At 33.7% G+C, this 72,089-nt stretch overlaps 3 protein-coding genes and 1 long non-coding RNA gene across 4 annotated transcripts in view; 3 read left to right on the top strand and 1 right to left on the bottom strand.

The window, feature by feature from the left end:
* Window positions 1-5,748, bottom strand: part of LOC114278969 (uncharacterized) — a 6,923-nt gene extending 1,175 nt beyond the window's left edge. Inside the window, exons 1-2 of the mRNA XM_028221124.2 lie at window positions 4,747-5,748; window positions 3,616-3,753 (exon numbers count right to left, since the gene is read on the bottom strand). Coding sequence (XP_028076925.2) covers window positions 3,616-3,753; window positions 4,747-5,610 — 1,002 coding nt within the window. The 5' untranslated portion in view covers window positions 5,611-5,748. The remainder of the gene's footprint in view (window positions 1-3,615; window positions 3,754-4,746) is intronic.
* Window positions 5,749-8,738: 2,990 nt separating this feature from the next.
* LOC145793561 (zinc finger BED domain-containing protein RICESLEEPER 2-like) lies at window positions 8,739-9,176 on the top strand. Its single transcript, XM_082876413.1, has one exon. The coding sequence runs from the start codon at window positions 8,739-8,741 to the stop codon at window positions 9,174-9,176; it is 438 nt and encodes a 145-aa protein (XP_082732539.1).
* Window positions 9,177-16,393: 7,217 nt separating this feature from the next.
* LOC145792382 (uncharacterized) lies at window positions 16,394-17,626 on the top strand. The gene is made up of 2 exons (XR_014331777.1): window positions 16,394-16,480; window positions 17,331-17,626. It is a non-coding gene; the product is annotated as an uncharacterized LOC145792382 (long non-coding RNA).
* A 27,174-nt stretch (window positions 17,627-44,800) lies between these two features.
* LOC114278960 (transmembrane emp24 domain-containing protein p24delta3) lies at window positions 44,801-51,026 on the top strand. The gene is made up of 4 exons (XM_028221119.2): window positions 44,801-45,147; window positions 48,290-48,502; window positions 48,599-48,675; window positions 50,472-51,026. Exons 1-4 carry the CDS (start codon window positions 44,914-44,916, stop codon window positions 50,614-50,616), a joined length of 669 nt encoding a protein of 222 aa, XP_028076920.2. The 5' UTR covers window positions 44,801-44,913; the 3' UTR covers window positions 50,617-51,026.
* Window positions 51,027-72,089: the final 21,063 nt, after the last annotated feature.

The following is a 72,089-nucleotide window of genomic DNA, read 5'->3' as shown; positions in this document are numbered from 1 at the left end:
AAGTATTTATTGTATTTTGTTGTTTGGGTGCAGGAAAGCAACAACAGGTACCAACCATACCTTAGATGGCTTGAGATTTGAAAACCCAACGCCTATACAACTATAGGAAATCATTCTTAAAAAGACCCACAAAATACATGAACACTACAAAATTCTTAATTTCGTCAATTCAATTCAAATAATTGACCTGGCCAAAAATTGGCCATTACTTGCAAGTTGAAACCTAAGCTTATAAACATATCTACAAGAAATCATATGAAAAATAAAATCAAAATCACATAATATACAGGTATTTAGATTACGAAACTACTTAATAATAACCACAGAAGCTTTCAATAAACTTTTTCAATAGCATCTACATCAAAATAAACTTCAGGTCAAAGACAGTCACTTGAATCAAACAAAGCCCGTTAGAGCTATGATGCTCGTCAACATTCCACTCCGTCCAACTTCAAAAATTACCAATTCTCAAACATATAGTAAAAAGATATTGCCTGATTTCCTAGCAACAAATATGAATGGAGAAGACAATTAATTGAAAGAAGGCTTTCTTCTCTCGATATATCTACCCTTGGGAGGTCCAAATCTTCAGGTGTTTTCTTTTGAACACAGTGAGGGGAAGAGTGAACTCCATAACATGCACTCCAGTATCTCTTAAATTTTCTCATCCTAATCTTACATACCCAGGAAGTATAGTCCAAAAGAAAGGATTTGAAGGAGCTAAAACCATCATTTGAGTTGCTTAGTTTTCTTGATCTATGCCCTTGATAAACTCATTCTCTACCAATATTAGAATTTGCTAATGTCAGGTCACATGTTGACAATTTGTTTTTAAAAAAAAAATTCGTAATGATATCGTAAATGGACTGTTAATACAAAGTTGGTCGTTTAGCAGATTAATAGGTTGCTTATATGAATCATCTTTCCTATTTAACTAACAAGATTAGGAACAGCAAAAAAAGAAAAAAAATTCAAGTGATGCTAAATTGCGGCTTTCCTGTGTATATTCAAACAGGTCCACATATGGAGTGAAGAAATCTTAGTTTTCACATCTAGAAAAATTCAAAACATCGCATACTTCAGAAATGGAAAATACACAACCAGCAAGAGAGTCAAGATTTCAAGCACATTGACAACTAAACTAACAAAACATTTTAGGGCAAATTACAAAAAGAAAAAAAGAAAACCCAAGGTTTTACCCTTTACCCTCAAAATTTTTTTTTCCCGAACAATTTAAGCCATCCATCTGTTTCAGTTAAATATAATGAAGTTAGGGTATTTTTGTCAATCTAAGCTATAGACTGTATATATCTTATATATATAGAGATGTATGTACACATTATATATACAATATATTGAGAGAGAACAACACTGGAGTGGTTGGGCTGACTAGAAGGGGTGCGAGTCACGCCGGAGTGAGAGAGCAAGGGAGAGAAGCAGCCGGAGAAGTGATGCATTTGAAATTTGAGTTTCTCCAATGTTGGTTTATCCCAATCAAGCGTTTTCAGATCCATGAGCAAAGTTTGTGATGCATTCGAACAGGCAAACCATTATTAACACCTCCAATCAAATTCCAGATCAACCAAGTGTCTATAGTTCCAAACAAGGCATCCTTTTTCGCCACAGCTCTATTTGACAACCGCCACCGCCTTCCCGGATCCACTTTCCATCACCACCCCATCTCCTCCCTCTTTTGCCAAACCTACCCCACAACCCCCATCCCTCAGATTCATCTCTCCACCTTGCCAAAATAGAAACCCCAAAATTGACGGCACTAAGGCAGAGGTTGGGCTGGGTTTGGATTGAAGTTGAAAACGCAATTGCATGTCCATTGCCGATTCACATTTTCCGGAAATGGCGAACTATGCTGAATCCATCTCCAGTGACAGCACAAGGACAGGTTGGGCTAGGTTGGAAGAAGAAGAATAAATGAAGGGGTGGCAGTCGCCATGGTTGTGGTGGAAGAGGGATTGGGAAGATGATGATCGCTGGAAAAAAGGAAAACGGAGCTACAGTGGGTATTGCAGAATGAATGAGAGAAGATGGTGATGTTTAGTAATGGGGTTTGATACCATGTATGCTAAATAATGATAGTAATTTGGTGTAATTGAGCCTGAAGTATAAGAGTAATATCAAGTTAAGATGGCAAATCAAAGAGTGACACGAGTACTACTCTGTCAGCCAAAATAACAGAAGCGGACAGATGGTTGAAATTGCTCCAAAATAAAAAATAAAATAAAAAATTGAGGGTTTAAATTGATGAAATTGAAACTAGTGGGTTTGATTTGTTAAAAGGATCAAACTCTGGAGTTTTTTTTGGTAATTTGCCCAACATTTTATTAGAACTATTTCCAATTAAATCAAGATTCAAGTGTAGTCAAATCAAGATTCAAGTGTAGTCTCAAGGAAAAATTAAGCTGAAACATTGACGCCCCAAGAATAGCATCAGCAGCACAACTATATAAATAAATAAATGGGTAGAAGATTAACAATAGCAGTCTTCCATTTTAACATTGAAATGATTTACATATAGAAAAGGTAATTGAAAGCCATTAGTAACAAAGCACTCCTTTCATGCATGACTAAACCATAGAATACCTCTGCTGACAAAGCAACTTCAGCTATTTATGTATATCATTTATAATTGATGTCCGAACTATATTCTCACAACGGAACGGACAAAGGGTCTAAGAAATATATTTAGCCTGCAAGAATTAAGGTAACAGATCTCCATTATCTAAGATTTGGCCACTGATCATGCTTTATATATGATAAAACCTTGGATGATTCTTGTAAGACAACTTTATGTCAAACACTAGATGTTTCCCTTAAAGAATCATTTCCAAAGCCACAGAAGTATGACAAGAAAAGAAAAAAGAAGGCTCAATTTCAAGAAACTCTAACACACCACACACAAGTCAAAAGCATTCAATAATGAAGACCATTTTTACTATCACTTTTTAGGCCCTGCATTATAATGCAAAACAGTAGTCTATGTGTAGCTCATATAAACATTTACAATAAGATATGAGACATTTAGAAAGACGTGAGTGTGTGTGTGTAGAGAGAGAGAGAGAGAGAATAAGCAGGTGCTAACCATTAAAGAGCAGACTAGTTTTGAATGAAATGAATGGTATCCACTAAGATTCACTTATTTATGTAATTTTACCATTTGAATTAAAATTGTGAAAGTAGATCATCCAACCATATTGATTAATCTTCAACTATAAAATCTTCCCAAGAGTTGCATGACCATTTTATTAGGCATTTAATTTTTAATTCACTGAAAAATTATCATGCTAAGTTTATGGACTTTACATATAAATTTCGTTTTTGCTCATTGCTATGTCCATGGCCGTCCTATCAAATAGACACGTCAACTCAACAAATTATGACAACCTGAGGTAGTTATAGTAGAAATCATGAAGCACCCTTACAAACATGTCAAAAGTATCCAAAAAACACCACATTTAATAGCCATTCAAAACACAAATAAGCCGTTGTATTTATGATCTCACACAATGCAGTTGTCCACCTTCTTAGAGATATTCAAACACCGCATGATTAGATACTAAGAGAAAATTTGAATCTATGAACATGAGGACAATTATTCACCTCATAAGTCATATTTCTGGTAGCTGGTGCCCATTCATCTGCGATCCTTTTCCTCAGAATATCCAGGTCTGCTGTTGGTGTTAATCTAAGATCAAATCCTGCTTCTGCCTCCGAAGGTTGCATATTCATCACAAAACCCTACATAATTCAAACCCATTAATACTGCCAAGTGAACATTTTCATTATTCAGGGTCGATTATCACAACAACGGAGGAGATTGATGCAGATGTAACCCATAGGATTAAAGCGGGATGGTGTAAGTGGAGAAGTGCGTCTGGGATACTGTGCGATAAACGAATACCCACTAGACTAAAAAGTAAGTTTTATAGAACGGCTATTAGACTAACAATGTTGTATGAGATGGAGTGTTGGACAATCAAGAAACAACATATAGATGAGATGAGTGTGGCTGAAATGAGAATGCTAAAGTGGATGTGTGGCAAGGCTAGACAAGACAAAATTAGGAATGATTGTATTCAAGAATGGATAGCAGTAGCACCGATAGAAGATAAATTGAGAGAGAATCGATTGAGATGGTTTGATCATATTCAACAGAGACCAACAGAGACAGAGACAGTAGTGAAGAGATGCGATACAGTGACGGTAGATGGAAGTGTTAAGGGACCAGGTAGGTCTAGATTGACGTTGGCTAACGTTATAAATAGAGATATGAATCTACTTAATTTGACTAACAAAATAGCCTTTTGATAGAGCCGCGTGGAGAAGAATGATTCAGGTAGCCAACTCCATTTAATGAGACTTAAGGCTTCGTTTGGTTTGGTTTGGTATGGTTTGGTTTCATAATACCGCCATCAACATTATAACAATAAAAAACACTACATTTAAGTGATCAAATGCATAGCAAAATCACAAACATGAATCAATCATATTCATCGTAACAAAAAAGGCCTGGATAATTCAAGCCCTTTAATACCACGACTATCATCATATCAATCAAAACAGTAATGATCGAACGCATTGCAATAACACAAACACAAAGCATGTTAATTCATTGCAAAACCGTGCATAATTCAAGCCCATTAACACCACCACCAACGTCATACCAATAAAAAAAAATGCTACAATTAAGTGATCAAACGCATTCACAATAACATGAACACAACAACTCACAGTAGGGGACACAATCCCGGCTTTCACATACACAGGATTCACCGAAATAACCTCCGAATTGGAGGCCAATCCTGCCTTAACCAAATCAAACTGATTCTCCCTAAACTTACTCATAACCTCAATACTCTTCATCAAATTCTCCATTGCACTGTTATCATACATCCTGGACCCGTGCCCCGGCACCCCCAACGCCCTAATAACCACATTCCACGGCGACCTATCAGCGTAAAAAACCCTAAATTCATCATTTGGGGAAGCTTGGCCCTCATCCAACACAAAACCCAAATTCAATTCATCAAACACTTGGGATTCCACAAACTTGGCCATTCCATCAAGCCCACCAATTTCCTCATCAGGAACATAGGATATATGGACAGTTCGAACGGGTTTGAAATTGAAATCGTTTTGGAGGATTCGAATGGCTTCGAGGTATTGGAGGGAGATGGATTTGTCGTCTTGGGCGCCGCGGGCGAAGATATTGCCGGCGGAGGAGACGGCGGAGAAGGGGGGGTGGAGCCACTTGGAGGGCTCGGCCGGGACGGAGTCGAGGTGGGAGTTGAGGAGGAGGGAGGGGAGAGATGGGTTTGAGCCAGGCCAGGTGAGGAGTAGGAGGGGCTTGTTGGGGGAGAATTCGAGGAGTTGGGTTTGGAGATTGAGAGAGAGAGCTTGGGATTTGAGGAAAGACACTGAGGAGGAGTAGTCTGGGTTTGGGTGGGCTGTGTTGATTCTGAGGAATTGTTGGAAGCGAGTTATGGGTGTGTCTTGTTCTTCTTGGAGGTGGTGGTGGGGTGAGGAGGAGAGGAGAGGGAGACAGAGGAAGAGTGTGACAGTTGAGAGGAGAAGGTGGTGGTGGTAGTTTGGCATGATGGTGGTGGCGGCGACGGTGACTGACTGACAAAGTGAGGACTGTAATTTAAGGAGAGGAAGGCTCTGTGTTTCTGTTTTGAAAAAGAAAAATGTTTGGACTCTAACTAGAGGTGCCACCTCTGTCAGTGATCTGTCTGTTTTGCTTTGTTTTGTTTTGTTTTGATTTTTTTTTTTTTTTTTTTTTTTTTTTCATCACATCTTATTAGAGGTGTGTTTTAAGCTTTTAAATTAGAAATCTCTAATATTACTGTTTAAAAAATGATTTAAACCATTACAAGAGAAGCATTAAAGAACACTAATTTATCTTTTTTTTCTTTATATTTTGTCTTTATTTATTTTTTATTTTTTTTAAGGTGCATGCCAGCTACTTGGTGATCTGAATCACCACTGTCCTATTTTTAGGCAGTGGCTTGTCTTGGTTAAAAATTTGGGATACAATCATGATTGGGATGGTGGAGCTCTAATTAAGGTCTATGACTAGCGATGGCAATAAAAATCATATCCAATGATTACTCATGGAGATCCTATTCAAAATATATGGGTTTTTTTTTATTTTTCTATCTATCAGGTCAGTAGGAGATTTAATTTAATTCCCCATCAGGGATTGGGTCGGGCTCATTTCTCCCTATGTTTTGACACAGCTAGGGTTTTCTCACTCTCTCTCACTCCCACTCCCACTCCAGATCAGAGTTCCGATAAGAGATGTATAGAGAACACAATGGATGAGTTTCGATAAGAGAACACAGTGGATGGGGAGGGTTGTAAACAGTGGATGAGTTCCAGATTCTCTGTTCCAGCATCAAAAGCAGCTAGAGATCCGAGTTCTCTAGGGATCTCACTGGCGCTTAACACAGTTCTCCAGCGTGGTGAGCACTCTCTCTCTCTCTCTCTCTCTCTCTCTCTCTCTCGTTCTCTCTTGTTCTTCGGCTATTTTTGCTTTATTTTTGGTCTGATTCAGAAACCCATAAGGGCAAATACCTAGTTAATGATTGATTTTTTAGGATAATTTATTTTTACATGTTTGTAGATGCACTTATGAACATGTACTGATGAATTAGCTTGCAAGATATCAAGAACATTGTGGGCTTTTCTTCATTTTTCTCGACAACCAAACAGGGACCTGGGTTTGTCATCTTTGTGACTTGGTCTTTATTTTATTGTCTTTCACACGCATTGGAACTATGAAGATATACTAATATCATATGATTAGATGAAAGATTATGGATTTTTTTCTCAATAAGAAAACAGATTAACTAGGATTTTTATCTTTGTGAATCTCTGTTCTATCATTTTTCTGACCATCATGATGATAGAGAGTTAATAATTGGTTGGGTAGTTGAAATTGGAGATTACAGTTTATGAAATTGTAGAATTAGATAGAAGATTATAGACCTTGTTTTATCTTTCTTACTCTTTCTCAACATGAAAACAGAGTAACTAGGGAGTTTCATCTATGTGAATCTATGTTCTGCCATTTTTGTAACTAGCAGGATGTTAAAGAGTTAATAATCTGTCTTCGATTCAATCCCAATTTTCCCCTCTCGAACTCAAGTGGAAATTGAGTTCATCGTTCTTAGCTGATCTGCAATAACAAAAGTCGATACGAAGGTATCCCCAAATTCCCCTCTTTCCCAATTCATATTAACTGCTAAATTTGAGATCTTCAATGTTAAATTGAGAGCACTGTTGGAATTGAATGGATGCCAATACCTGTTATTGTTTTATTAGACATTTCACTGATTTAAAATCAAAGCTCTTCGTCATCATGTCTTCCTCTTTTCGCTTTATTTATTTATTATTAGGAGGTAAGGTGATTAATGATCATGCATAGAATAGAAGTAATGCAGATTTTTGACAGATGTACATGTAATATTCTAATAATAAGAGATGGTTGTGTTATATGTGAACCTTGTACATGTGTTTTTTTTTCCCTTTTATATCTCTCACATTTGGTGTAGAACATAATGAACATAAAAACAAAAAAAAAACAAAAAGATCACAAAAATATTTTCATCTTTTTCGTAGTTTGGGGAGAGACCACTGTAATTGCTTTCTCCACTATTGATGTTTCATTTTCTAGATTTTACAATGAAACCAAGACCAAGTGGGGTTGAGTTTTATTTCTTGTTTTGAGAAGTTTTATTTATTTTCTAGAGTTGATTTTAGTCATATGAGTTTGCAATTCCTAATCTTATTTATTTATTTATGTTCTCTAGGATTTTTAAGCATTGATAATGTCAAAAGTTAAAGCAAACTCTCAAGCAAACTCCCAACTACCCATTGATGGTTTACAACCATCAATATCGATTAAGAGTAAGACCTCTCTACCATCACAGCCTTCCCCCCCCCCCCCCAAAAAAAAAAATCAAAATGTCCTTGATGTAGATGATTCTGATTCTAGTTTAGCTACTAGAAAAAACCCTAGTTTTGTGTGACAAGACTATAAGAAAGAAGAAATTGATGGTGTATGGAAAGCCATATGTAATTATTGTAAGAAGCATGTTAGGGATAATCCGAAGCATAGAACTTCACATTTGCGTGATCACTATAAGAGTTGTCTTAAGAAAATGAAGGAAATGGACATAAGGCAAAGAGTTTTAACTAGCAACTTTAACAAGGAGAGTCCGAAAGTCTCTTATAGTTTTGATAAAGATATTGCTAGGAGAGAGTTTCAAATGCCATAATCTTGCATGAATACCCTTTGTCTATTGTGGATCATATTGGGTTCAAAAGATATTCGATGGCACTTTAACCATTGTTTAAAGTACCTTCTCGAAACACAATAAAAAGTGATATTTTGAAGATCTATGACAATGAGAATGAGAAGATAATGAGATTGGTACAGAGTAATCAAAGTAAAGTGGCTATCACAACTAATATGTGGACTTCTAGTAATCAAAAGAAAGAGTTCATGGTGGTCACGACACACTTTATTGATAATTCTTGGTCATTGCAAAGCCATATTTTGAGGTATATTTTGGCATATAAATTAATCTATGCTTTATTACAGATTGTTGTTGCATCATATATTATATGCATATAAATTAATTTATGATTTTAGGTTCATTTGTGTTATATGTCCACACAAAAAAAAAGTTCTTTGTGATACTTTATTCAATTGTTTGATGGATTGGGATCTTGATAGAAAAGTATCTGCTATCATTGTTGATAATTGTTCTGCTAATGATGCGATGATTAACATTTTGTTGAATAAATTAGATAGTAGTTCTCTTCTTTTGGGTGAGACTTTGTTTCATATGCGTTGTTGTGCACATATTCTCAATTTGATTGTCAAAGATGGATTGGATGTGATAAGAGTAGGTGTAGAGAAAATTCGGGATAGTATAACTTATTGGACAGTAACTCCTAAAAGAGTAGAAAAATTTGAAGAAACAGCTCGTCAAGTGAAAAATTTGAATACTAAAAAAATGGGACTTGATTATGCTATTAGGAGGAATTCAACATATTTGATGCTTCAAACTGCCTTGTTATATAAGGATAGATTTTACTGTTTGAAATATAAAGAGACCCAATATACAACATTGCCAAGTGAAGAGGAGTGAGAGTTCGCAAGAGAAATTTGTGGGAGATTTAAAATATTTTATAAAGCAACTGAATTGTTTTCTGGAACTAAATATCCCACAGCTAATGTTGCTTTTCCAAATTTATGTGAGATTAGGATAACTATCTCCCAATGGCTCTCTTGTTCAATTGAGGTTATTGGATCAATGGCATCAAAAATGTTGGGAAAGTTTGACAATTATTGGGTTGTTATACATGGTCGTATAAGGGTTGTTGTTGTACTTGATCCTAGGTACAAACTTAGTGTATTGGAGTTTTATTTTGATAAACTTTATGGAGATATAGCTGAAGAGGAAATTGCGAAGATTCGCCAACTTTGTTATGATTTGTTGCAAGAGTATCAAAGAAAACTTAGTTTGGGGACTGATGCTAATGTTGAATCTTTTACAAGTTCAAATTTTGGGGATTCAGAGGTAGTTTCAGATTATGATTTGTTTATTAGTAGAAAACAAAGAAAAAAAGTCAACAATGTAACATCAGAGTTAGACCATTATTTAGAAGAGGATGTTGTGACAAGTGTAAGAATTTTTTCAATATATGGCATAATGTGGCTTATGCATGATTATACTAGATTCATCTCATTAAGTAAGATACATGTACATCAATTAGATGGTGACTAATTATTGATGAATGCACCTATATATACAATGTATAGAAGACTAATGCTAATGCACATTGAATGTGATGGATTCATTATGAATGAATCTTAGAGATGCACATTGAATGTGATGGATTCATTATGAATGAATCTTAGAGATGCACATTGAATGTGATGGATTCATTATGAATGAATCTTAGAGATGCACATTGAATGTGATGGATTCATTATGAATGAATCTTAGAGATGCATTATGTATCTATTTAGTGACGTAATGTATCTTACATATTCATAATAGATACATAATGCATCTCTAAGATTCATTCATAATGAATCCATCACATTGAATGTGCATCTCTAAGATTCATTCATAATGAATCCATCACATTCAATGTGCATTAGCATTAGTCTTCTACACATTGTATATATAGGTGCATTCATCAATAATTAGTCACCATCTAATTGATGTACATGTATCTTACTTAATGACATGAATCTAGTATAATCATGCATAAGCCACATTAAGCCATATATTGAAAAAATTCTTACAATCTCCCACTTGGCTTGCATGATTATATTACGTCACTAAATTATCATAATATGGCCAACGTTCTCCCACTAGAAGATTGCACCATCACCATTAGATTCTGTTCAATGAAATTATTAGTACCAAATCATTGTAATCAGTGATTTATACATTGATCAAGACTGTACAATGGTTATAATGTTAATATTTTCCATCAACATGAATAAATGAATCTTAAAACACAGAGATGACATTAGCAACATAATGGTGATTAATGCTAATTCATCTATAACGGTCCCGTTTTTTTTACATCTTCTTCTAAATTGTGCACAAGTATGAAGAATGAAAACAACAAACATAATCATTATTAACAGAAGATGATTATAACATAACATAATACACTCATTTCAAATCTAAACATGATAAACTTTTTACTAAGCCCATGCGCGCAACATATTCTTGAAAGAGCTTAGGTGTGAGACCTTTAGTTAAAGGTTCTGCTAACATGAGTGTAGTACCAATATGAGAGATGGAAACAGTCTGATTCAGAACCCTTTCTTTAACAACTAGATACTTGATATCAATATGCTTTGATCCTCCTGAAGTTTTGTTATTATTGGAGAACCGCACAGCAGCATCATTATCACAGTAAATCTGTAAGGGCTTCGAAATTGAATCGATAAGTTGTAATCCAGATATGAAATTCTTTAGCCATACTGCATGACATGTGGCTTTATAACATGCTATGAACTCTGCCTCCATAGTGGAAGAAGCTGTCAGAGTCTGCTTATGACTCTTCCATGAAATGGGTCCATTAGCAAGCATAAAAATGTACCCAGAATTGGACTTTCGAGTGTCTTTACATCCAGCAAAATCAGCATCTGAATAACCAACCACTTCAAGGCTGTCTGTTTTTTGATAAGTGAGTATGTAATCCTTAGTGCCTTGTAAATATCACAACACTTTCTTAACTGCTTTCCAATGATAAAGTCCGGGATTGCTTTGGTATCGACCCAGCATACCAACTACAAATGCTCTGTCAGGACATGTACAAACTTGAGCATACGTAATGCTCCCAACTGCAGAGGCATAAGGAATTTCTTTCATTTGTTCCATTTCTAAATTATTTTTGGGACACTGAAATTCACTAAATTTATCACCCTTAACTATAGGGGTAACACTACTTGAACAGTTCTGCATGTTGTACCTTTTAAGAACCTTTTCGATATAGGCTCTTTGGGACAATCCTAAAATACCACGAGACCTATCTCAGTGAATTTCTATCCCAATGACAAAAGAGGCTTCACCAAGATCTTTCATTTCAAAATTTCTCGTAAGGAATTTCTTTGTCTCATGTATCATTCCCAAATTATTGCTAGCAAGCAATATATCATCAACATACAAAACTATAATGCAGATATTGCTCCCACTGATTTTAAGGTAGACACATTGATCAACTACATTATCCTTAAAATTAAATTTGGTGAGAACTTCATGAAATTTAAGATACCATTGTCGAGATGCCTGTTTTAGACCATATATGGACTTCTTAAGCCTACAAATCATATTTTTCTTGCTTTCATCCTGAAAACCTTCAGGTTGGTCTATGTAGACCACTTCATGCAAGTCACCATTCAAAAAGGCTATTTTAACGTCCATTTGATGTAACTCTAAATCATAATGAGCTACTAAGGCCATGACTATTCTCAAGGAATCTTTATTAGAAATGGGAGAATAAGTTTCCGTATAGTCTATCCCTTCTTTTTGAGTGTATCCTTTAGCAACTAATCTGGCCTTGTATCGTTCGACATTGCCTTTAGGATCACGCTTGGTTTTAAAAACCCATTTGCATCCAACAGTTTTGGCTCCCTTAGGCAATTCTACAAGTTCCCAGACATTGTTGTCTTTCATGGATTTTAACTCATCTTTCATGGCATTTAACCATTGAGTTACATTTCCATTTTTCATGGCTTAATAAGAAACAGGATCGTTCTCCAAGCCTATATCACACTCATTTAGGTAAACCTCATAGTCATCTGATATGGCTGGTTTCTTTTCTCTTTGTGATCTGCGTAAAGGTTGTTCTACAACTGGGACAACTTCTTTTTCAATGTGAGAAATCTCTTGTGTACCAATAGGTTCAGGTACAACATTTTCTTGGATAATCGTGGAATGCGTAAAATTAGGATTTTCTTCCGAAGAAATGTTTTTGAGATTCATACTCCCACTAATGTTTTCATCCTCTAAGAACACGGCATTTCTAGTTTCAACAATTCTAGTGCTATGAGTGGGACAATAGAATCTAAAACCCTTTGATCTCTCAGGATATCCAATGAAATAACAACTTATAGTTCTAGGGTCTAATTTCTTTATTTGTGGGTTGAAAATTTTTGCTTCAGCAGGACAACCCCATACATGTAAATAATTCAAATTAGGTTTCCTACCAACCCACAACTCATAAGGAGTTACAGGCACAACCTTACTAGGAACCCTATTAAGAACATGTACAGCAGTTTTTAAAGCTTTACCCCACAAGTAATCTGGCAAAGAAGAGTTACTCATCATGCTTCTCATCATGTCCAAAAGAGTACGGTTTCGTCGCTCAGCTACACCATTTTGCTCAGGTGTACCAGGCATTGTGTAGTTAGCAACAATACCATTCTCAGCCAAAAATAAAGCAAAAGCACTTGGATTTTGACCCGACTTAGTGAATCTACCATAATATTCACCACCTCTATCAGATCTTACACTTTTAATTCGTCTGCCAGGTTGATTTTTAACTTCAGCTTTATAAAGTTTGAACATATTCAGTGCTTCTGATTTTTCACGAATAAGATACACATAAGTATACCTAGAAAAGTCATCAATAAAAGTAATAAAATATTTATGTCCAGAAATAGTTGGAACAGTAAAAGGACTACATATATCAGTATGAATTGTGTCTAATAATTCAGTAGTCCTAGTAGCACCTTTTTTCTTTGTCTTTGTGTATTTTCCTTTAATGCAATTCACACAAGTACTAAAATCAGAAAAATCAAGTGAACTTAAAATTCCATCTTTAGTAAGACGTTCCATCCTTTCTCTTGATATGTGGCCCAAGCGCTTATGCCACAATATGGATGAATTTTCATTCACTCGCTTTCTCTTTTTATTTACCAAGTCGTTTACATTAAAGGATAAAAGAGATTGTGCATAAGTGGAATCTAAATTCAATGAATAAAGATTACCATATAAAGTACCAGAACCAATCATATGAGAATTGTGAAATAAAGAGACTCTATTATTTCCAAACTTAAATTCATAACCATAGGAATCAAGTTGTGAAACAGAAATTAGGTTTCTAGTAAAAACAGGAACATAAACTGTGTTTACTAAATCTAAAATGAAACCAGAGTCTAAAATTAGACGGAGGGTGCCAATAGACTCAGCGTCCACTTCTATTCCATTCCCAACCGTAATGGTTCATTCTCCTTTATTCAGTTTCCGACTTGTAAGGTATCCCTGTAAGGAATTTGTTATGTGAATACTTGCACCAGTGTCAATCCACCAAGAATTTGGTGGAACATCTACCAAAAGGGATTCATAAGACACAAAGCATTGAGTGTTACCTTTCTTGTCCAACCAACTTTTAAATCCGGGACAATCCTTTCTTATGTGACCTTTCTTTCGACAAAAATAGCATCGAATCTTATTTTCTTCATTAGCCTTGTGAGTTTCATCATTTGCATTCTTCTTCTTCTTCTTACTTTTGCCTTTCTTGAAAATCTTTTTGGTTGGACCCAAAGTGGTAAGGTGAGCCATATCAGGTTTTTCAGCTTTAAGCCTCTCTTTTTCTTGAACACACATGGCAATTAACTCGCTCATCTTCCACTTATCTTTCTGCGCATTATAATTGATCTTAAAAGGACCAAATTGTGCAGGAAGAGAAGTCATAATGAAATGAACAAGAAAACCTTCAGAAATTTCCATGTCCATTCCCTTTAATTGAGAGGCCATGTCATTCATCTTTAAGATATGTTCACGAACACCACTCAAACCATCATATTTCATTGTCATCATTTTAATCATGAGAGTACTAGCAAGGGATTTGGAAGTTCCAATGAATTGTTCTTCAATAGATTTCATATAGCTCACTGTACTTTCAGAAACAGGAATTGCTCCTTGAATTGCAGGCGTAATTGAGCCTTTCATTATCATTAGACTTAAGCGATTAGAGCGTTCCCATTTTTCATATAAAGCCATGTGTTCCTTAGAACTTGTATCATTAGTCTTTGTAGGAGCAGGCTCTCTTAATGCATAGTCTAAATCCATAATTCCCAAAACAATTCCAATTTGTTCCTTCCATTTCTTAAAATTAGTTCCACTCAAAGCTTCAATACCAGACAAGTAACTATTAATGGAAGTAGGATTCAATGCTGCAAACACATAATATCCATTACATAATATAACCAAGAAAACTACTTTTCACATCTCATAAAAATAACACCACAAGTTAAATATATCTAACTATAAAACATAATTAGTTAGATACGAAATCAAGTTATCCTTCCGTTGGGCCGAATAACAATATATTTTAACAATTCATAAAAGTAAATGAGATGACTAATAAAAATAAACAACATAAAATAAAATAAAATAATCATTAAGACCATAACGAGTTTATCACCGTTGGGCAGAAAAACTCAATGTCTCTTATTTTATTTTATTAACTAAAGCACGAGAGAAGTTTATCACTGTTGGGCAGAAAAACTTATTGATATATTTATTATACTAATCATCTCGGTTGTTCAAACATACATAGTGTTGAACCTCCGTTAGGCTGATCAACAATGTTTCAACTCATAAAGTGTGTAACAAAATATTATAAGTGCATAAAACATTATCTTAATTACCATTTGTTCAATGATTTTCAATTTTTATTTTAATATCAATAGAATAAAAGATTGGCCAAAAATAAAATAAAATTGGACAAGTGTAAATGAAGGTTTTGCACTTGTTACACCAAACATCATTATAAAATGAAATTCATACTTATACGCTTCATGCATCAGAATTGAGAACCTCGCTCTAATACCAATTGATAGAAAACTTTGCGGAACATAAACTAAAAACCATTAAGGATTCAATTCTATACATGAAAACTATATGAATTTCTACAATACAACTTAAGTAAATACATACCTTAATCCATGATAGTATGAAATTCTCTTGCAAGAAAGAGAAACCTTGAATGGAAAACCTTGATCTTTAAGTTCTTGACTTGTCTAAGATCTTCAAACCACTTCTCTCTCTCTAGGCGATGGGAGCCTTCTTGTGGTGACAACTTAAGTTTTTGATGGAGAGTATGGTTTGGGATCTTACACTATTTATACTATGCATTATGTATCATGAATGTATAAGATACATTAATCTATTTAATGAAGTTCATTGAATGAATGGTTCTTTGATGGGAAGAATATTAGTATAAATAGTGTAAGGTTCCAAACCATACTCTCCATCAAAAACTTAAGTTGTCACCACAAGAAGGCTCCCATCGCCTAGAGAGAGAGAAGTGGTTTGAAGATCTTAGACAAGTCAAGAACTTAAAGATCAAGGTTTTCCATTCAAGGTTTCTCTTTCTTGCAAGAGGATTTCATACTATCATGGATCAAGGTATGTATTTACTTAAGTTGTATTGTAGAAATTCATATAGTTTTCATGTATAGAATTGAATCCTTAATGGTTTTTAGTTTATGTTCCGCAAAGTTTTCTATCAACAAGAACTCCCCATTTTGATGTGTTGACTTGGTGGAAATCAAATACATCGAAGTATCCAACCTTACAGGCAATAGCAAGCGATTTTTCAGCTATTCCGATATCCACTGTTGCTTCTGAGTCTGCATTTAGCACTAGTGGTAGGTTGGTGAGCCCATATCGGAGTAGACTTCATCCAAATACTTTGGAAGCATTGATGTGTGCACGGTTGGTTGTGGGCTATAGAGATGCAAGGTACTTAAATAAATCAACATATATTTATTTTTAAAATAAATATATTTTCATTGAATAATCTCAATACTTTTTTTTTCTTATTTTTCAGGAAATTCAACATCAGAATTAGTTGGTTACGCCACTATATATGATGATATGGATGTGAATCAAAGTTGATCTTTCTTTTGCATTGGGTATGCCTTTAGTACATTAATTTTATTCTTATTTGTGAATTTGTTTCCCTTTGGTAGTGTTGAGGTAATATTAATTCAATATTTATCTTATTCTTAAAAGGTTTCAGATTTAAGTTTTAAGTCCTCCCCTCCACATAAAACCTATTTTTCATCATTACCATTGCTGACAACAAAGTCAAGAAGCTGTTATTGCTCTCTCTCTCTCTCTCTTTTATTTTTTATTTTTTATTTTTAAGGTTTTGTTTGTGTCTAGTTTGGCTTTTCTTAATAGTTCATGCATTGGTACCGTTGACGTTATCTCAAGTAAATTAATAATAGTTTGGCACTATTTCATCATATTCTTCTTCGTTGTTTTCAATAATGATATACCTATTGGTATTGGCAATATAGTCATACATTAGGCTGTATTGGATAGTATCAGACTGATATATAAGTAAATAATGATATCAGAAGTATCCAATCCCTAATGTATCGACGGATATTATACGGCTGATATTTAAAAGCATGCTTTCTAGGTGTTCTTTAGTGTTTAGATTTCCGAAATAACAAATGTTTTGTCTTGAAGAAATGGCCACCACCAAAAATTTAATCTTATTGCAAGAAAGGGATACCTCTTTGTGTTGGGCTGCTGATTCTTCAAGATGTTTTTCCATGTTATGGTGGTTTTTTGATATGAAAGGGGGTGAGAAGGTGTTGTTGCTGGTGGATTTGTGTTGGCCTGCCTTATCATGTTAATAGTATAAATTTGTAAATTTTTTTGAAAGTGAGGTTGTCATTAGTGATGTTTTGGTGGATTGGTTTTCCTTTTAACTTGTGGTTTGGATTGAATATATGGATTTACACTAATTAGGGACTTCATTTCTTCATGTACAAGAGAGTGAACATATTGGAGCAATGAAGCATTGGTGCAGACAAATCTTGACAGGGCTTATGCACAGATTAGTCTTGATGAAATGCTGTTGTTGCTGGATTGTTGCTACTATTGTTGGAGTGTTGCTACTGTTGTTACAGTGTTGCTACTGTTGGTGGACTTCATTTTTTTTTAATTTTTTTTATTTCTTTTGCTTTTAGTTGAATTAGTGTGTTGTAAATATAGATGTCAATGAAATTCGATTGAAAAATTTGTAAGAAATTTGAGTTTGATTACATTTGCGTTATTGATTTCATTTAATATTAAATATCCTTTTTACATGATTCTTGTAAGATTTTATTTTTTCTTTTATTGTCTTTAAAGTGTTCTGATGTGACGTCATCAGGTGAAAACGCTCATAATTATATAATTTTTAGTTTTTTTTTTCAATCACTAAAAACTTATTTGATTGTCTTAAAATTATATATTTGATTACTTTAAAACGAACTTCTTAATTAATTAATTAATGTATATTTGATTTTATTGTTAAGTCAAAAAAATTAAATTAAATATATATTTAGCTTTGGTTGTGAACCTTAGGAGAAAAAAAAAATAATTAGGTCAAGTTGGGTTGGGGAAATCCAAACCCATTAGGGGATGGGGAATTAATAACCACTCTATTGTCCTCCATTGCTATCCCTACTTCTGACGCGGTGAAAAGAAAAAATAAAAAAACAAAGATATATGTATCACATCATGGGTCTATTATTAGCTCATTAAACCCCTCTATAATTAGTGTTCTAAAACATTTTTTTTTTTTTTTGGGTAAATTCATTTCAATCTACACACACGTTTGTTTCACCTATGGGATGAAGAGATTTAAAAGCGCGAAGAGATTGAACAAAAAAATTAGTAATATGAAAGTATTAAGTTAGAGATATAAAATAAAAAGTATTTATTTATATGTTATTGGTATTAATATATAAAATTAATATTTTTTAAATTTTTTAATATTACAATTATTTTTTATTTTAAAAAATGTATATTTTGTTTAAAAATTATTTAAAAATTCACTAAATATAAAAAAATAAAAATAAAAAATGGTCCGTTACTTTTAATTCAAGGGGATTGGATTAACAATCCTAAATCCCAAATGGGTATGTTAACCCTACCATTAAGGGGGGATTGATAGTTCAGCAGAACTAATAGTCCTATAACATTTTAATACAACCAAACATGATTTTGATGGGTTCACGGATTGTTAATCCAATCCCTTCCTTTAAGAAGCTAAACAAACATGACTTTAGAAAAGTATTTTCAAATTAATGATAAAAAGTAAAATCATAAATTTGTTCATAATTTTGTAATTATTTTGGAAAAATTTCACTGTCATGGAATTTTTTCTAATATTTTAAATTGTTGGTTTACTATGAGTTTATCATAATTTAATTGGGTGATTTGAAGTTTTTATTTTATATGATCAAAAAAGTAAATCTTTTATTTGTATTCTTTGTTTTAAAAATTAAAAAAAATATATGTTTGTATGTTTTTTTTTTTTTAAAAAAAAAATTAGTTGTTCTTTTTTTTATAAAAAAAAAACAAAAACAAAAACAAAAACAAAAACTTAATTAGTCTACACAATTTTTTTCTAAATAAAAAAATAAAAAAAACACATTTGATAAGTAGTGAGAAGTAGTGACATGAATGTCATCAAAAGGTAGTGTTGTCGTGTTCTAAGGTTGCAAACAAATCGAGCTGTTCGGGAGCTCAGCTCATTAAGGGCTTGACTTAATTCGGTTCAGTTTGTTAAGTAAATAAAAACAAGTTCGAATATGAGTTTTAGGCTAGTTAGTTATCAAATCGAACTCAAGCTAGATAATCGAGCTTGATAAACAAACAACCCGAGCTCAAACCTAACAAAACTTTATTCAACTATGTTCGTTTACAACCCTTCATGTATCAGTCAACAAACCGAGATAGGTGATGAGATAAAAGACAAACAGGGACAAAATTAAGATTTCATCCCTGAATGGACCAAAAGACAAATAAAATTTTTCATCATACATAAGTACACATGTATGTCCAATATAATATATAAATTATATCTATACAAAAAAAAAAAAATCCAAATACTATAGAAACAATTTCTAATAGGATGAAAAAGTTTTTTTGATGCAAAATAAAAAGAGAATACAAGGTGGGATAAGAATGAAATATTTATTTTTTATACTGGGAGATTATTTTATGTATAAAATGATATATATATATATATATTTAAAATGTTATGACAAAGCATATTTTACAAAAACAGGGTGCATGGTCCTTCATAGTCTTCTTATAGTTCCATTCTTGAAGACAAGAAAGTAATTCTTAATTTAAAAAAGGTAAATTACATTGACACTCCCTAAGATTTCTATTTAATATAGATCTCTCCTTACATTTAAAAAATTACACTTATCCCTCTATCATATTAAAATGACATATTTGTCTCTTAGCCTTTATACATATAAAATAATAAAATAATACTCAAATTTTGTTCATATCATTTCAAAGAAAATAATAATCATTTTCTTTGGTTTAACTCACTCAAAAAATTGATTTTTTTTTAATATGTGTGTGTGTGTGTTTTTTTTTACTGAATTTTTTAAAATATTTTAAACCATTTTTTTATTTTTTAGATACACCAATTACAAAAAATATAAAAATTCAATACATTATCTTGTATTTAATGATTTTTTAAAGTTTTTTTGTACAAATTTTATATTTTTTAAATATATCTAGATTAAATTGATCTAATCTAGATATAATGGTGAAAATAAAAATGAAAAATTATATTCATATATAAAAATTTATACAAAAAATATCATAAAAATGTTGTGATAGTGATATTGTTGTAAATATAAATAATGTTTATGAGTGTTTTATTTTAAAGTGAAATATCACCATTAAGCTATATCATTGTGTTTGAAAATTCTATATAAAATTTATATTTGTATATCATCACTTAATAAAAATATATTCAAGTAGAATTTAACAATGGAAAGTTATAAAATATAGTTATAATGATAGGAAAAAGAAATGGTAGGAAAAAGGGCAAGATGATCATTTAAAAAAATATAGAATTTGAAACCAACAATCCATGGGATAATTTGTAATGACATTATATACCTCAAAAAAGAAAATATGATTTTTTAAATATGAGGAGAGATATGTATTAAACAGAAATTTCAGAATGTCGGTATAATTTACCCTTTAATAAACAAGTGAAAACCTCAAAATGTTGCCTATCAACTTATTATTCATAAGTTGAATTTCATATTAGTGAAAAACGTGTGCTATGCACGAGATGTGAAAAAAATTAATAAGATATGTTTATATGAAATTATATAAATAGTTAGATGTTTGTATGTAAATTATGAAAATTAATATATATATATATATATATATATATATTGAAACTTATAATTTAAGTTTTACAATTTTATCACAATTTATGTATCAATTTTTAAATTATCACAACTTCAATAATGTAACTTGCAATCCCCTTGTTAAAGTTGTAAATTTGGTTGAGTTAAACCCAAGCAACTTGAGTCAAGCCTATAAATTTTTAAAGATTAACATAATTTTTAATTCGGTTAGAACCTATATAAAATTAAAAAGTCAATTAAATTTGAATGGACTTGAACAGAGAGACCAAATAACCCGAGCAATTGAAACAAAATTGTATATATAAATATATAAAATTATTTGCTAATTTATTTTTTTAATAATAAATAAGATTAATTAAAAATTTAATAACAATGAACAAAAGCAAATACACCTTTTAGAAATAGATCATCAAATAATTTGATATTAAAAAATATATATTTTATAATGGCGTAAAAATAATTTAAATATGATTTTTTAAAATTTATTTTTAATTTAAAAATTAAAATATAATATTTAAATATAATAAAATTAAATTTCTACAAAATAAAACTATCTGTATAAAAACATGGTAAAAAGAAAATTTAGATTGGTATTCTCATTTGATCTAAAAATAATTATACCAATAAATTATCACCTATAACCCTCTTTGTTTTTTAAATAAAAAAGATATTTCACAAGCCATCACTTTTATTTAAAAAAAAAATATTTATTTCTATTTATTTTAGCAAAACTCACTTTTTTAGCAATTTGAGCCCAAAAAAATTTCATTTGTTATTTTAGTTTGTTTAATTGACAACTGAGATTTAAAAAAAAAATTAGCAGGATCCACCATGTTTTGCAAGTGCTAAACAAGTTTTGATGAACAATAAGAAAAATGTTTGAGACCAACAAAACAATACCCACAATTGTATCTACAATGATGTGGTATCATATGTGTCAACTATTGATTTGCTATGCATTCAATGACATAGGGCTTAACTCCATTGTCACATCATTGTGGATGAAACTGCGAGTTTGTAGCATTACTGGAATAATAAATTATCACATGTAATTCCCATTTTCTTTTTTTACTATATAAAAAAATAACCAGCTATCACTTTTTATACAAAAAAAAAATATTTATTTCTATTTGATTTTAGCAAAAGTCACTTATTAACTATTTAAGTCAAAAAAAAAAATTTATTTTAATTTGTTCAATTGACAATTGAGATAAAAAAAAATTTGTGTGTGTTTGATTTGAGTTTTTTGGATTAAATTTTTTGAAAATTGAGTCTTTTGTTTTTCACTTTTTTTGTTTTTAGTGAATATTTTTAAAATTTTAAACATTGTTTTTACTTTTTTAGATGCACCTTACTTAAATATATCTAAAAAGTAAAAAATTTGTGAAAAAATATTTTAAAAAATTAATTAATACATAAAAATACGAAAAATATACTAAATTCTCGTATTTTTTTTGGTGTCAGAGCCATTTATGTTGATATGATTTCTTTTGCTTAATTCTTCTCATTTCATTCCTGTAATTTAATCTCAGTCTTCTTATTCTTTGAATAACTTATCTCCGTCTTCCGCTCTGCTAATAGCCACCTACCTTTCATCCCAAGTCTTAGGTAAGTCCTTTGGTTAGGCAGTGATAGACATAAGGGTTCACCAAAAAGGGTATGAGCGAACACATGGTACGTGAAAACATGATAAGTTATAACAAGATTTAAGAACATTGAATTAATTTTACAGAATAAAAATGAGTCGATTATTCAGAAGTAACTCTTCAGTTAGCTCTAGATCTACAACTTTAGCTCCCATACCTAGTATGGAATTATTAATTAATGAAGAAGAATATGAATATCAAGATGTTAAAATCGATTTAAGTTAGAATATCCTTAAAGTTAAAACTAAAAAAATTTATAAAACCAGTTTTTTACAATCAACCTTTAATGTCGATTTACAAGTTAAAACTATTGAAAAAATTTATTCTTTAACTAAAATTCACGAGACTTGTCAACTATTATCTATAGAGTCAATCAGAAAACATCTCAAAGACAGTCATAACTTTATTCATTTAGGATTAATTCATGTTGGAATCAACCCCTTAACCCAACAAGATAAAAATACTTCTGTTCTTTTATGCCTACGCGATGCACGATTTATTAATTATCAAGCTAGTCTAATGGGTATGATAGAATCAAGACTCCATAAAAGGTCCTGTCCATTTTAATTGTTTTCCTGATTTTACTTTAAGTTTACGTGATCCTTATGTTCAATTATCTGGTGAATATACTAAAAGGTTTAACCTTAAATATTCAATTATCTGGTGAATATACTAATATGTTAGAAAGTGTTCATAACATTGCCTTAATTTATCGAATCTATTATAAATGTATTAAAACTAATCTGAATGTTCAAGCTTTAACTAAAAGCCCAAAAGATAAAAACATTACTTATTCAAGGTAGTGCTAGTGAAACTAATATTTCTGTCCCAAAAATGATTACTTGGAAAGATATTAATCTCCTTGATGATTGGGTTACGGTTAATGAAAATTATTTCCAAAATCAACAATCTTCTACTAGCCAAAATATTCAAGATATTCAACAATTTAATGATGGTTCTGTTCATATTAGATTTAATAGATCTCATAGTCAATCTTCTCGCCATAGTGCATCTAGTATCCCTACTGATACTGAAGATGATGAAATCTTTAGTACACCGCTATTTACTCGTAATGATAGGAAATTGCTCCTGAATCCTACAAATAGTAAATTTAAAGGAATCGATAATTCTTCTATTTCCCGAATTAGTAAACCTGTTTATTCCATACACACACATCTTCCTGAAGATGATGACACTTCTCAGGATTCACCTACTCAAACTGATTTTGAAGTAGTTCCTCCTGTTAATCCACAACTGTTAACTTTAAGTAAACCATTTACTCTTGATCTTAATAAACTTCATACTGAATTTAAATCTAAAGCAAATAAGTCAAAATGACATATTTATAGGAATCAATATGATGAAAAACAATAGTTCAAAATTACCAAAAAATGGTATAAATTTATGATTGAAATCAATACTGAAATCAACTTCTTCGATTATTTAGAAAATTATTATCAAAAAGTTAATACTATTACAAAAACTAAATGGAAAACTTCCCCTACCACTTCTGTTTCCTCCAGTCACCCTCCTTTAGAAACCATTTTTATTGAACATAAAGGTACCATAGTACATGCTTCTCCATTTAAACTTCCTGGTAAAGAATCTGAAATTAAAAAAGTAATTGAACAAAATAATTATACAAATCAATGTTTAAAAACTATTTGTAAACAGTTAGATAAGATAAAAACTACTTTTGAAGATTATTCAACTAGTCATACTTCTACTAGTAAACCTTTAGATAATCCTCTTATTAATCTTCCTAGCTCCAGGAAACGATTAAGTTTAGTTACTCAAGATAATACTACTGTTGAAGCCATTGAAAAAATATTTACTAAAATGTCTACCTTTTCCACGGAAAAAGAGATTACAGTCTTAACACAAAAACCACCTATTGACATAAATAGTGACTCCGATACATCAAATACTGAAATTAGTCAATTAGCCCAACAATTTCAAACTACTAATCTTAACCGAATCACACATTCCAAATCTAAAGTTAATCCTACTACTCTTACTAAAAATTGGTATAACAAATCTACACCCCCAGATCTACAATTTGAAGAAACCAATGTTAGTAATCAATTTTCTGTTTTTGCTAAAAAATTATATGAATGAAATATAGATGGTCTTAGTGAACATCAAATTCTATAAAAATCAAATCATTTATCCATGGTTGCAAATAGTTACCTCAGTAATTATCCTGATTACACTCAACCTAAAATTGTTATTTTAATTACCTCTAGTTTTATGGGTATGCTCAAATCATGGTGGGATAAATATCTCACTTCCGATCACTGAGAATCTATTCAACATGCTGTTCAAATGGATGAAAATGATTTCCCAATCTTTGATGAAGATATAGGATCTAGTAAACCTGATGGTGTTAATACTTTAATCTATACTATAGTCAAACATTTTATTGGCACACCCACTAATATCCATTCCCGAATCCATGATCAACTTAGTAACCTCACTTGCCTCATTTTAAGTGATTTTCGATGGTATAAAGATGTTTTTACATCTAGAGTCATGCTTTGCGATGACTGCACTAAGTCATTTTGGAAAGAAAAATTTATTAATGGATTACCTAATCTTTTGCTCATAAGATTAGAGATATCCTTAGTCAACCTACAGGCATAATAGAATATGATAATTTAACTTATGGTGATATCATTAGTACAATTTAAAAAGAAGGATTAAGAATGTGTATAGATTTAAAACTTAGTCAAAAAGTTGCTAAAGATAAGCAAAAAGCTAAATATAAATTAAGAAATTTCTGTAAACAATATGGTTTACCTCCTGTCGCACCTTCACGACAAAAACATAGTAAAAATAAATCTTCTTACAAATATTTTACTAAATATAAAAAGAATTATTCACCTTCTAAATCAACCGATAAATTTTATGCTAAAGCCAAAAAGAAATACCACAAGAAATCTAATAACTTTAAATCAAAGTTACAATCTACTAAAGATATTACTTGTTACAATTGTGGTAAAAATGGTCATTACTCTAATAAATGTAAAGTCAAAGCAAAACTTATAGAAAAGCTTAATCAATTACAAATTATTGAAAAACATCAACAACAAATATTTGATATATTTAAACTAGCCAATCAATCTTCTGATTATTCTAGTCAAACACCTAGCGACACTATTCCCTCTAGTGATACTTCTAGTAATTACTCTCCTAATGAAAATACAGATAATGACATTGAATTAGGATGTAATGATACTCGCTGTAAACAAGTTAATGTTCTTAGTAAATCTCAACAAGAAGGAACTGCCCTAATAGAATTAATTAGTAAATTAGAAAATTCTGAATTAAAAAGGCAATATACTAATAAGTTAAAATCTTTACTAATGAATAAAGATAAGAAACCTAAGCATGATAAACCAATAATCAGCTTAACTAAAACTTTAGAACGATTTAAAAAAGAAAAACATAAAGAAGTCACTTTACAGGATTTACAAAATGAGATTAATCAAATCAAATTAACTATTAAAGAATTAAAGATAAAGATAAATCTTTAGACCAAGAAATTGCAATATTAAAAATTAATAAAAACCTTAATGATTTTCAAAAATCTGAAAATCCTACGTGATTTGTGATTAGATCAAGATTAACTAATTCCAAAACCCAATAAATTCAAAACACTCAACCTAAAATCATCAAACACTTACGAGAGTGATTTTAGTTTGTTTGTTTTTGAGAATAAACAATAAATCAACACAAACGATTTTTTACGTGGAAAAAACCACAATTGAAGAACCTTCAATTGTAATCAAAAACCACGGGCGAACCGCCACTATCAATCCACTACTGAAGAACGAAAAGATTACAAAGAAATCATACAAATTACCCAACCCTAGTCAATTTGTCTCTGAATCTTCTGTAACTCTTTTCACCACACCTTCGTCACGGAATTGATTCTGAAGTTGATTCCACACCACAACTTCACTTGTCGAATTAACGACTGCGTAGACTCAAACGCCTTTTGGATCCTACGCTTTGATCTTCGGAATCCACCGAAGAGAACTCACTTGAAACTTAAGAAGCAACCTCCTTGATGTATGAATCTCAATGCATAAGTTCAGAACTCTCTTAAGAACATCAAGAAAAAAAAACTATCAAAAATCTCCCAAGAAACCTTTAAACACAACCCTAGTTTGTTTAGATCAGATCTAGGAAAAACGTCCCTCACAAAAACACCTTTAACAGCTTTAAATAGAAATCTGGATCAACGATCTCCGCTCGAGCTCACAACAGCCCGCTCGAGCGGACTGACCAAAAACGGCGTATGAATAAGCTGAGATGCGCTCGAGCGTATGATGATCCGCTCGAGCGTAAAATCGCACCCATCTGTATCTGTGCTTGCCCTGTCAAAATACTGAGACCTGCTAATCTACGCTCGAGCGCTCAAAAATCTCCGCTCGAGCGGACAGTACAAAAACACAAAAAAATACTTTTGAATCAACACAAGGTTTTGTCTCCGGATTTGACAACATAGGGACCTAACAATCTCCCCCTTTGTCAATTCCCGGACAAAACTTTTCTAAACAAATGTCCTTAAACACACGCACTAGACAAAATTAAAAAACAAATACTCAAACACTCAAAACAACTCTATAAACAAACAAGCTTTCCAATCTTGCCATATATCGATCCATCAATCCAATTCACCATCCAACATTCACCTGTGAAAAGACTAGCAACATACCAGAAAAACCAAAACTGTGGAACTATATAAGAACATAGCAAAATGTATCCATTCAATAGAACCAAAGGATGTGACAAAACCAAAAGAACAAAACAAAACAAAATATACCATCAATCCATGTATCATCAATACAATATACCATCAATATCCATGTATCATCAATAGCACAGCAGGAACCAAACTCTCCCCCTTTTTGACCGGGAATGAAGAAAGCAAGAAATCAAGCACCAGAGGGAGGAGGGGGCGGCTGAAGCGTCAGTAAGGAAATGATGTGATCCAGCTGCGAAGTAGTGTGAGCAGCAGTCTGCTCCAGCTGACCAAGACGACCATCAAAGGCATCAAAACGCGCATCGAGAAAGTCTAACCGCCTGGTCATAGCCGCCTCAAAATGCCGAAGCTGATCAGGAAACGAGCTAGGTGGAACAGATGGAGTAGGATCCTCCGCACCCCCGGCGGCAGCAGCATCATATTCAGCCTCCTCAGCAAGGCCAGCAGTGATACCTGCAGAAGGATCAGCCCGAGAGGACTCCCCCTTAACATGAGCCCGACTCTGTGAGACAGTTTTCTTTGTGAAAGGGCGAGAAGGAGAGGCAAACTCATCATCATCTAGGATAGGGGTCCCAAGGTCAGACAAAATGCGGTTGATCAAGCAACCGTAGGGAAGGCCAAGCTTTTTATGCCCATGAGCACCGATCATCTTTCTTATAATAAGAGATGCGAGATCAATAGACCGGTGATTGGATATACAGGACAAAATGAATTCTTGGTCTTGTTTGACCTCGGATGAGTGTGTGGTGACAATGATGTTGGCGCAGACAATCAAATTAAGCAGTCTGAACTCCGGAAGAAGTTCAAACTGTTTAATCAAACCGCCTTTAGGCCAATGACGGGCAACACCACAAAGTTCCAAAGACACATCATCAAAGTCACAAGTAGGACGATCAGGTACAGGAAACGGATAGTATTGGGGAAAAACTTGCTCAATCTGTAGAAGTTGGCGAATCAAAGCAGGGGTGACAAAAATGGATTTTGACCGAACCCAAGTAGTGAAAGATGGCTCATAATCCCGAATGCCCTCCATATTACAATAGAATTCTCGAACCCAATCGAGATTCTGACGCCCAGAAAACAGTAAAACACGGTCACCACCTAGAGGGTCGAACAATGGACGAATTTGGATGGACTCAAAAGTATCAGGTTGAACATTCCGTTCTAAATGAACTGTGCGAGTCACAAAAGATTTGTGGAAGGACTTGGATTGTGTGGCTGACTGAAACCTATCAGGGTTAAAGGTAGGGCGAGAAACGGTGGCCTTGCGGCGTTTAGGAGCAGGAGCAGACATACCGAAGAGGACACTATGACACCCAACAAACCAACAAACCCAAAACCCAAACCACACCAAAACAAAACCAAAACAAATCATTAGTGCAATAACCAAAATAACAACAGGGCATAACAAAAACAGGGCACAAAAGCATGGTATTGAAGAACTCATAACAAATACACCAAATAGGAGTGAAATTGCACAGTATAAGTATGAATCATGAGAAAATCAAAGCAATGTATCCAAGCCCAAATTGATACCCACGCATAGAGACCTCAACAGCCCATTATAGGAGGAACACAGATAAATCCGAATACCACAGACACAACAAAGAAAAATACACATAAAAAACAGACAATCGGACAAAGAAAAAGTGTGTGAGAGAGAGAATCACAAACACAACACACAAAACCCCACAAAAGCACAAACTCAACAACACAATAACCAAAAAGAATAAAAACAAAAAAAAAAAATAAAAGAGGGTAAAACGTACCAAGGAGCAAATCGGTGGGTAGGATGATGGATGTGAGGAAAAATCGACCACAATGCAGCCACAAGACAAACCCTAGATCGAGAGAATGAAACAGGAAGAGAAAAAATACCTCGAAGAGTCGAGAGAGGGAGTTAAGTATGAAACAGGTCCGCTCGAGCGTACTAAGTACCGCTCGAGCGTGAAACAAGGCAAGGAGACTCCCGCGCGAGCGTGCAAAGGGCCGCTCGAGCTCAAAACACCATCTCTCAGAACTGCCAAATCACGAACAAACTGCTGCAAGAGAGAAAAACACGCTCGAGCGGAAAAAAGCATTTTTTTTTTTTTTTTTTTTTAAAACAAAACACACCTAGAAGGTCCTGTAACAAGTAAGAAGAGCAAGTGTAGACTAAACCACAAAGACAAGAAAATCCATCAAATTATGAGTCCGGCAAATGTTTAGAAAAGAGATGAAACACCAGCTCATGAACAACACAGATAGTATTAAATCAAAGCCACACGCATCATGAGAATGCATTACTCAAAAACACATATGAGAGCTCATGTAAAAATGTGTGTGTGTGCAATCCTTGAGAGTCACAAGCTAGAGTTAATCCTAGTTGTGATCGGATGGCTGGACCTCCGACACGAGTAACTGACGATCATAGAGAAAAGTCAAACCACTAGGAATCACGAGGTATTTGTTAAGTAAATGCGGAAGCTCCCCCTCAGATTTTTTTTTTTTTTTTTTTTTTGTTGTTTGTGGGCACTCACTGGTGGCATGCACGCTCAAGAGTATGGATTCCAACCAGAGAAGAATGAATTCAAAATGATGGCCTGGTTGGTGCCTCTGAGGTAGCCTTTTCCTAATGCCCGGAGTTCATGTACTGAGGGAGAAGCCATGGAAGTGAACTAAGGCGGTAGATGGTTAAGAGACTTAACATCACCCATGATATACTAGTATAGGTCAATTTCTCCGCAAACGTACACGAAACACTGTCAGTGGTCCATAGAGAACTTTGATCACTTATGCGGAAACCCCGACAACAGTTGAGCTCAAGAATGTGTACAGAATGAGATCACGAAGTAAATGAGTATAGGCATTCAGAATGAGCTATGAACTAAGATGTAAAACAAATCTTGTAAGAAACATGAGCAGTGTTCAAGTAATATTTTGATGCAAAAGATACCAGGACTCAATCACAATGAGATTAACACATCTAAGAATAGTAAGTCAGCCACTCACACTCACCACACTACCACAGGAAACAATCTAGTTACTGAGCATTACACCTAAGGTCTTTCTAAGAAACTCAAATCGAAGAAGATCAAGGGGTTTTGTAAAGATATCAGCTTTTTGATGCTCAGTAGGGATATGTTCCAAAACAACAAGGCCTTCATCCACTAACTCTCGAATAAAATGATGACGGATGTCAATATGTTTGGTGCGAGAGTGTTGGACTGGATTTTTTGAAATGTTTATGGCACTTGTGTTATCACAAAAAAGAGTGAGGGTATTCTGTTCTATTCCATAATCATGAAGCATTTGCTTTATCCACAACATTTGTGCACAACAACTCCCTGCAGCAATGTACTCAGCCTCAGCAGTGGAAAGAGAGATGGCATTCTGCTTTTTACTATGCCAAGAAACCAAATTATTCCCAAGGTAAAAACACCCCCCGGAGGTACTTTTCCTATCATCAACACACCCTGCCCAGTCGGCATCAGAAAAACCAGTAATTTCGGCTGTAGTGTCAGTGGAAAACCAAACCCCATACCCCAATGTCCCATTAACATACTTGATGATGCGTTTTACCGCAAGAAGGTGAGACTCTTTAGGACTGGCTTGGTAACGAGCACAAACACCGACACTGAAAGAAATATCCGGACGACTGGCTGTGAGATACAAAAGACTCCCTATCATACTCCTATAAAGGGTAGGATCAACATCAATACCAGAGGAGTCTTTGGAGAGGTGAAGACTGGTGCTCATTGGAGTGCGTGCATGCTTGGAAGACTCAAGACCAAACTTAGACACAAGATTTTTCGCATACTTAGACTGAGACACAAATATACCTGAAGGAGACTGTTTAATTTGAAGACCCAAAAAATAAGACAACTCTCCCATCATGCTCATCTCAAACTCATGTGTCATACAATCCGAAAAATATTTCACAAGATGTTCAGCAGTGGATCCAAAAACAATATCATCAACATAAATCTGAGCAACAAGAATATGAGACTTAGTATGTTTCACAAACAAAGTCTTATCCACACTACCCCTTTGAAAATCATTGTCAAGAAGAAATGTAGTAAGTCTATCATACCAAGCTCGAGGGGCTTGTTTCAACCCATACAAAGCCTTGTCTAACTTGTAGACATGATTAGGACATTTAGGGTCCTCAAACCCTTTTGGTTGCTCAACATATGCCTCTTCTCTCAAGTACCCATTCAAAAAGGCACTTTTCACATCCATTTGAAACAATTTAAAGCCAAGAAAACATGCAACACCAAGCAAAATACGAATAGATTCGAGACGTGCAACTGGGGCAAACGTCTCATCATAGTCAACACCCTCTACTTGTGTGTAGCCTTGAGCAACCAACCTAGCTTTGTTCCTAACAACTGTACCATTCTCATCAGATTTATTTTTAAAGATCCACTTGGTACCTATCACATTCATGTCTCTAGGTCTGGGAACTAGAGTCCAAACTTTGTTACGTTCAAATTGACCTAATTCTTCATGCATGGAATTGACCCAACTATCATCTAGCAGGGCCTCTTTAAAATTCTTAGGTTCAATTAATGAAACATAACACATATGTGATACCTCATCCCGAATCTGTCTTCGGGTTTTCATTCGATCCGAGATACTTCCAATCACCTGTTGAGCTGGATGATTTAGTTTCACCCTAGCTGATGGTTTAAGCTCAGGACTTGCGATGACAGGGGCAACAGGAGTGATGTCCCTTGGAGCACTCTTTGGGCTTGACCTTACCTGTGAGGATGGTTCTGTAACCATTTCTAGTGATGGATCCGCACCTTCTCCTTTATTTTGTGATTCCGTGTCCAAGATTGGAGACTCATCATTATCATCCTCATTTGTTGCTGGAGTAGGTGCACCTGTGTCATCTATAACCACATTGATAGATTCCATTAAAGATGAAGTTCGCAGGTTATAGACTCTAAAAGCTCTACTAGTGGTTGAATACCCTAGAAAAATACCTTCATCACTTCGGGAGTCAAATTTGCCCAAGGGCTCTCTATCTTTGAAGATGTAACACTTACTCCCAAAAGTTTTGAAGTATTTTACATTGGGTTTCAAACCCTTCCACAATTCATATGGAGTTTGTAAAGTGCCGGGCCTTAGATACACGCGATTTATGACATAAACAGCAGTATTTAAGGCTTCAGCCCAAAACTTAGGAGGAAGTTTCTTACTAAGGAGCATGACCCTAGCCATTTCTTGAACAACCCTATTCTTCCTCTCAACAACTCCATTTTGTTGTGGAGTAATAGGAGCAGAAAATTCATGCTTGATTCCATGCATATCACAAAAATCCGAAAACGAACTATTTTCAAATTCACGACCATGATCAGTTCGGATTCTTATGATACGCCCAATGGATGCACCCTGTTCATTTTGGATTTTAGGGACTAAGGCCTGGAAAGCATCAAACGTATCAGATTTTTCCCTTAAAAAATTTACCCACGAAAATCGAGTAAAATCATCAACAGTTAAAAAAATGTATCTTTTACCTCCGATGCTTTCAGTGCGAGTAGGACCCATTAAATCCATGTGAACCAATTCAAGAGGACGTTTGGTTGTAAAGCTGTTCACCTTTTTATGAGGAGCACGGGTTTGCTTGCCAAGCTGACATGGTCCACACACATGGCTCAAATTCTTACCTAGTTTAGGTATTCCCCTCACAAGCTCTTTGTTGGCTATCTTAGTTAGGTCATTGAAATTCATGTGACCTAATCTTTGATGCCACAAATCAATGTTACTAATGATGGCAGAGTGACAAGTGAGATCATTAGTAGTAACAATCCCATAGCAGTTATCAGATGTGCGAACCCCATGTAAGACAGTATTTCCCTTTTTATCCAAAATTTCACATTTATTTTTAGAAAACAATACTTCATGATGGGAATCACACATTTGACTAATGCTTAAAAGATTTGCTTTAAGACCATCAACTAGTAGAACATTATCTAGCTTGGGAAGACCAGCAACACTTATAGAGCCCTTACCAATGACTCTCGAAGTGCCGCCATCTCCAAAGGTAACAATTCCTCCTTCATATTTTTCAAGGGAGGTGAAGTAGGATTTGTTACCGGACATATGACGAGAACACCCACTATCAAGATACCACATGTGTGAATCACGTGCTTTTAGAGCAGTGTGAGCAACAAAACAAGTCAAATCCTCTTTTCTAATCCAAATCTTTTTAGTCTTGGTGTTCAGCCTAGACATGTAAGGTTGTCTCCTAACCCAAAAAGTATTAGAATTTCTACCCTTTTGAGACACCTTACCAAAAAGTTCAAAACAGTAAGGACGAATGTGGCCATACCTACCACAGTGATGACAAATAAAAACCGGTTTTACCTCCTTTTTGTTGATTTTACCAGCTTTCGGTAGACGGAGAGAGAGATCAGCCTGGTCTACCTTCAATTTTCCCTTTGCTTGAGTCTTCTTGTCATGTGAAGTAGAGGCCTGTCCCTTGTGTGCTGTTGCACCATAGCCTAACCCGCTTTTGTCGCAACCCATTTGTTGAGACCCGAGGATGTCTTCTAACGATTTTGAACCTTTGTTCCACATGGCAATAGTGGCTCTAGCAACCCGAAGCTCTTCATCCTTTTGACAGACTATCTCTTCCAATCTTGCTTGTGACAGCTCAAGACCTACAAGCTTTTCTTCATATGTGGAATACACCTTCAGAAGTTCATTCCTTTCAGTTTCACAGGATAGTAATTTTCCACATAAGTCTTGCCTGTCACTCGAGATCTTGACGATATTCTGCTTTGCTGCTACAAGTTCTCCTTTCAGCCTGACATTCTCACTCTCACATGTCTTGAGTTTGAGAGAGAGTTTGTCATTGAGTTTGGACAAATTCAAAGATTCCTCGTACAGCTTTTCGTAGGCTTGTTGTAGTTCATCGCCATTGATCTCATCATTATCCTCAGATGTTTCATCATCCTCTTTTTGCTCTTCATTCTCCTTGACCTCATCCAGTCTAGCAACTAAGACAGGAAGGTTGCTGGATGGTAGTGAAGGCGAATTTTCTCTTTCATGGAATTGGCTCAAAATTTCCCATGCCTCTTTAGCCTTTGTGCAATGAACAACACGTTGCTGTTCTTCAGGAGAAATTGCCCCACGAATAGTGATCAGGTCTCTCTGATTGCTCGGATTGTCAGCCCTGTCTGTATCTTCTTCAATGGCCTGCCAGCCTTCTGGATCAAAAGCTCTCAGAAAAGCTCTCATTCTGATTTTCCAAAACAGGTAGTTACTCCCATCAAAGGTAGGAGCATGATGCAGGTTCTGACCAAGAGCTAGCTCTGGAGGCTTTGGAAGAGTTTGAGAGAGAGTGGACCAAAACGCCATGAAAGCACTATCCCCATCTTCACCGGATTCAGGCTCTTCGGGTTCTTGCTCCGACCCGCTTTCATCATCCCAAGTTACGGTGTAGACTTTCTTCCGATTCTTTTTCGAAGGGCATTCAAGAGACATATGACCAAACCCTTGGCATTCATAACACTTGACCCCTGATCCCCTTACAACCTTTTTTTCAGTAGTTTGAGCAAATTTTGGTGGAACAGTTTTGGGTTTGTCATTACTCTTATCTTTTGAAATAGGGGCTCTGAAATTCGGCTTCTTTTTCAAAAAAATTTTAAACTGTTTAGTAAGCATAGCCGTCATCTCAGACTCTAAATCAAATTCAGTCTCCGGAGGTTTTGCAGTCTCATGGGCACTCGTGAAAGCCATATTTTCTTTTTGCTTTTTCTTAGAAATTTGGTGGGCTTCATAAGTCTGCAAATTTCCAACCAATTGATCGAGCTTGAGGGTATCAACATTCTGAGCCTCCTCAATGGCTGTCACCTTTGGTTGGAACCTCTCGGGAAGGGACCTCAAAATTTTTCCAACAACTTTTGCTTCTGGGATTTTCTCACCGAGAGTGAAACAGGAATTCACGATATCACTGAGTTTTGCATAAAATTCATCGAACGTCTCATCGTCGCGCATAAAAAGGGTTTCAAAGGCGGACGTGAGACGTTGAAGTTTTGCCCTTTTAACAGAGGTAGTACCTTCGTGAATCGTTTCAAGAATATCCCACGCCTCTTTTGCTATTTCACACGTGCAAATTCGACGGAATTCTTCAGGTGTGACAGAGCAGAAGAGGGAGTTGAGAGCTTTGCTGTTCCAACTCGAATTCTGGTAATCAGTTGTGTCCCATTTATCAAGGGGTTTAGGAATATTAATCCCATCAATGGTGATTGTAGGTTCACTCCACCCAAAGATTACGGAGTGCCAAACTTTCTCATCGATGGATTTTAAAAATGCTCTCATACGAGCTTTCCAATAAGAATAGTTTGTACCGTCAAGTAAAGGGGGTCTATGAGTGGAGTTACCTTCACGAATAGAATCCATGATACTAATCACACAAAATCACACTCCTATAGTTTTGAAAAAAACAAAGAGTGACCCGTTCTGATACCAATTGAAAATCCTACGTGATTTGTGATTAGATCAAGATTAACTAATTCCAAAACCCAATAAATTCAAAACACTCAACCTAAAATCATCAAACACTTACGAGAGTGATTTTAGTTTGTTTGTTTTTGAGAATAAACAATAAATCAACACAAACGATTTTTTACGTGAAAAAAACCACAATTGAAGAACCTTCAATTGTAATCAAAAACCACGGGCGAACCGCCACTATCAATCCACTACTGAAGAACGAAAAGATTACAAAGAAATCATACAAATTACCCAACCCTAGTCAATTTGTCTCTGAATCTTCTGTAACTCTTTTCACCACACCTTCGTCACGGAATTGATTCTGAAGTTGATTCCACACCACAACTTCACTTGTCGAATTAACGACTGCGTAGACTCAAACGCCTTTTGGATCCTACGCTTTGATCTTCGGAATCCACCGAAGAGAACTCACTTGAAACTTAAGAAGCAACCTCCTTGATGTATGAATCTCAATGCATAAGTTCAGAACTCTCTTAAGAACATCAAGAAAAAAAAACTATCAAAAATCTCCCAAGAAACCTTTAAACACAACCCTAGTTTGTTTAGATCAGATCTAGGAAAAACGTCCCTCACAAAAACACCTTTAACAGCTTTAAATAGAAATCTGGATCCGCGATCTCCGCTCGAGCTCACAACAGCCCGCTCGAGCGGACTGACCAAAAACGGCGTATGAATAAGCTGAGATGCGCTCGAGCGTATGATGATCCGCTCGAGCGTAAAATCGCACCCACCAGTATCTGTGCTTGCCCTGTCAAAATACTGAGACCTGCTAATCTACGCTCGAGCGCTCAAAAATCTCCGCTCGAGCGGACAGTACAAAAACACAAAAAAATACTTTTGAATCAACACAAGGTTTTGTCTCCGGATTTGACAACATAGGGACCTAACAAAATCAAATACTACCTCTTCCAAGGATGAATCTGAATCTAGCTCTAGTAATCCTGACAAAGTCATCTTTGACAATTGCTCTAACCATAGTAATCATACTAATCACGATAGTAATCGTCTGAATTTAATCAATCGAATTAATGTTCAAAAATGGCATTCAAAAGTCAAATTAGTTATTAATGATTTTGAAATAGGAGTCATCGCCTTAATCGATATTGGTGTAGATTTAAACTGTATTCAAGAAAGTTTAATCCTTACTAAATATTATCATAAATCTACTGAACAATTAAGTTCTGCTAATGGCAGTCAGATGCATATTAAGTATAAGTTACCTAAAGTTCATATTTGTCAAAATAATGTATGTTTTAAAACATCCTTTGTTTTAGTCAAAAATTTAACAGATAAAGTCATCTTAGGAACTCCATTTATCTTTTTATTATATCCATTCACTACCACTAATCATGGAATAAAAACACAAGCTTTTGGTCAAACAGTAACATTTAAATTCTTATCTCCTCTTGAAATTAGAGAATTAAATCAATTAAAAGAATGTTCTATTTCCCAATCTTTCAATCGGTTAACCAAACAACTTAAATTCCTCAAAGAATTAGTCAAATATAAAAGAATTGAAACTCAATTAACTAATCCTATTCTCCAATCCAAGATTGAAAAATTTAAAGCACAATTAGAAACTACTGTTTTTACTTTACCTAATGCTTTCTGGCACAGAAAAAACCATGCGGTTACTTTACCTCATATTAAAAATTTTAATGAACGACAAATCCCTACTAAATCTAGACCCATTCAAACGAATAATGAATTAGTTGAAATGTGTAAAAAAGAAATCAATGATTTACTAAAAAATAACATTATTTGTAAAAGTAAGTCACCTTGGTCTTGTCCTGTCTTTTATGTTAACAAAAATGTTGAAATAGAACGTGGTGTTCCTTGCTTAGTTATTAATTATAAACCATTAAACAAAGTTTTAGAATGGATTAGATATCCAATCCCTAACAAAAAAGATTTAATTAAAAAATTTAGTTAAGCTGTCATCTTTAGTAAATTCGATCTTAAAAGTGGATTTTGGCAAATCCAAATTCATCCTAAAGACAGGTATAAAACTGCTTTCACTACACCCTTTGGTCATTATGAATGGAATGTCATGCCTTTTAAATTAAAAAATGCCCCTAGTGAATTCTAGAATATTATGAATGAAATATTCAACCCCTTTAGTCATTTTTCCATCGTCTACATAGATGACATTCTCATTTTCTCCAAGTCAATAGATGAACATTGGAAACACCTCCATTCTTTCTTTTAAATTATTAAACATAATGGTCTAGTCATCTCTGCTCTTAAGATTATGTTATTTCAAACTAAAGTCAAATTTTTAGGTTATGATATTTACTAGAGTACTATTCTTCCAATCAGTTGCTCTATTGAATTTGCTTCTAAATTTCCTGATGAAATCTTAGATAAAACCTAGTTACAAAGATTCTTAGGTTCTCTCAATTACATTGCTGAATTTTGCCAAGACCTTAGGAAAACTTGTCAACCACTTTTTGATCGGTTGAAAGATAATCCTCCTCCTTGGTCTTCTACTCATACTGTTATTGTTCAACAAGTTAAAAAATATGTCAAGACTTTGCCTTGTTTTGGTATTCCTACTGAAAATTCATTTAAAATTATTCAAACTGATGCCTCTGTTGTTGGTTACGGTGGCATCCTCCTTCAAAAAGTCACTCTTAAGTCATCTGAACAAATTGTTTGTTTTCACTCTGATGTTTGGAATAAAACCTAGAAAAATTATAGTACTATTAAAAAGAAATTTTATCTTTTGTTTTATGTATTAGTAAATTTCAAGATGATATTTTAAATCAAAAATTTTTACTACGTGTTGATTGCAAAAGTGCTAAATATGTTTTGGAAAAAGATGTTCAAAATATTGCCACTAAACATATTTTTGCCAAATGGCAATCAATTTTAAGTATTTTTGATGTTGATATTGAATATATACCTGGTAGTCAAAATTATATTCCTGATTTCCTTACTCGAGAATTTTTACAGGGGGGGATATGGATGGCAACTTCTTTTATTTCCTACCATAAATTAAAAGTCACCCATTATAGAAACCTTATTTACCAAACTACTTTCCATATTTCTTGCCTTAAGTCAGCCAAAAAGACTACTCGCCGTGCTCAATACATACAATTTCACCAAATCACCAATCGCCACAATTTACTTGTTCATTATACTAACTACCTTAATTACCATATGAACAAATTAGATATTCTCAGTGGATGCTAAATTATGTTCATTTCTTACAGATGTCTAGTCAGAAGTCTCAGAAACTTACCTGTAAGGCCATTGTGCCAACTAGTCAACCTATTGCTCTTCCTCCTATTGATTTAGTCAATCGTTACCAAGTTCTTGGTAATATTCCTAAACCTAGTTACACCTTTGCTCTTGCTATAGACCCATTTGTTTCTTCTTCTCAGTCACTTACCCCATGTCCACCTAATCCAGTCAGAACTTCCCAAACTGATTATGTTAAATTTCAATCAACCAATTTATTCTTCAAAGAACCTGTTCATAAGAACATCCATAATGTTCTTGACCTAGTTAAACAATATTTCCCTCCAGGATGGCATTATGTCCCTCTCCATCCTGACAAGTCAATTTCTTTTTACAAAGATATTCTTTTCCATCACCAGTCAATCATTATTAAACCAATTCATGATCGAGTCTACCCTAGTAAAATTATTTATCATACTCTTTTTATTCGCAATATTGTTTCTCTTGATGAATGAGGTCTTCCCTTCCAACTTCGAGACTTACCTGGTCATTCAATCCAATATAGTTACTATGACTATATGGATGCTTGGTTTAAAGTTCTTTTGTATCAAAATGAGTCATACAGTCACTCCTGGTTCTTCCAGTTTGATCACCAATTCAAGTCAACAATCCCTACCTGGTTCCTCTGATGGTGGTCTTAGTATGGTGCTATTCCTGAGATCATTCCACCAATGCTAATGGAACAAGTCAACTATTTATCTTCTGTGTTTAAACCCAATCAACAACAGAAAAAGTTTCCCTAGTTACTCATTTTTATGTCCAAGTACAAAGTTCTTTGGATATTCAAATGGCAATATGAAATTTCTGATAACATAGTCATCCGTCAACACTTTGTTAAATGTTAGGATAACTTTAAAACCCCACGCATCGTTGAACAAGTCCAGCTTGAATTCCTAGTCAATATTCATGCTCAAACTCCTGCCATGGTTAAAGCTCAGCAGAACTCAACTACTTCAGTCACACAAGGAAGCCCATTTCCTCCAGTCAGACTTGGAAGCCCAATATCCAACTCTTCCAAGCCCAAGTCATCCAAATCCAAAACAGCTCAGTCAAAGCCCAAGGTCAAGCCCAAGTCATCCAGTGATGAATTAATCTAGATGACCAATTGGAAGCCCAATATCCAGCTCTTCCAAGTCCAAGTCATCCAAATCCAAAACAGCTCAGTCAAAGCCCAAGGTCAAGCCCAAGTCATCCAGTGATGAATTAATCTAGATGACCAAGTTATTAATGGCCCAAGCCAAGTCACAAATTGAAGATGAAACCTCTGAAGAATCAAATTCCTCCGAGGCTTCAACCAATAATGATCCATATGGACCCCAGTTCCAGGATGCTTATGACCCATATGCTTAAAAAGTCATTGGATTCTATATATATGCAAATCAGCTTCAATCACTACTCTGCTTTTGAGAAAAGCTGCTGTTTTGTATGTATATTGATTCCCCATCAATCACATGCCTCCACCGAAGGCAATGAATAGTAAAAAGTCAAATTTACTATTCACTATTCATCAATCAGACAATTCAACACAATCAAAAGCATCAAACAGCTTTAGTGAATCACCAAAAGTAGCAGGCAGCACCTATGTACCTCATCCTGCTCCTTTCCAGTCAAGATTCCTTCACAAGGCTCACAGTCATCTTCATTGCCTATAAATGAGCCACTCCAGTCATTTGCAAATCAGAGTTAGAATTGAGAGCAAACCAGTCTTTCTTTCCTACATCTATCTCTGATATTAAATCTGTAAATTTATTTTTCAAGTTATGTATTTTGAAGCTACTCTTTCAAGTTACTCCCAGTAAACAATTGTAAGTTATTGTTTTAAATTATTATTGCTTAATTTAAATTTTCTTTATTTTAATATTATCTTTTATAAATTCCCTGCTTCCACATTGTTATTGCTTAATTTAAATTGTATTTATTTTAATATTATCTTTTATAAATTTCATGTTGCTTATTCTCGTATTTTTATGTATTTTTGATATTTAGTGAATTTTTAAAAGATTTTTTTCACAAAAATTATACTTTTTATGTCTATTTATGTTAGGTGTTTCTAAAAATTAAAAAAATTACTTAAAATAAAAAATTCAGTAAAAACAAAAAACAAAAAAATAAAAAATAAGAAAGTAGAATTTTCTGAAAAGTAATTTTGGAAAACCAAAAACAAGCAAGCTGATATAGAATTCATTATGTTTAGCAATTGTTAAAAAAGTAATTCATCTTCTTAATATTTTTGTATTTTGTTAAAAAAAATATTTTTATTAAAAAAACTCATTGTTTAGGTCCTTGTAGTTTAGGAGGACATAATTTTTTTTAAAAAAAAAATTTAAAACAAAAAATAACAAAAAAGATAAATATTCAATTTTAATAGTGATTAATAATTTAAATATGTGTATTTAATAACATATTATGTTTAGACCAATAATTTATGACACATCATTATGACATATGTGAATATTGATCTTATTTTAATTGTAGTAACCTAATTTAAAAAATAATTTAAATTTAAAATTTTATTTTATAATTTAATAAAAGATGCATAAATTAAAGAATGGATATTGATCTTATTTTGATTACATAATTTAAGGAAGAATCTAAATTTAAAATTTTATTTTAAGAATATAAAATTAATTTATAAACCAATCATATTGTGACACATATTAACAAAAACTAAATAAAAAAAAAAGAATTATAACTTTAAGTTTTAATAGGATGAAAAAAAATTTCAATTATAGTAGTATATAGATTTTGGGGGGATTTTTTTTAGGGTCCCTGATATTAAGATTTTATAGCATAAATGACATTCAATATTTTCATAATGTCCAAGGTCTCTCAAATCGATCCAAAGAAAATTCAATCCAAATAAGAGAATTTTTCTGGTCCAAACTAGAGAAAATTTAGTTTAAATCAGAGAATTTCTCTAGTCCAAACCAGAGAAAATTCATTCCAAACCAAAGAAAATTCATTCCAAACTTGAGAATTTTTCTGGTCCAAACCAGAGAAGATTTTGTGGAGATGAGGAGAGAGGGATTGAATTGATCATCCACCAGCTTCCAAGGCTGCGATTGAATCAATGCCTACAATTGAGATCGTTGAAAGCCATATATCCATCGAATCATACTATGCTGTTTGCAAAGAACCTTTTGAATTAGGAATCAAAGCTCGTGAAATGCCCTGTAAGCATATACACCATCCAGATTAGATACTTCCTTGGGTTTCTCTTCTGTCTCTGTTGAGTCAAATATCGGATAAAATGATCAGACCCAGATGGGAAATGATGATGTGTCGGAGTTGAAGGAATGGTGGAGATCGCTTGCCTTTCAATTCTATGATTGTGCTTTGTGGCCCTTCTGATGGCTGCATTTTTGAAGGCGCTACCAACGGTGGCGGCAGAGCGTTTGAGTTATATTATGACGATGGAGTTGTGTTTGGGTTGAGGCCATTACCGACAAGTATGTCGGAATTTTTTTAGGGTCTGGTTTCGATAAGCTTTTGGATCAATTGTCACAAATTCTTACAAATATTTTTCACCTTGAGATCTTCACCCTCTCAAAATAGGGAAAGCAGAGAGAGAGAGAGATGAGTTTTGATTTGACATAGTGAAATTTCTTTGTGATATATTAGTGTAAGGTTAAGGGACCTTAGACATCATAAAATAATATTGTGGATCTCTTTTATAACTAAAAATGGAAGATGGATCTTAGACTAATTTTCCCTAGATTTTGTACGGGGTTTTGAAACTTTCGTAATATCTTTTCTTAAAAGTATTCTTTTATAAAATATATAAATATTTTCAACGTCAATTTTATTACTCCTAAATACAAAAAATATGAGCTAATTATGATAAATTTTAAATTTATATTTAAAACTTACAAATTATGGGATAGATTATTATAATTTTAAATTTATGTTGTGTCAATTTTAAATTTAAATTAAGAATAGATTGTTTTACATATTTAGGGATATTTTGGAAAGATGGTTAAAAGTTATTTTTTGACTTTTTTTGTAAGAAAGGGAAATGGGTTAAAAGTTGGGAAGCGACTTTAACCCACTTCCCAAAATGAGCCTTAGTGACCCTCAAATTTAATTTTTTTTTTTTGATAAATAAAACCAAACTTTATTAAAAACACATCAAGATGATGCAAACCAATATAGAAAAGCCATTCCCAATTAGGGGAAAACTACCCATAAACAAAGCTAATCAATCACATCTTCTAGAAAATCCAAAAAAATAAATAAGTCTGGATCAACCTTCCTCTCCAACCAACTATACATAACTACTAAAAGACGATTTTGTAACCAAACAACCCCATGAGCAGCGTCTAAGAAAGTACGCCGATTCCGCTCCAACCAAACAAGCCACATCAAACAAAACGGCGCCAACGCCCAAACTCGCCGCCGTCGACGCCCAAACCTAACACCCCGCCACGCCCAAAGCATATCCAATACCCCTTTAGGTTGAACCCAAGCAATCCCAAAAAGAGAACAAATAAAACCCCACAACTGGGAAGCCACCAAACAATGAAGAAACAAATGATCCACCGACTCAGCAGCACGACAACACATGCAACACTGATTCACTAAAACATGACCACGCCGCATTAAGCTGTCCAAAGTAAGATTCCGGCCTAAAGCAGCCGTCCACATAAAGAAAACCTCCTTAGACGGAACACCCGGTAACCAAACACTATTCCAAGGACAAGCAAAACCATCATCCCCCACCAAACCTTTATAGAAAGATGTAACTGAAAACCTCCTCTTAGCCCCCACCCCAGACCACTCCATAACATCTTGACCCCTCCCATTTATTCCCAATCCATATAACACAGCTCACAACTCTATTAACTGACCTTCAAATTTAAATTTTGAAATGGATTAGTATATTTTTTATTTTTTTAAAAAATTTGATATCTTTTTCGTTTGAAAGTTATAAATCAAAAGAACTTGGTAATTTTTTTTTCCAATATGATTTTTTTAAAAAATTTTTAAAAATTAAAAAATTATGAAATTTATATTAGGAGTTTGGAGCTCTCACTAGGTTTGTAAGTTAGAAATTCTATTTTTTTTATATTAAGAGTGTTTTGAGAAGATGGTTAAAAGTTAAATTTTTAACTTTTAAAATTTTTTTTCATTATTTTATGTGAGAGGTGATGTGACCTAAAATGAATTAAAAGTAAAGTGAGTTGCTAAAACACCCCATAATATGGATAGATAGATGGGGAGAGGCGCGTGGCTACATCCCATAACAATAGGGTAACATTGTGCTAATTGGAACCACGCGCTCGAATATGATTGGAGAATAGGAAAGAGAAGTGCGTGGCGCGAACCCTCTCCAACTCCTTCCCTACTCGCATCCACCACGTGCCACAACGTCGCTTCCAACTTCATTCCACCTAATCCCCAGCAATCACCGAGCGCGTAGTTTGACAACCCGTGGACTTCTACACGTACAAACAATTAATTACAGAGAGAGAGAGAGGGGGGTGGGGGGGAATGGAGCGAGGATCTTCTCCTTCCGTGCTTGCGCCTGTCCTTGTAGGTCTTCGGGTCTACTTTTAGGCCCAATTTTGATAATCCGAATCGTTCATATTTTATGATTTATTCAGTATATCATACCTGTAAAAAATCAAGTTGATCGGATATCAGAAAGCATATGTTCGGAAAACTGTTTATTAAATTCTTTAAAAAATAGTGTTTAGTTCAATTTTTCAAACACATATTTTCTGATATTCGATCAACTTGATTTTTTACAGGTTTGATATACTGAATAAATCATAAAATATAAACGGTTCGGATTATCAAAATTGGGCCTAAAAGTAGACCCGAAGACCTGCAAGGACGAACGCAAGTAAAAGCTTGCAAGGAGAGGCTCTTGACTCGGGGGAAATGAACTCTTGTCTTCATCACGGCTCATCGATCGTACAGTGTATGTGCATGTATATATTTCTCTCTCTAGCGAGCGAGCGAGAGAGAGAGTCGGGGGGATTATTATGGCCCGAACTCCGGCGGTGGTGGTGCGGTGGTTGGTGGTGGTGGTGATTTGCTGTTGTACGACGACTCATCTTCTTCTTCTTCCTACTGCTGAAGCTATATGGTTGAACCTTCCGAGTTCGGGAACAAAGTGCGTGTCGGAGGAAATCCAGAACAACGTCGTCGTTCTGGCCGACTACGGCGTCGTCGGAGATGAAACCCACCGTGGTGCTCTTCCCACCATCTCTGCCTCCGTAAGTCTTCTCACTTGTTACTGGTATGGCGTTTCATTATTCCTTGTTGAAAAATGTTTGGGAGCTGTAAACTCTGAACTCTAAAGGAGTTCTAGGGTGGCTCTGGGTCTCAATTATTAATGTGATGTTTTGGTTTTAATGTTTTTTTTTTTTTTTTTTCTTGGAATTTTCACGTTACTAGTGTTCAATTAGAGCTCCCAAATTAGAGGGATGAATCATTGTTCCTTGTTTTAAATTATCATTATTGGTCTTAAATCGTGATTGATTGATTCATGTTGTGATTCGCATATTGTTTGTGAATGAAATTGTTTAATTTGCTATTGATTTACATTTAGTTGTACTGTACATGATCTATGGCTTTCCCCAATCAATACACACACACACAAAAAAAAAGAGAGAAAAAAAAAAGAGCTTTGTGTGAGCAGTTTTGAGAAAATATGAATAAATCAATTTGAGAACTTCTGAATGGAATTGGATGGTCATTTTACTGGAAAATTTCGTGACGTTCAAAGATTTCGTTGTCTCCTTCATTTTGGATATCTATTTTTAAGCAATGCCATTTGATGGTGAAATTGAGATGGAGTTGCCTTAAAGGTAACGATTTTTTTTTTTATTTTTTATTTTTATCGGAAGAAATATGTCAATTAAGAAGCCAAACGGCACTTAGAGGAGTCCAAACAAACCAAGAGTTACACCATACAAAGTGAAAATAAAACAAGAAGCGCTCAAGAAGAAGAAATATGAAAATATTCAGACGTACATATCGTACTCGTGCTCGTATTGCGAAGCAGAGCCGATCATAAAAGTTCGGCATTAGAGCATGTCCGAAATATTTCAAGATCCCAACCACAAAGAGGGTAAGCTAAACAAATCGCACAGATGGACTCCAACAGAACCACACAAACCCAAAAACCAACACAAACCAAATGAAGGAAAATAAAAGAAAAACAAACAAAACAAACAAACCCACACCCAATCAAGAACCAGCAGCGACTTCGGCGGATCCGGCGGTGGAGACAACCGGCGATGCAGAGGCGGTGGAGAAGGGCGGTGGAGACGGCTGGAGAGGTGGAAAAAGGGCGATGAAGGCTGCGGGGGAGGCGGATCCGGCGTGAATGGAGAAGATGAAGAGGAAGAGGCGGCGGAGAAGAGGCGGCAAGCTATGGAGAAGACGACGGGGCGGTGAAGGAAGTGGAGAAGGCGCGGATCCGAGGGGCCACTCCCGGAGTGAATGGATGTGGGAGAAATACCTCACAAAGGAGGGAGAGGATGGCAAACCCAAGCTTCCAAGTTATGGGAAAGCAAAATAAGGAAAGGAAAGAGCAAAAGAGGGGTAGGGGGAGGGGTGAGGAGGCCGGAGGCTGCCGGAAACCCCTCCTCCACTGCCGGCAGTCTCACAGTCGGAAACCCTAGGAGGAGAAAAGTTTAGAGAGAGAAACTCTCAAACTAGAGAGAGAGAGTGCCTTAAAGGTAACGATGGACTTCGGAATTTTGCTAAGGGGGCCAAGGTAAATTACTTAGTTTTTGGGAGGGCTGGATAAATTTTAGATTTTGGAGGGTGAAAATGATAATATCTTGTATATAAACCTAAAATAGGACAAGGCTTGTAGGCATTTTTCTTAACTTTGGAGGAGCTAAAATGCTAATTTTTCTTGTAAGTACCAAAAAAAAGTATAGGACTAAATGGCATTTTCTGAATTTTGGGGGTGCCTACTACACTGTCCGCCACTCCTTAAAGGGATGATGCATCAGCGCATATAATTCTGTTACATAGTGTTTTGGTTATACTTTTGTATGCTTCAACATATTCCCTGACGCTGGATGTGACATGTTAGAGCATTTATGCTGTGTGTGGATACAGGACAGTACACTTTGATCAGTTTGTGGCAATGCCATCGTGTGGCCATGGCATCTTGGTACCAGTGGGTCTTGTAAGAATGGTTAATGTTGCATGAAGATGCATGATTGTCTATCAAATCCATCAAATGTATTAAGTGTTTACTTCAAACGCGGACCTTATGATCTATGAAGCACCGGTACTCCTAAAATGTTGCTGTACAAGTACCGGGTACGTACCTGGTACGGGTACGCGTACCGGTACGGCTGCACGCGTACCGGGTACGGCCAAAAGGGGTCTGGTACGTCTGGTACATTTGGGTACGGCATGGGTGCGGAGGGGGTGCGCCATGGGTACGTTCCGGGGCAAAAAATACTCAAAAACTACATGTATACATACATAGAGAGAGAGAGAGAGATAACCTCGTGCTTTAAACATACCATAAACACATCTATAGAGGGAATCGAGAGAGAGACAGAGGAGATGGAAGAGATCGAACCTAATAGTGTAGAGCGGCGTCGCCTTTGTGTGCTAGGGCAATGAAGGATTCTAGGGTTTTCTCTTCGATCGATCGATCAATCGTCTCTCTCTTTGACCGATCTTCTGCTCACTGTTGATCGATCGTCTTCGTCTCTCTCCTTTCTCTCTCTCTCCGTCTCTCGATCGCCTCTGTTCTCTTGTTCTCTCTCTTCGTCTCTCGATCGCCTTTGCTCTCTCGCCTCTGCTCCTCTTCGTCTTTGACTCTTCTCAGATATATAATATAATATATATAATATAAGATATATGATATAATTGGTGATACATATAATATATAAATAATATAAGATATATAATATAATATATATAATATAAGATATATAATATAATTGGTGATACATATAATATATAATAATATAATAAATTTTATAAATTATAATTTTTATCATATATAATAAAAATATATATATTTATTGGCGTACCGCAGCCGTCGTATCATACTTTTTTGAATTTTGACGTATCGACGTACCCGCACTCGTACCCGTACCTGTGCTTCATAGCTTATGATGATTGCATGTGCCTTGACAAGTTCAGAAAACTGTCACCGGTTGGAGAAATATTAAAGTTAATTAAGCAGTATTAAGGACATTTTCTCCAAAACTAAAGATGTTGGTGGATTCAAAATCATAAACACTTACTTCAACTTTTAATGCAGTAAATAAAGTAATATTTTTCACCAAAAATATGTAGTGCTGCATATTTTGGAGTCAGAGAGCTGTTCTGCACAAACTGTAAAATAAGCATCCTGTTTGTGAACATTTTATGTAGGTAACATCGCCTTTTGGGAACAACCTCCACCGCCAAGAGAATGTGACCCATGGTCAATTTGCATTTACAACTAAGGAGGCAGGCAACTATGGGGCATGTTTCTGGGTTGATGGTAATCACCAAGGAGGCCAAGATGTACTGGTAAGTCTTGAGTGGAGAATTGGAGTTAACGCAAAGGATTGGGAAACAGTTGCTAGGAAAGAAAAGATTGAGGTAAACTATTAATTTTTTTAAAATTGAATTGAATTTTCTTTTTATTTCCTTTCCCCAAATTTCTCTCTTATTACATGTGTGTGAGGATGTGTGTAGGGTGTTGAACTTGAGTTGATGAAACTTGAAGGAGCAGTCCAAGCCATCCATCAGAATTTAATTTATTTAAAGGACAGGTAAGGTTTTTTTTTTTTTTTTTTGGTTCTATTGCTAGGAATACTTTTGTTAGGATACAGGATACCACTGGTTTTGATGCCTCATATATCCACGTACACACGCACGGCACGCCTTGTCTGACTTTTTTTTTTTTTTTTTTTTCCCCTCGTTGAATCTTTATATCATGTTTGCTTTTGTGGGTACTTGTATCAAGCCCAATACATGGCAAGCTCTACGGGTGCCACATCATCAAACCCTGCCCATGCGGTAGACTGATAAGGCACTATGTGGACATATGTCACCAACACCTACCTACATGGTAGACCGCCAAGGTACCATGCAAAACCATGACTATATGCTTAGCCTAAGCCGGAGCATACACACAAGCCTAAATATGAAAAGCCTTACAACAGGCAGCACCATAGCCCTCTCAAACCCATTGTCCTTTGTACCTCGCTTGAAGACCAAACAACAATATAATCAACCCTCGGCTTACTTGGACTTGGATTGATAAGTGCAAGCCCTTGGCTCTCCTAAACATTGAGATAGGCCCCTTGCCCATTCTCCTACTTGGTTGATTGGACGCAAGCCTGTGGCTCTCCTAAACATTGAGATGGACTCTAGCCTATTCACCTACTTAGTTGCCTGGATTGGGAGCAGGACCCAGGCACTACCGCTCGGGATCATAAGAGGATCTTGAACTAGCGGTTGAGGTCATGGCATCGTCAAGATGGTTGCCTTCTTGCTAAATCAACTCCATCTTGATTAAGCTTAGAGAAAAGGCAATAGCGACCTTACACTCACACCGTCTGATGCATGCATGATATGTTGTTCTCTCACTTGCCATCAAATCACAAATGGCAGTAGGGCTTATATCAGCTTCTAGCAAGATTGGGAAGAAGGAGCCACCTGTCCAACAGGTTGCTTGGGCTCCAATACTCTGAGAGCCTATATAACATATCATATATGCAGTAGGCAGACACATAACCACAACTCCAACACTATAACATAGATTCACAACACACAAGTCTTACACTTAGACACTCGTACTCATACTTGAATACACACTTAAACACTAGTGTTCAAGGTCCATCACTGCCCTCCGAGCTTGCCTTGGCCTCCTCCTCTGCACCTCCGGTGATCTCAGGCCATTGAAGTGCCTGCCATCTTCCTAGAGGTCAACGACCGACTACCGCTACCCACACATAACCCACAGTTTTCTTAACTGGGCCTAAGCTGTCAAAAAAACTAAATTATGGTTTTTTTAATAAAAAAAATTATATAAAAATTATTTTCTCTTCTATTCTTGTAAATGTGCTAAAACAAATTATTATTTAGAGGTTATTTATATGGAAATTACTATTTGCGGCCTTTGGACAAGGAGCCTTTGGAGAAAGAGGATATTTTTTAAGCATTTACTATTGAGGGTGGCCTTTGAACTAAAAAAGACTTCATCATACATTACTATTGGGGTTTTTGGACAAGAAATGTTTTCTTTGTCTCCTTGGTCTTTGAATAAGGAGGGGTTTCTTTTTAATGTGCTGTTTGACAGAGTTATATAATTAGGCTTTGTATAATAAGTTTTTTTTTTCCTCTTCCTAACCATTTGCAACAGCCTGGCTGACCCTGCAAAGTGAACATAGAACATAAATTTCTAAATTAGCTGCAGATGGATAGAAGTATTTAAAAATATAAGGGATCAAACTGAACAAAATTTCGAGTGAATCTTTAATTTTACAAAACTAGTTCTTTCAAACTAATATTTGAAAATCTAAATCTAATATACTTTTTTTTCCTTGGATATATGCATACACAGGGAAGCAGAGATGAGGGAAGTCAGCGAAAGAACCAATTCCAGAGTGGCATGGTTCAGTATAATGTCCCTTGGTGTCTGCATTGTTGTTTCGGGTCTGCAGTTGTGGCACTTGAAGAGCTTCTTTCGAAAGAAAAAACTGATCTAGGTTTTCACTTTATAATCATGTTTTTGATTGAGTTCACCAAGATCATAAGGCACAAGAAAATAGCATTTTGATTTTTGCTGTACCATATTTTTACCTTTTCTTCTCCATTTCCCCCATCATCCCTGCCCTGCATTGGGAGAGAGAGTGATGGGAATCGAGAGGTAAATGGATGAAAAAACTATGAAAGGTTAGGACTTTAATATATTTAGGAACTAGCAGTAACCCATGATATACATGGGACGACATGATTTAGATTTCATTAGGATTTTGGTTCGGTTTTTAAGGTTGTTTATGTATTTATTTATTTTTTAATTTCCTTAATGGATAATGCTTTTAAGCCTATACATAGGAGCGTGTGTATTGAAGATTGAAGATTGAATATTGAATATTGATTGAGTTTTCGGGACTAACTTTTCTCAGCTTGTCTTTTCTTTCTCTTCTTCTGTCTTATTCTTTCTTCTCTTCTTTCTTGCTAGTGCTACATCATGGGGTGTTGTGGGTTTACGTGTAGATTAGAATTTGGTTTTTCCAAATATATATTGTTGGGAAAAAAGATTAAGTAATGCTATATGCCCTAAAACTCTTACTAAAACTGTGTCCAACCCTCAGATGTCTGTTTGGCAAGGGCTATTTTAGCCCTACTCAAGCTAAAATTTACAAAAAAAATAAATTAGGCTAAAATAGTTAATAAGATAAAATGTCATATCAAATTCATAATCATTTTATTTATTTTTTTTACAAATATGACATCTAACTACAAAAAAAATTTAATTTTATTTTTCCAAATGCAAAAATTTTAGTCTTCTAAAATAGTCAAAAATTAAAATAACCTATTAAAATAACAACTTTCTAAACACCTACCAAGTATCGTTGTTTTTTTATGACAACTAATCATATTTCGCGCCTTGTACTTTTAGGAAGTAATAGTGTTAGTTTGTATTGAATTACAGTAATGATAGAGATTCTTACAAAATACAACCTTTATAACCCTTAAAATGATCTGAACCATTCATGTCACTATCAGACATGATCTCTGAAAAAAATTCAAACATATCAATGTCCAACATATTAATGGAGATCGTGGGAATCTTCCTTTGTGGGTTCCCAAACATTTTCCTATTGAATTATTCAAAAAAAGTTACTGATTGTGGCTGTAACATTGAGGTCATAACAGCTACATTCCCCACGGCATCCATGAGGACTTAAATGTATGTTTGGAATAATTTTTTAGCTTTTTATAAAAAGATATGTAATAAAATATTATAATAAAATCAAAATAATAATTTTTTCTTTTTAACTTTTTGACTTTTTGGATAGTTAAATTTAAAGGGCAAAATAATATTTTTGTTCTAGTGGCTTTTTCACAAGCTATCATTAAATAGTATAAACTTTTTAATTTTTTTTAGTAACTTTTTGATTTTTAACTTTTTTAATTTACTCCAAACAAGGCCTAAAAGACAAAAACGGGAGCGAGTATCATCTTCCTTTTTAAATTTCAATTTCAAGTTAAGTATCCAAAATAATTTATAATGAAATTGAAAACACAAAATGATTTAAATTCGAGATATCCTATGCATCACTTTGGTGTTTTCAATTTCATTATAAATTGAGTTTATATTTTAATTTTAGCTTAGATTGAGTCCTTGAGCATTCATAGTTTTGATCTCATAAATACTCGAGTGAAGCTTGGGACAAACTCAATACAATCTGAAGGATGAGCTTAAAGATCCATTTTGTTTTCTCCTCTGAGTTCTACAGGTATTTATACACTCGTATATGTGTATTTACACAATTTTATGTTTTTATATTTGGGTTTCAGCATTTTGACAATAATTAATTTGGCTTACTTTTTTCACGCATAAATTTGACGAAGGTCAAACGACATTTGTGTTTGAATTCATGCCTTACCATTCAAACGAGAATACTATTTTTGTTGGGTGTCAATTAACGCGTTAATGTTCTGAAAGTCGGATTGTCGATCAAACTGAAAAAGTGATCGGATTACGGTTCACTGGTTCAATCGTCAGATAAATTAGAATTAAATTGTGACGTCATAATTATCTAATAAATATGTTAATAATTATTTTTAAATAAAAATTACATTTATTCATATTTTAAGACATAAGTAATTTATATAAATATTTTTACCGAATATATATTTTTATATATATATATATATTTATACAACTATTTTTATGTTGATGTTATTTGTAAAAATATTACTTGTAAGGGCAAATTACCAACACCCCCTCGAGGTTTGACTAAGATACAGATTCTCCTCTGAGATTTGAAAAATTACATCCCGTCTCCTAAGGTTTATATTTGCATAACAAATTATCCCTTGAGGTTTGTAATTACATAACAAAGAAATTTGTTATGCAATTATAAACCTCAAGAAACAATTTATAATTTCTCAAACTTTAGGAAGAATCTGTATTTTAATCAAATCTCGAAGTGGTATTGATAATTTCCCTTAATTGTAACTAGCATATCACTCGAGTTATGTACGGATTGTGTTTACAATTATCTATCTATGTGAATTGTGATTTTTAAATATATTTTTTTAAATGTCTTCTTTTTTTTCCTTTTTTAAATTATATTAAAGTTTAATATTTTGATAATAATCATATGTGTTGGACTTTTCAAGAAATTTTTTTTATGTTTGTTCTTAATACATTAAAATGTTACTATGAGGGATAATAATCATATGTGTTGGAACTTTTCAAGGAATTCATATGTGTTGGATTTCAAATTTTTTTTTTTATACTTGTTCTTAATGCATTAAGGTGTTATTATGAGAATAAAATTTGGGAGTTAGGAAAAGTTAATAAATGTTAAGATTTTTTTTTTTTAAATCAGGAAATGTAGATTGGAAAATTAGAACTCTCATAAGACTTAGGATTAAAAACTTTATTTTGCTTAATATATAGTATAAATAGCATTTGAGAGAAAATATGTTGAATACAATAAATAACATACATCCACTATTAATAACGAATGCGGTGCGTTGGTCTAGCGGAAATGTGGCCAACTTACGTGTGTGATGCGCTGTCGTTTATATATTAAAATATTCTATTTAAAATCAGGTAATAATTATTATTTCAATGGATAAGAGTTAAGATTAGATGTCAATCTTCAGGAACTAATCGAGTTGTGTTGACTTAAAAATAATAAATAAAATAATTTAAAGAAGATTGGTTTTAAAAATAATAAAACTAAAATTAATAAAATATAAAATAAATAAAATAAAATAAGAAATATTTTTAGGTTTTGAATCCACCACTAACGTTATACTCAGGGAGTTATTGATATTTAATTTTTAAAAAATCATTGATTTGAATACTGTGATATAAGTTGATTAGAAATACATCGTTAAAAGGATTTGTATATTAAAACTAGAAAGCCACAAATCATTTTTGCTTAGTACGGACCGTCACCACTAAATTACGATGATGCCCGACCTGTCTTATTAGGTATGACTAGTCTAACAATTCTAATATACAGTAGTGAAAATCATTGTATAATATGCACTCAACGCCTTGAATACATAATTTGGATAAAAACTTTAATGCACAAATAATCTTAGCTATACAACTATATCTAAATCAAATCAAAATTAAAAATATCAAATATAATAAAACTTCAATTACTTAGTAAGAGTTTCATCACTGCTTTAAGAGAAGATTATTTCCTAACACATTCTAATATTTACAACTAGCGGTAACCCGTGCGATGCACGAAAAAATAGACTATATATATTCTGTGTGGTAAATAAATCATCTTAATTTTAAATTATATCTTAATAGCGACAAGCCATAATATTAAGCCATCTAGGTAGATGTTAACAAAAATTAACCCACAAAATTTTACAATAAAATTTGATATGCATAAGAAATTATTAATTATAAAAATTGTTGAGAATAATAGTATCATAATCACTTGATAATATAAATAACTTGTATCAAACTAAACAAAACATTAAAAGAGAGAAATTCTCTAAGCTCAGAAAAGTTATCATAAATTTACTTGGACTTTTAAATCAGTGGTATATGTTATTATTGTGGGATCAAATTATGAATAAATATCAACTTTTAATTATAATTTATAAGTAATTTTAAAAAAAAATTAATCTAAGTTTGTTGCCTTGCTTATAAAAAGAACTTCTCAAACAACTCTCTATCTTTGATTTCCTCTATCAATGACACACTCATATCATATCAAAGTATAAATCATTCTCCATAGTTTGAATAATATTTGCATAGTTCCTATGTCATTTTAAAAAAATTAATCAAGATAAGAATGTCATAGTATTATAAAAATTATATAAGAGAATAGTTTTAATCCATTTTATTTATAAAAAAATGATAAAAAATCATTTGAATTGTACTTGAAAAAATATAACAAATGATAGCTTTAATCATTATATACCCCCCAAAAAAAAAATAATTATATCGGTTACTCAACGAAAAAATGGTCAAATACAAATAGAGTCATGAACATTGAATTAAACCATATGGGCTCTAAATTGATAGTATAGTCTAGCAAATCAACTAATAATAACATAAAGATATTGACAAATATGTAGTACTTCCCTATCATCTTTGTATTATATTCATTAATTTCATATATTATATGAAAGTTTTATTCGTCTCGATCCTTCAATAAAATAAGGATCAAGAAAACAAATTTGATAAGAAATTGATTCTAAACTTAATTATTGAAAAAACAAAAATTTCAAAGAGAGAATTTAGAGATGAGATTGAAGAAATACTATAACGAATGACAGCCTTATAAAAAATAAAAAATAAATAAAAAAACATAACAATGATCTAATGCAAATTATTTTTAATAACTAATAGAAAGAATCTCAAATTATTACCTTTTATAAATATAGTGAAGAAAATTAATTTTGTCAGATTTTTGTGCTACCTTCTCCCTTGTAGCCTTTATTATTTCATTATTAATACTATTCTTATTCAGAGCGATAATTTTTTTTTATATATAATCTTTATCATTTGGTAGATAATAACAAATAATAAAAATTATCAAGAGAAGGTTAAGAATTTAATAGGAGATAAGAAGTTATAGATAAGAGCATTTCATAAGATAAAAAATTTAAAATAAAAAAAGATAATATGTGATAGGAGAAACAAAAATGAGTAAACCAAAATAAAGATTTAAATATATATATTTTTGATAGATATATAGATTAACAAATCATATCTTTATCTAAATTTTATAATTTTAATTTTTTGAAAATCAATTATTTAATCTTTATCTTTATCTGTAGGCCACGAAATTAATCTTTATAAATTATTTATCAATTTTTATATGTTTATTTATCTATAAGTCATGAAATTATTTTTTTAAAATAATTTTTAAAATTTTTATCTTTATCTATAAGTCATGAAATAAATTTTCATAAATTATTTATGAATTTTTATATGTTTATTTATAATGAAATTAATTAAAGTACGAAATGAGGGGGGGGGGGGAAGAGAGTAATTTTTTTTATTAAAAAAAATCAATTATTTAATCTTTATCTTGATTTGTAGGCCATGAAATTATTTTTTTATAAGTTATTTATCAACTTTTATTTGTTTATTTATGGGAAGAAATTTTAAATTATCTATAAGTTATGAAATTAATTTTTTTAAATTAACTGTTTATTTTTTATCTTTATCTGTAGATTATAAAATTAATTTCAATTTTTAGATGTTTACCCATATGGAGAAATTTTGAAATTCAAATCTTTATCCATAAGTAATGAAATTAATTTTAATTTTAATTAATCAAATAAATAAAAAATGAAGAAAAATAGAAAACATGAAAGACAATCAAAAAAGATTGCTACATAGGAAAGAGAGTGTTTTAAAATTATGAGAATTTAAAAATAAATATTTAGAGAGTTTTAACAAAAGGTTTTATATATAGTGTAGATTACTCCAACTCTTTCTCTCTTTCTCTACCTGCTTCTTGCTGGAGCTTCCCGAACTCTACTCTCCTTTTTCACTCTTCACTTCTTTTATAGGTGGACTGAGAGACTTACAGAAAGAAAATAAATAAATAAATAAAATAATATTATTATATATACAAGTGAGCGGGTGAAGATGATGTGTAAACATAAATTTCAGAACATGAAACTTCATGTTTCGGATCATCTACCATGTATATCATCAAGAAATCAAGACAAAATGACATACCTGAATCCATCGATGAACGGTTAAACGAAAGCGTCTGATTGTCAATAAAACCTTTGATATTGACTATGTTATTGCCTTCTAATCATTTCCCCTTTGGTGCCTTATGTTTCTCCTTGAGAGGATTTAGAAAAACAAAACAGTGTTCTTATCTTTCACCTTAGGAAGGAATAGGGACCATAACCTTTTAAAGGTTGTAATTGGTTTTCATAACTGAAAGGTAATGAAAACCAATAAATTAACCATTATTGGTTTAAAACTGAAAGGTAATGAAAACCAATAAATTAACCATTATTGGTTTTAAAACTGAAAGGTAATGAAAACCAACTTTAACCAATATGTTTTAATTTCTATTTCTGCCCCTCATAGACATAGAAATTATACAACTAGTATCTACACATTAGGTCCATAACACATATACCTTTAAGTCTATTAACTAAATTGAATCACTTAAATTGTAGGCTTCTTATAAATGATAACACCACATTTAATTATGTGATCCCATTGAGACATTATCTAACAATCTCCTACTGGACCACATATGTATCTTGAAAAATGTGCTTAACTTTAGTGAGCTCAGAAATTTGTTATCATAACTTGAGGGTATCCAAACAATCTTGTCCATTAACTATATTAATATAGGATCAAAGCGGTCTTCGTTACATCAATCGTAACTCGACCCACCAATGGTCACGTATACAAATATAGCTAAATGACATAGATCAATCATGGATGCGTAGCATGGAAATTACATGTGATGTGATCCATACATACCTATGTCCAACTGGTCCTACTTAACTTTATTGAGATCAATACTTCACAATACGTAACAGAGCGTAATAAACTGAATACTTCATTTCTGCAGAAATTAATCTAATTACATAGATAAAACTCAAGGCTGACATAAAGCAGTAATATAAATACAAACTCCCACTAAACCAGAATGTTCTCAAATAGAACAACACCCATCTGAGCAGTGTGCTCATGAAAGACCTTGGGTGGTAGTCCCTTCGTAAGTGGATCCGCTATCATGGAGTTTGTCCCAATGTGCTCTATGGAAATCTGTCCACTCTGCACTACTTCTCCACATTACCATTTGAATCCCTTTTGGTTTTAAATATCCATTTACAACCTACGGGCTTCGCACCAACTGGTAATGAGACAAGTTCCCAAACTTTATTGTCTTGCATAGACTTATATTCTTCATTCATGGCTTCTATTCACTTATGAGAGTTGGAACTTTCCATGGCTTGACGAAAGTTGATTGGATCATCTTTTGACATTCCATTTTCTACCTCATGTTCCTGGAGATATACAATATAATCATCTGAAAATGCAAATCTCCTTTCTCTGGTGGATCGCCTTAATGGCACAGATTCTTGAGGTTGAGGTTGTAGAGTTTGTTCCTCAGGAACAATTACCTCATCTTGAATGGGGGTTTGAACTATATTATCTTGAACAACATTGTCTGGTTGAGGATTCAAAATTACTTCTCGAGCAATGACAGGTATAGGAACCTATGATTGGTCAAAAGTAGTAGTAGAAAGTGGGATTACTCCTGCTTCCTCCTCAAAGACAATGTCTCTAATTGGATTTCTCCCCCAAACTCAACATCCTCAAAAAATGTTGCAATTCCCGTCTCAAATATTGACCTATTTGTGGGATCATAAAACTTGTAACCCCGTGATCGTTCGGCATAGCCAATAAAGTAGCTGCTAATGGTTTTAGAGTCCAATTTTCGTTCATGAGGTTTATAAGGCCTCGCCTCAGCAGGACACCCCCACACATGCAAATGTTTTAGACTAGGCTTTCGCCCAACCCAAAGCTCATAAGGTGTTTTTGCAGCTGCTTTAGTTGGCACCCGATTTAAGATATAAGTTGCTGTCTTTAGAGCCTCACCCCAGAGGGACTCTGGTAAAGTAGAATGACTGATCATACTTCTTACCATATCCTTAAGAGTCCGGTTTCGTCTCTCAGATACACCATTCATGCTAGGTGATCCTGGCATGGTGTATTGTGGGACGATTCCACATTCCTCCAGGTATTTTGCAAACGGTCCTGGACGTTGTTCACCTGATCCATCATATCTGCCATAGTATTCACCACCACGGTCAAACCTGACACTTTTAATCCGTTTGTTGAGTTGTAACTCAACTTCGGCCTTAAATCTTTTGAATACGTCCAAAGACTGTGATTTCTCATGGATAAGAAATAGATACCCATATCTGGAATAATCGTCTATGAATGTGATAAAATATTGTTGACCATTCCAAGACGCCATAGGGAATGGGCCACAAATGTCCGTATGAATTAGTTCTAAGACATCTGTAGTCCTATGGGCACCATATTTCTTTATTTTGGTCTGTTTTCCCTTGATACACTCAACACAGACATCAAAATCTGAAAAATCAAGAGCGTCCAAAATTCCATCAGACACAAGGCGCTCAACTCTAGATTTAGAGATGTGACCTAGGCGTTTGTGCCATAATGAGACTGAATTTTCCTTAGTTAATTTACGCTTTGTACCTCGTGATTCCACGTGCAAGGTTGCATTATAAGATGCAATAGTTTTGAGCAAATATAGATTATCAAACACATTAAGTAAACCAGTACCAATAACATTGGAATTAATAGACATACTAAACTTCATATTTCCAAAAGAACAATAATATCCCAATTTGTCCAATACAGAAACAGAAATTAATTTCTGTCTAAAGGACGGTACAACAAAAGTGTCTAATAAATCCAAATAATAACCAGTTTTCAGTAATAATCTAAAGTGCGCTATTGCCTGCACTTCTATTGACTTGCCATCACCCACAAAGATGTATCTTTCAGCATCAGTTGGCTTTCGGTAGTTCAGGCAACCCTGCATAGAAACACATATGTGAGTAGTAGCACCAGAATCTACCCACCAAGTGTTTCTTGGTACTGAAGCTAAATTTATTTCAGAACAGACCAAAACATGAAATGGACCTTTCTTTATACGCCAGGCGACGTATTTGGCACAATCCTTCTTTCTGTGTCCAGGCTTGCCACAAAAGAAACAACCATCCTGCGTTTTCTGTTTCTTTGGTTCCGGACCCTGAGGAATAGCAACTTCCTTTCCCTTATGCGTTCTTTTGCCCATATGCTTGGAGGTGCTTACTAGATGAGCACTTTCAGTCCTTTCTTGCTTCAATCTCTCTTCCTCTTGCACACAAAATGAAATGAGCTCATTGAGAGTCCATTTCTCCTTCTGGCAGTTATAACTGACCTTAAATTGGTTAAATTGTGCAGGAAGAGAGATGAGAACTAAATGCACGAGCAAATCATCAGATAGATCGAGCTTTAGTGCCTTAAGTTTTGAAGCAAGATGAGACATTTCCATGATGTACTCGCGAATATTACTCTTGCCTTTGTACTTTATTGAAATCAAGCTTGCTAAAAACGTGCTTGTTTCAGCCTTATCGTTTTTAGCAAAACGCTTTTGAATTTCTAAAAGAAACTCACCGGCAACGGTAACATCCTCTGTTATTGCACCCCGAAAAACTTCTGGAATCCCACGCTTCATGATCATAAGACTTAGCCTGTTAGAACGATCCCACTTTTCAAAGTACACAGTTTCCTCAGGAGTACTTTGTGCAGTGAGAGCATTCGGTTTTGGCATCCTTAATGCCAAGTCTATGTCCATGCAGCCGAGAACAATCAATATGTTCTCTTTCCAGTCCTTAAAGTTTGTTCCATTTAACATTGGAACATTGTTCATGGTGGCATAGATTGAAGTAGTCGACATTAAAGCTGAATCGAAAAGAAAATAAAAGGAATAAATAATTATACTCACATTAAGTTACCAAACAGATAATCTCTAAATAAATTAATTTAATGACAACATCTCAAGATACCTAGCACAACATTAATACCAAGCCTTTGGGTAGTGATATTAACTGTAAGTGGTATTCTTGTTGTAATGATCAAACATTGACAATAAGTTATGTCAAATAACAAATCTATCTTTTGATGGATTTATTATTCACATTAGGTTTCCTTGACAATTGACACATGTTTATCACCACAAAATGTGTGTGTAATTCTGCCAAGTCTTAATCATGTCTTTGGACCGATAAATACCCGCATGAGATACACAAACATGAATTTCAAAACATTCCATATAAAACAATCTAGACAAGAGAGATCACTTTTGTGACATCTTGTTTGAATTGACTTATATTTAAAACATTTAGAAAATTAAATTTCCGTAGACGTTGTATGAAATTACATTAAATTTAAAGATTTCTAAAATTGTTACCCCGTATATGTTATATAATCTGCAGCAATCCCAATTATATACATATATATATATATATATACATGATGTTCACCATTTGAAAAATGAACCGCCCATCCGAATTATGTTCCATTTCTAGAAAACAAAACAGAATTTGCAGCAGAGGGAAAAACAGAAATACAAAAAACAGAATCTGATTCCAAGAAACTAAATAGGATGAATAAAAGCATATCTATTCTGATAATACACATGATATAACCGCTCTGATACCACTTGTAAACATAAATTTCAGAACATGAAACTTCATGTTTCGGATCATCTACCATGTATATCATCAAGAAATCAAGACAAAATGACATACCTGAATCCATCGATGAACGGTTAAACGGAAGCGTCTGATTGTCAATAAAACCTTTGATATTGACTATGTTATTGCCTTCTAATCATTTCCCCTTTGGTGCCTTATGTTTCTCCTTGAGAGGATTTAGAAAAACAAAACAGTGTTCTTATCTTTCACCTTAGGAAGGAATAGGGACCATAACCTTTTAAAGGTTGTAATTGGTTTTCATAACTGAAAGGTAATGGAAACCAATAAATTAACCATTATTGGTTTAAAACTGAAAGGTAATGAAAACCAATAAATTAACCATTATTGGTTTTAAAACTGAAAGGTAATGAAAACCAATAAATTAATCATTATTGGTTTTAAAACTGAAAGGTAATGAAAACCAACTTTAACCAATATGTTTTAATTTCTATTTCTGCCCCTCATAGACATAGAAATTATACAACTAGTATCTACACATTAGGTCCATAACACATATACCTTTAAGTCTATTAACTAAATTGAATCACTTAAATTGTAGGCTTCTTATAAATGATAACACCACATTTAATTATGTGATCCCATTGAGACATTATCTAACCTGACGATGCTGCCGACGGCACCTAGCAACAATAATTACAATAAAAACAAAGAAGAAGAGAAAAGTAGAGCAATAACAATTAAAATAAAAAAAAGAAAAGATAGTGGACGGGATGGGAGAATGACGGTGTCTCCACCGAAATGTTTTATTATTTTTTTATTATCTTATTTTATATTAATAATATGATATATTATTTATAATAGAACCAACTTCACTTTACCTTATAGTTTGAATCGGGTGCGAATTACTTCTTAATATTTAAAAATCACTAAATAATTCTTACGTGATTTGTGAACCAAAACGCACCACCTACTTTTCCATTTAAATTAACAGATCGCACCCATAAAGAGAATAATTTTTATTTTAAAACCAAAATATCCATTACATATCTTCAAATTTATAAAAGTATGCCACTCTTCTTCCTCATTCTCTCTATTATTTCTTTTTCTATTCCTTCACTCCAACCCACTGTACCGCACTTCCCTAACCTTGCCTGCCACTACCACTCTCCCCCTACACCTCCCACCCTACCGCCTCTCTCCTCCCTCACCACTATGTCCCATCTCCTCTCACTGATTCGCAGATTTGCAACACACAACTTTGCCACACAGAGCATAGCCCCTAGATTTGCATAAATGCCACAAGTTCGTAAAACACATGCCATTGGTCCAAAGCAAATGCAACAATTCATTTTATTATTCAGATTCCTTCTCCATTAATACCATTGACCATTTTGTTATTATATGTGTATGTCTATATATATATATATTTAAGTGTATATATATATTTGTATCTCTTTGCACATTTATATATATAAATGTATATATTTTTAAATTGTTAATTAGAGTAAATTATATACACTCACATATATAAATTCAAACTCATTTTTCTTGATTATGGGTATAAATATATATATACACATACATAAAACATATCCCCCTCCGTTTCTTCAATCTCTCCTGTTCGAACGAGCCCAAATCCAAACACATGGTGTGCACCTCGAAAAACACACTGTGCGACAACGAAAAAACTTGTACCCATCAATTGTCTTCTCCACCTAAAATTCAAGCACAAACAAGCAATTCAAACAAATGAGTATCAATTAAAACTGAAATAAATAAAAATAAAATCAGCTTTAAGAGACAGAGTTGTGTAAGTTTATGTGACTTACTTGGCTGAGAGAAGAGACAATTTGATCTTTGGAGAGGCAGAGAGCTTTGGATTCGTGTGGGATTGAAAAGAGGGCAAACAAGGAGAGAGTGGTGGTGTTAGGACCCAAACATGCCCTTGTAGGTTTAGCGTCATGACCGGCCAGTAATCATAAATTACCTATGACTTCCATACAAATTAACCTCTTAATATAAAATACGGGGCTTAGCGGAAGTTAAATATGACATAGAAATTATCCATTAAGCTGTGCGTGTATGAAGAAAACTAGTATAATAGACAAAAATTCATTCAAAAAGTACACCCTCAAAAACATGTCTTATAAATATACAACCCCAACTATATACAAATACAAAACCTTCGAGAGACACAAAAGGGGGTTCAACTAGCATGGCTCTTCTTGAGCTTGATCACTTCTCTTGGAAGCTCCTCAAAAGGCTAACCCGGGTAGACTCAAGGCTTTTTAACTTTGATGTTCAGCTTGCCCACTTACACACACACATATATATATATATATATATATATAAATAAATAGTGAGCTAGAACTCACTGAGTAATAACAGAATAAAAAGGTTATATGAATAAAGTTCGATAACATGATAATCAAATTCTCATTTCAAATCTCTATATTCAATAAATGTCATGATCGATGTCATTCAATATCAAAATAAGTGGCACACCCATAAACAATAATATTCCAATCACAGTGAAGCGAAAGCCAATAGACCATAAAGGGTCAAGCCAATGGATCACGGAGGGTCAAACCAATGGACCACAGAGGGTCAAACACTAGAGATCTCTGTGTTTCAAATAATCCAATAGCCATGGTATTGTTATCCCCAGGCAAGGGCCTACAATCAATAGCCGTGGTATTGTTACCCCCAGGTAAGGGCCTATGTTCAATGGATGCCACAAATACATTTCAAAAATGAACTTCATTTATCATTACAAAATAACTTTTCAATAAACCATTCATTCAATCACATATTGATTTCAAGAATAATAACAATTTCAAAAATAATGTTACTTGAACATATCTTTATAAAGTTAATACTCACAGTGGTTTGAGTTGTCACTAAGCCTCGAACGTCCACCTAAACAAAACACATAACAGAAGCACAATTAAAGAACCAATTCATTTTGATTCAATTCTTCTCATGTGTTTCTAACTCATTCTATGATTATATGAGTCCAAATGGTGCCTAAGAACACTTGGAGTGGCATGAGGATGCAAATATGCCCTTAAAAGAGTTTCTCAAAATTTGTTGAAAATAGGATCTCCGCTCGAGCTTAACTTCCTTCGCTTGAGCGGGGGCTCAAAAACAAAGGTGGTCGCTCAAGCACAACTTCTGTTGCTCGAGCGGTCTGTAAACTTGGCCAAAGTACTGGTTGCATGAAATTCCCGCTCGACGGTTGCTCGACCGGAAGATTGAGTAAAAAGGTTCCTCACTCGAGTGCCACTTTGATTGCTCTAGCGATCTGTAAAATTTTGCAAAACTTCTGGGAACTCGATTTTCATGCTCTAGGGGACAAGCCGAATTCTGAAATTTCCGGAACTGTGTTTGAAGTTCAAACATGATATTCAAAGCCTCAAAACTTGTATTTTTTGTACAAAAACATGGAGAATCATTATATAACATGAAAATACTTCCAATTTGAAACCATTTATTCAAAATCATGCTCCAATTGTCCAAATTTGAGCTTATACTAGCAAGTTAAAACCATGGATGTTATGGATTGAGTCCTTTTCATGTTAAAACACCAGTAAGTGATATAAAATGCATGAATCCATGGATGATCTTCAAGTTCATGTCTCCTAAGCTTCATGCATGTATAAATTTTAAGAAATCTTAACTAAAAAATAAAAGATTAAGCATGCATGTGCATAATTCAACTCAAATTCATCATATTCATGGTAATTCATGCTCAACCTACTCAAATTCAAACAAATGATACTATAACTGCATGCACTTAGTTTCTATATGACTCAATTCCAAGAATTTAAGATGAATTTCATACCTAATGCGTGAATTTAAGTGTATTATGGCTCCAATCTTTAAATCTTTCACAAATTCTCTACAATATACCTTGTTCTCTCTCTAAATGTGTTGAGCCTAGCTTCCTTCCTCAAATTCTCAGCACAAAAGATGTAAATATGAGCCTATGAGCTTAATTAGAGCTATATATATGGCGTGATTAGCTTAGCCTAATCAAGTATGATTAAGGTTAAGTAATTCAAGCTTAATTCTAATTAATTTAATCAGTTTATTCTAATTATTTTGATCTAAATCAATTTTCAATTAAAGTTGTCATAAAATTCTAAATATTCTAACTAGCCTATTGGGCTTGTCAATTTCAATTTCTGAAGCCGTTTAGGCTCTCAATTTCTGTCTCGAAGTTGTCAATTCGAACAGATATTCCATGTAATAATAGATAATTACAAAATTAAGCATGTAATCACATAAGTAAACACACAATCATGCAATTTGGCTCATTAAAATAACATAATATACTAGTTCGCAGGTCGGGGTCGTCACAGGTGGAGATTGGGAGTGAAGCAGAGGAGGGTCTGAATTAAGATTTGTGATTTTCATATTTGAGCTGAAATGGAAAAAGTCATTGCAAATGGTGTTTCCACACTCTCTCTAGCTTTCTCTCTCTATTGATATAGAGAAGAGTAAGAAAATGAGGGTATAATAGTCAATTTACATGTTCTATTAATAGAAGTTAGTATGCGTTTTGGTCCACAAACCATTTGGGGGTGTCACATCCCAAACCCGGGTATGACCGGCCGTGGTCCATAGGGCCTTAGCCCAAGGCACACGTAAGCCTAAACATGAATCCATAAACACATTGAATAACTATACTATAGTCCAGTAATAAATAACCAAAACTCAATCCAGTGACATGCTACAATTATAAACGGCAAAACCAACTGCAAACAATACCATCCAAACTTATGGGATATAAACAACCCACATATCAAAATAATCCTAAATGAACCCCAATAAAAAAATAAAAATAAATATGCACAACTTGACATAACAATTTAAAACAAAATAAATGAATGTCCTAGAGGTCCATGCAAAGGAGTCCCCACTACTCCATGGGTCCACTCTAAGTCCTTCTAACATATGGAAATGATAAACAACTAAGTCAGTTGATAGCTCAGTGAGTAGCAACATGGATAGTAAATACAATTTTGAAAACAGGGTCCAATGCCAAAATAAGATATATATCACATAAACTAGATTAGCATACAGTTTGGTAAAGATAATCTGTTTCAAAAAGAAGGTTCCACAGTTCAACAGCTAAAATACTCATGTCTCTCAAGAACATGATAAATGACATTTTTCACTTAAAACAGATTACAACATGAACACCAATAATTTTCTGGTACCAAGAATAACAAGGAACATGCCACACAGTTCTCAAGGCTATGAGCCCCGTTGGATCCAATACCGAACTAAGAGTCATCCTCAGGGTGGCAACCCGGGCCTTTTCTCTAAGATGATCCGATCGAAGGTCATTTAGCCTAACCTAGGTCTTTTCCTTACAATCGTTGAGCACTAGAGTCATCACGGCCCAACCCGGATCTGTTCCCTAGTGGATAGAGTCACCACACATAGTGAAATAATTTCCTTGGACTAAAATATACAGATGGTCCTAATAATTAATACACATTAGTTTCGCAAAATATGATAGTTCACCATTACAAACATGAGACCAAAAACAAATAGTTTACAATATGCCAAGTTTACACATATTTCAGAAATAATTTAATACCATTGATAATATAATAGATTATCAGAACAGTTTAGTCTTGAAACAACAATTTAATTTTCCAATAGTTCAGGGTAAGGGAACATTTATAAAAATATATAGCATGCAACTACTCACCTGAAAATGAAACAATGTAATTCTCAAATAGAGTATAAAAGTCCAACTAGTGCCTTAAACCAAGTATGAAGACTACACATCACTACTAATTTAAAAATACTAAAGAGAATAATAAACTAAGTACCCCACACTAAAGCGCACTAACATAGCTCAACCCCACTCACCGTTAATCTTAAATAATACCTAAGTTCATGTTCTTCAAGGTCTAAAATTACCCAAGACATGGGTTCTGATTGAAACTTAACTAAAAGTAACTTTAAGATAAAATAGAGTTTTAAACAAGTTTTCCCAATCTATTCGCTAACTTTGAAAATTAAAAACTCACTCCATGCTATTCGAAAAATTCCAAAACCCTCCAGATGTCAACTAATATATCCCAAGTTTCAACTCAATTGGTTTCACTTGATTTGCTTATCAAACTAATTATTTACAATTAATTATATCCAAACAGGTTGTTTTCTGTAGTACTTTAAAGAAATTAATGGTTCTCCTAGTATACACAAGAAATCAATGCAAGGTAAAAAATATAAGAAACTAGACTCGTAACTGGTTCTAATGACGCTGATTTGATAATTTTTGGATTTATACCCAAAGAGAACGACACTTCCGAATTTACTCTGAATTTACTGTTTTAAACCAGTTTTTTGAACAGATTTGAACACACTAGTTAATATAGATTTTAACTCCCAAAAATTATGAGAAAATTCTGATATGAAATTCAATATGTAATTTATCTACTGTAAAAATTTCAATTCAAAATTCATCCGTTTGATATGATTCCTTGATTTTTAAAGTTTGTGATTCAGCGTAGAATTTTTGAACTAAGGATTACACCCATTCTTTATACATAAATTTAACTCCTCAGATTTCTTAACAGTATATATGTATACACAAAATACATACACCTACAACCTCTCCATCAATGAATTAAATAACAATAGAATAAGGATAAAGAACAAAGAAAGAAAAGGAGAAAACCTAAGACGCCATATGGCACAGCACACACAAATCTCTCATTCTTGGCTACAACAATAGTCTTGATGATTGAATCACCCCTCACCTTCCTTCATAAACCCACAACTGGCTGCTAGGGCTGCTAGTGTTGTGAACAAATAAGAGTGTACGGTTTGTGTTTATTTTATTTGATACTAGTGGTGGGCACACATAAGGTCAAATAAATAGATAAATATACAATATATATATATATATATATATATATGCAACTCAAATGGTAAGAGCTTTATTTATTTATTTTGTGGTTTAGAGTTCAAGTCACACCCTCTTCTCTATATTTTTTTTAATAATAAATCTTGCCTCCAAATTAAAGACTTTCACCATAAATTTATTTTAGGTTTAAAATTAATTAAAAGACCCTCCCAATATTTAATTTGCACTTTAGGATTCACCATTAAGATATTTGAGATTGTAAAATTATTATTATTTAATAATTTACTTAATTTATACATTCGGGTTCTCACATGGGGGTTATGTGATGATTTCAAATGTTAGGGAGTAATCCGCACCTGACCCAAAACACAGGGAGGTAAAGTAAAGTTTGCCCTTTATAATATGTACAAACACTCAATATATATGTAAACATACAAAATTATATAAAATTATAAAATAATATAAATAAATAAACTAATAAAGTGTATATTAACAGGTCAAATGTGTAACATTTAGATATCAATCACACCCTCCAACTTATACTTTGCTAGTCCACGAGCAAAGCAAAATTAAAAAGAAAGAAAACAAATCTATCTATGCCATTTTCGTAGGGAACAAAATTGCATTTAGCTTATGCAACTAACCTTTGAATCTCTAGGTTACCCCTGGTGGAAGAGTTGTAATCTCGTGAGGGTTTAAAGTGAATATATCCACAAAATTCAGATTTTTTTTTTAAAGAAAATATTTACAGAGATAATTGTTAATTTTAATATATTAGCAAAAGAATTATTAGAGTTCAAAATAGTAGCAATTAATAAAAATAATTGAAAAATTTTAAAAACGCAAGATATTGATTTGTGATTATGTTTCAATTTTAAATAACGAATGACAATCCTAATCAAACAATCATAGACATATCGACACAACAATTTAACGTGGAAGAACCACAATTAGAGTGCCTCTAATTGTGATAAAAAATCACAGGCCAAAGCCACAAAACAATCCACTAAGAAGACAAAAAAGAATTACACAAGTATACTCTCAATTACCTAGCAAATCCACGCCTGAATTGAACTGACCCTAATGTGCCTCTTCCAACACCATCTTTACTTCGGAATTGTCTTGTCCAACATTGAATCCACAACATTGATGTTGAATCTACGACGATGAGCCATTCTAGAATCTATCAAAGCTTCAGGCTCTAGTTTCTCGGAATCCACCGAAAAACAACTCTCTCTTTTGTGAATAAAACAATGATAACAACTCTTAATGTTCGACAATCTGAAGGCCGTTAATCAATTGATCACTTTCTATACACCAAGGAAACTCATATAAAATATCTTCCAATATAAAACACTTTGTTTTTTCTTCTCTGAAAATTTGGGCAGCTTAAACCCTAAAAACAGCGAACAACACACCTTATAGAAAATAAGATCGCGCAGATCATTCGAGCGCACGCTTCACCGCTCAAACAGTGTGACTAAAGGCAGTGCGAAACATATAGGCTGATTGCTCGAGCGCAACTTTCACCGCTCAAGCGGTAAAACTTTCTTTCTTGAAGTTCAGGCGCTTTACAAAAAATACTAGATGATCTGTTTCTTCGCTCGAGCACGCAAATGATCGCTCGCGCTGTCAAATAACTTCGACTACATTCGGTGTGTGTGTAAATTCGGTCAAATAACAGCTTGAACCCGTACTTAGTCAGCGAAGTGGCAAACATGAAAGGGTTAAGATCACAAATTCTTCTATACATGCACAATTCGGGTTGGATTCGTATCTAAACACTCATAGCCTCACTGAAACAAAAAAGCGAATAAAATTACAACTGAAAGGAATTTTGTCAAACGGGATTGCCAATTACAAAAACCTAACAATAATTTCTCTATTTGTATATTTAATGTGTGTTTAAATTTTAGCCAACAAAAATATTATTTAATCTCAAAATAGAATAAGATTCTAGTTCTATCATAAACATGTTTTGACTCAAATCTCTCCAATTTACTCTCAACAAATGAAACACTCCAGTATATGTATGTGAGAGAAGATTTATGTTTAACAAAGCGAAAATTTCTCACATTTAGAAATGAAAAATGCTGTATAGAAAAAAAATAATATATAGTCTCACGATAGGAAAGTCGAAAACAATGAAATGATGCCAATTTGTCATTTGAAAAATCATGCTAATCCCAAGATCAAATAGGACTTTATTTTTGGTTATAGTGTTGGGTTAAAGGGAATTATTTACAAAATTGGGTACAGGTAGAGAACAAGTGTCCACGAAATGAATTAAGCTAAATAGGCATATATGAAACGCTGCTTTACTAACCCATTCTTTTAATCTCCTTTTTTATATGTGATTCACAACCATCTTAAATACTGTCCATGCTATTATTTTTTTTCCTTTGTTTTTGATTTTTTTTTTTAACAATGGAGTAAATAATATATATATATATACATATATTTAAACCTCCTTGTTTCACTCACAAGATAGCTTTTTTAACAGATAAAATCCATTTTTGAGACACCGGAGGAAATGACAAGTTTTTCTGTATAGGCTCAACAGGCTAACAAGTGATAATTGAAACATTTTTATATATATATATATTTTTATATATTTTTTAATAAGGCTCAAACAAAGAAAGATGGCCTAAAATCATTTCTCAAAATATAGCATGATCCATATGTTACAAGGACAAAACGGCATAACAATGATAATTTCAATATTTTTTTGACCAATTGCAAAGAATAATGAGACTTAGAACAACATAATGATCTGCCAAAGAAAAATTAAGAGTAAATGTCGAATAACCCTCCAAAAATAATGATAGGCTCAAAATCTCACACAAGTTAAAGTCTCCGCATTAGACATTAAGATTTTAAGTTAAGTCCAAAAATTAATCAAAGAATATTTCAGCGGCTATGTGCATGTACCGAATCCGAATATGAGACAGAAAGTTATTTTAACCAAAAGATAGTATAATAAACTAAGATATAATTACATTGCTAAGACAACAAAATTAACAATTAATTGCAAAACAATTTTTTTTTTGTTTTTTTTTTTTTTGTAACACAACATACAAACAAAAAAAACATTTTTTTTTAACAAAAACAAAACCATACACAATGGCACAGACAAAGGAATTTTTTTTTTAAAACACAATTGCACAGCACACTGACAATTTTATTTTATTTTCAAAAACAACTGAAAATAAAAATAAAATTAAAATATTTTGAAAATAAAAATAAAATTAAAACACACAATAAGCCCTTCCCCCCCCCCCCCCAAACTTAAATGACATTGTCTCCAATGGTACATACAACAAAAGATTGACAAGAACAGGAGAAAGAAAACACAACAAATAAAAATTGATCTTTTATCGTCTGATTCCAAGACGGTTGAGAGTTCAAAATTTTATTCTCCTTTAATTAGCTTGTCTCAAACCAAATTTCTTTGGTCGTACTCAGCGGTTCCCTTCAAAGGTGTGCTCGTCTATTTTGTCCTGACTCACAATACTGAAAACACACAAAAGAAAATAAAACAAAACAAAACAAAATAAACTAATCTATTTTACCTAGGTATAACAATTCCACTTTTTCCGCTTCTTATGATCTATGAGATATAAGTCATCCCAGTTAGGGGTGAGCATGGGCCGGATTGAGATAAAATCAGGATCAATTCATTATATATGGTTCCTGAAAAATTGGAACCAATCTAATCTGTTTAAATCGTGAAACCAATCTGAACCAATTCGTTTAAACACGGATTGAATCGGTTTAGGACCATGGATTCACATAATTAAATAACAAAAAAAGTATAGAACATTTTAATTTTATAAAAACATAAAT

Source organism: Camellia sinensis, chromosome 6, assembly GCF_055761805.1.
Source record: "Camellia sinensis isolate YWXY chromosome 6, ASM5576180v1, whole genome shotgun sequence".
NCBI classification, from domain to species: Eukaryota; Viridiplantae; Streptophyta; class Magnoliopsida; order Ericales; family Theaceae; genus Camellia; species Camellia sinensis.
The sequence above is the reverse complement of the archived record's forward strand: the minus strand, read 5'-3'. Positions and strand labels throughout refer to the sequence as shown.

Excerpts from the sequence above, each read along its gene's own strand:
- LOC114278960 (XM_028221119.2), top strand. The coding sequence starts at position 44,914 with ATGGCCCGAACTCCGGCGGTGGTGGTGCGGTGGTTGGTGGTGGTGGTG. Across the intron at positions 48,503-48,598 it reads CTAGGAAAGAAAAGATTGAG|GGTGTTGAACTTGAGTTGAT; the intron begins GTAAACTATTAA and ends GGATGTGTGTAG. Across the intron at positions 48,676-50,471 it reads TTAATTTATTTAAAGGACAG|GGAAGCAGAGATGAGGGAAG; the intron begins GTAAGGTTTTTT and ends ATGCATACACAG.
- LOC145793561 (XM_082876413.1), top strand. The coding sequence starts at position 8,739 with ATGGATTGGGATCTTGATAGAAAAGTATCTGCTATCATTGTTGATAAT.